We start from the raw sequence: 70,614 nt of genomic DNA, 5'->3' as shown, positions 1-70,614 counted from the left end.
TCTTGTAGATGGAAGATATCCTTCATCCTTTGATACCCTTTACTTTCATGTAGATCAAATTTCATGTGACCTTCTTCATTGCATCTTTAGAGAATGAGTTTATCATCTACATTACTTTGATGTCTCTAGTATTTCTATGTGAGGAAATCTTTTATAAGCATTCCTTTCCATAAATTTAGTGGAGACCTATTGATATGTTAATGACTTCAGCTACTTAGAGAACTATTTCTATCCTCCCTCTTCATGCAAGGAATCTTGATGACCCATCCAACCTATAGATGTCCTTGCAATCATGAAGTCATTTAACCAAATTTATAAATCGAAAAGATACTTACATGAAAAGATACTTACTTTTCATGTGAAGATGAAATATTCACCTTGATTTCTTTGATGATGGTTGAAGCAGATGCATTGATGCGTCCTCCAGATGAGATCCTTGATGTAATGAAGCCTGCCTTCTTGCCTTCAAGTTTCTTCAACTTAAACATCTGATTAAAAAATTGTTGATGAATTTGAGATGGCATTGTCTTGCTATCACATGAGTGGATTATGGAATCTTGTAGTATGCAACATTGTGTTTAACCATAAAGTCTTGATGTTGCTTTCCATGATGATCATTTTATAGTAGATACCCATCATCAAACACCTTCATTCTATATTGAGATCCCTGTGGTATGACATAGACTAACACTGTGAGAGGCATCGAAATTGCTGCCATGAACCCGAGTTCTAAGTACTTGTGATCAAAACTTCATTCTTTGACTGAGATTGCTTAATCCTATTGTGGCACTGAGATCTCAATAGTATAGCACCGACACTGTGAGTATTATAGACTGTTGAAGGTTGTATCCTTTATTATATAGACAAAAATCCTTTGTTGTTGTAGACTGCTTGTTGTGAAGTTGATCCTTTTAATCTTAACAAAAATCCTTAAACCTTGCTTTGATGTCTCTTTTTGTTGTCCTTCTGACTTCAGCACCTTAGCTCTGATACCATGTTGAAGAATCTAGGGCAGTTAGAATTAGTAAGATTCTTCTTATGATAGATAACTATTTGTGAGATGTTTTTCATTTTCTTATAGCACATTCTTCTCTTTGACATTATTAGAGTGTGTCCTCGTTAGTTCACAAAATATCTTATTAAAACAAAGAGACAAGAACACAAGATATTTGGCATTCTGCCAGGGCCAAAACCTCTCCCTCTTGGAGAGGAAAACCCGCACTAAATTCTTCTTATAGAGATTCATATTGGGGGATATATATTGAGGAAAAAATGGCACAATATATTGGGGGATATATAGTGGGTAAATGGTTTTTATATTGGTAGGTATAAAAAATGGAGCTCAAAGTCAATGAAAAAAATATAAAGGGGTATAAAAAATGTTAATGAAAAAATGGATACCCACAATATCTAGTGGAAGTAGGGGTTTTTTAAATTGGGAAGGCGTATTGGGTTTGTATTGGAAGGGGGTTAAATAATGTGATTTTTAGGGGTATTTTCCAATATGTAGTCAAATTAGGGGTAATGTTTAATATGCCATGAACGCATGTGATAGGTCAGAGGTTCATTGAGTGAAGCCCCTGTGATATACCCTCCAAGACCAAGACACCAATCCTCCTTTCTGTCGTTGTTGAGATCATCATTATTGCTTCATCACAATTGCACTATGAAGATCTTCATTGCTATAAAATCATAGCTAGACCTTCATGGAGGACTTCATCATAATGATGAGATCATTATTTCTGCACCATCGCTTCTCCTTCCTTGTGTCATCATCTTACTGACATTATCTGTATTATGTCATTATTGTTGTTACATATTTATTACACCTTGCTGCACTACCACTGATATCATCGCCGAGACTTGTGAGACAGTGATATTTTGAAACAGAGTGTGACTGAGATCCTTCATGTATGCCGAGACTATGACTAAATATTGAGGTAGTGAGTGTGAGGAGGTTGAGACAAAGAGTATCTTCCTTTCCATATGTATGTTAAGATTGTAACATTTCTTCTGTTATCACCGAGACAGGGAGGAGACAAAGTACATATATCTTGATAATACTCATTCAAAGAACAGTGATTTCAGAGTTTTGCGAGATCTTAAGACTGTGATTACTTGCTTCAGTCACCACCAAAAACTTTAGACATGTCTGATGTTTTGTCTTCTTATCTGAAGTTGTAAAGCTAGTCCGAAGTTCTATACTCAACATGCTTATCGAAGATCCTGTATTACACTTCTGAAAAATCTCAGACAAGTCCGAGATTATTCCTATCTTGTGAGGATACCCCTATTGGGTGTATATAGGTTTTATGTCTCCATTTTGAGCCGACTTGTCCAGGTGAATCGTTGTGTCTTTTATATGAGCCGACATGACATTAATATATATATCTATATTGAGGCCGACATGATGTTCTCTTCATTTTTTTTGCTTGCAATCTTCTTCTTTGGAGGATGGTGCTTGTATTGAAGGGCTACTTGACACTATGTTGACCCATGTACATTACATAAATGCTCAAGAAGATCTCTTTAACATGATTTTGACTCTTTGACTTTCCTAGACCTATGTAATGAGCAAGAAAATCATTCATATAATTTACAAAAAATAATATTTATATTTCTTGACAAGTACAAAGATGAAAATTACATTGACAAATACTGAACCTAGTTATAATTTTCTTCAACATGATGCACAAGACATGATTAAAGACTTGTAGACTCCACAAGAAGCACTTAGAAATTCTAACCTATGCATTTTCTTCGATAAAGTGATTTTAATACAAAGCAATGGTACTAAACAAGAGAATGCAATAATATTGAATGCAAGTAGATCTCGCTTCCTCCTCTATCGAATGTTCTCAATGAGAATGTTTACATTTATTACTAATTCCCCTTCAAACATGTGTCGGTTGTTATGATTTCCCGAGGTTTAAGCCTTACAACATCACGTTAGCTCATGTTTTCATGGGATTCATCTTCTCACAAACATGGTATACAAATGAGATCGAAACATTGGATTTGATGAAGAAGTCCTTCACGTATATGCTTCTTGAGTGGGATCTGTGTTCACAGATACCTAACAATGGAAAAAAAATATGTCTTGCCAATGGGAATTAAATGAGCGAGGATGTATATGCCCATGGTTGGATAAATGGCCTACCAAAATCAAACTGTAGACATATATAGTCCTGCTCATTTAATGGCCATTGTAAGGCTACTTATTTTCAGCGCCTAATAATGCCTACAACTACAGGGAAAACAAGTCCCTCATCCTTCACAACTTCACCATGAAGCTAGTGATTTGTGAGAAATGCATCACAAGCTACAAAGAATTTACTTCATTTTGTTAGCACTTAGTAATTTTCTGAGGTTGCAGAAGAAAATCACCAAGGTAACCACAAACCAAATTTGGAAGTTGGGATCTAGCCCTTCTAGCTTCAGAGAGGGCTCTCTCTGTAAGATTTAACTTTGTTTGATTGAATATTAGGCTAGTTATGAAGTTTTGGGTTTGATTTTTATTTGAGTGGTTTGTTGATAACTTAGATTTCCATTTGGCTATGGAGTCTGTTACATAAAATATAGATTAACTAGAGTATCTACAGATAAATATCACAAGGCAAGGTAGCCAAACTAACTATATTCTTTAAATTTTGTGAAATGGAGAAAAATAACATAATAAGGTTCACTTTATAATATAGAGAATTGTTACCTGAATTCTATATTCAAAGATCAGAAGAAAACATAGAAATTATTCGTAGCCAGTTGCAGAGTGTAGATTTAAACAAATTCTACCCTTTGTTTATCTATTGAATAATTCAGATTTTAGAAAACAATCATGTGCTATAAACAAAGAGATATAAACACATATAACAAATAGATGTACTTCACCACGAATTTGACACATGAATCCTGTGAAAGAGCTTCTGTATTACTTTGGAAAATTAGCTAATGCTTCAGCAAAAGATATACAATAGTGTTTCTTTGTCCAAAAACCAACATCTATTACTTCAAATGATGAAGTATTTATAAAAATTATAAACTAAAATATCTTGAAAAAATATCAAGATTTGTTACAAATATCTCAAACTATATTACACAAATAGAACTGAAATATAGGACATTCAAAACTAATGAATCTACTTGACACTATCTTAATGTATTTATGGGGACAAAGAAGAGAAATTCAAATTTGATAGCAACTCTTATTTGATGAGGTGGTATCCAAGTCACTAACTGTCTTTGAGCTTTTTCCTCCCGAAATTCTGAAAAATAGGGTCCTATAATCCCTTTGTATATCCCAAACCATAATAGTTGTTAGAAAACTGAGAGAGGTTTTTGTAAATGATGATGTTGGAAACAAAAATATCTTTCAATTTTTGAGAATTCATTTCCACTTGCTCAGAAACCGCATTTGCAAACACTGTCTAAAAATAGGAAAATTCGGGAAAATGTGCCTACAAAGATTCATCTGAATCTCCCAAACCATAATAGCTGTTAGAAAACTGAGAGAGGTTTTTGTACATTAGGATGTTAGCAACAAAAAATTATTTCATTTTCTCAAAATTTGTTTTTAGCTATTTGTAAACCATGTTTTAAATTATTGTGTTGTATAGGAAAAAGCATAGTTTGACTGACCATGAAACAGACATATGATGTGGAGGCGGGAGGTGACATGGAGGTGGGGGATGATGTGGAGAGACATGCTTGGTGGAAAGGAAGTGGGGTCTGCAATGGTGATGTGGAGAAATGATGTGGAGGTGAGTGGGGAAAACAGTCCAAGTGGCAGGCAGTGAGTGGTGCGAGAGTGACAGCAAGGTCAAATATTGGCAGAAGTGTTGGTGGGAATGGAACGGTAAGCAGAAGCGGGATCAAGGGAGGAGGATGCATGGTGGTAGGTAAATAGTGGTTGAGTGGATTTGTGGCAGATGAACGTTGGCGGGAATGTGGGAAACAACGGGATGGAGGAAACCGCTTTCGAAGGGGGGTGATAGTTGTTTGCGGTATTTGAGGGGGGTCCGAAATCATATGGTGGCGACACGTAGGGGAGCGGTAAACCACTTTTCACCCCCCCTGTCGTTAAACGTTGTCGCTTCGAGGGGGTCCGAAAATTATCGTGGGCTGTCGGATCGATGTGGTGACTGATCGGGGATGGCGATTAAGGAAAGGTTTAACATCGGAGGGCCCCGCCATATCTTTCGAGCGCATGAAATATAACCCAAGGTCCAAAACTTAGGACAACGAACCAATTTGGACTTGTTACATCAACGAGATTTATTTTCCTATCTTAATTATATTCTTAAAGCAAATGAGGGTGAATTTGAGCATGCAAACCCTGTCAATTTTTCCTTTTAAAAAGACAAAGAATGTTCATTTCAACACTAAACTACTCTAATCAACTAAATTAATCCAGATTAAACAATTGGATTAACTTTATTCACCTAATTCTACCAATCTAATCTTAACCAAGATTAAATTGTTTGGTTAAGTTATTTACTCTAACATAATTAACATAAATTGAAAACTGCTTCAACATGATTAAACTGTATGTCTCAAGTAGAAAGGGATCATGGCATTTTAAACAAGTTGCACACAATTTCACAAATTTGTTTTTTATAAAGCCAGAAGGCTAGCAGTGGCACTTAAGCTAGCATCACTTTCATGTTTATTCATTTTTGTGGAGTTCATTTATCATTTCTTTTCTTTTTCCCTTTTTTCTATTTTTCGTATTTATACCCTCTTTTATCTTTTTATTTTCATTTTTCTATATTTTTTGGAAATCATTTGCAAAAAGCTATATTATTTACAAACTGAAATAGTGAAAGAAAATACTCAATAATCATTGATCTTATAAATTATAGGACCCTAACAGTGGCTCCAGCTAGGGATGGCACTTCCTAGTGAACTGTCAAGAACACCGTAGACCAGTAGCCTGATCCATTGGGCCGATCCCATATCTACAACCTGCTCTGTCACAAAAATCTATGCGACAGATACTCTTGAACTGAAATTAAAATCATTCTGGACACTGAATCTGAAATATACACTGAACTGAAAGTTGTACTGCTATCTGAAACTGAAACTAAAAATATTGCAAATATGCTCAGAGTACTAAGCTTATTGGCACACACCTACTCACTCTAATCTGTTGAAAATCATGTTGAATCAAATAATACAAAAATTCCAATGAAGCCAGTCAAGAAAATGGATACTTAACTGAATTTGGCTCATACTTCTCATGAGAAGGCAGAAAAGATATGACATTGGCAACCTAAAATGCCAATGAAGTTGTTGACCATAATTTACAAACATAAAAACAACCATTTTCCTTGATGACCGCAATAGATTGGTTATAGGATTTTTAAAAACATGAAAAGTTACATTTTGATGATTTGCAAAAGGACTACCTTCTAAGGGAAAGGGAGTAATTTGATCATCAATCTTACTATCTTCAATTGAAACAACCAATTCATTCACAATAATAACATCCACAGGTTTTGGGACAACCTATTCTTATTCAGCAAAATCTTCATTATCTGAAGCTGGAGACGAATTCTCAATTAAGGTAGCCACATCTTGAATAACAAAAAGGTCTACACCCACAGGGTCTAAAACAATCTGATCTTCAAAAATTTCTGCATTAAGATTAAAGGAACAAACTTGCTACATATTATTGCTAAAAATAATGGATGGGTCATGGATTTCTTGAGTTTTTATGCTAGCAAACTCAAAATGATGATTTTCAGAAATTTTTTCATGGATTAAAAACTCAGGAGAAGAAAGGAATGCAAGGCAATTAGAATGATCATTTGTATTTGTGACAATCTAAGAAGATTGCTCCAAACTATCATTGGTAACCTTTGTTTCTTCATTACAACTGAGCTTCTTGTTCTCTTGTTCTTCTGAGATGTATAGAGGTTTTGAAATGTCGTCAACGAGTTCATGTGAAATTGAATCATTGAAATGCAGATCTGATTCATTTTCAATCATGGGAGAAATAACTACTTGCTGAAAGTTTGTAACTAGCTTCTTCAACTTCTTCATGGTTGAAAGGTCTCTCATGCATAACCTCTATAATCTCATCATCCATAAACTGATCATCTTCATAGTAACCTACCAGTTATTGTATAAAGATTTCAAAATGATCACAAATGATGTGGAGGGACATGGTGGGGGGAAAGGAAGTGGGGTCCGCAATGGTGATGTGGAGAAATGACGTGGAAGTGAGTGGAGAAAATAGTCCAAGTGGCCAGCAGTGAGTGGTGCGGGAGTGACAGCGAGGTCAAATGTTGGCAGGAGTGTTGGTGGGAGTGGAACAGTAAGCAGGAGTGAGATCAGCGGAGGAGGATGTGTGGCAGTAGGGAAATGGAGGTTGAATGGAGTCGTGGCAGATGAACGTTGGCGGGAATGTGGGAAACAATGGGATGGAGGAAACCGTTTTCCGAAGGGGGTGATGGTTGTTTGTTTTATTTGAGGGGGAGGCGGTGGAGGGGAGTGGGGGGCGGGTCTAAAATCATATGGTAGTGACACGTAGGGGAACAGTAAACCGCTTTTCGGACCCCCCCCCCCCCCCCCCATCGTTAAATGTTGTCGCTTCAGGGGGACCCGAAAACTGTCGTGGGTCGTCAAATCGATGTGGTGATTGATCAGGGATGGCGGAATAAGGAAAGATTTAACATTAGAGGGCCCCGCCATATCTTTCGGGCACATGAAATATAACCCAAGATCCAAAACTTAGGACAGTGAACCAATTCAGACTTATTACATCAAAAAGCTTTATTTTCCTATCTTAATGTTATTCTTAAAGCAAATGAGGGTGCATTTGAGCATGCAAACCTTATCAATTTTTCCTTTTAAAAAGACAAAGAATGTTCATTTCAACACTAAACTACTCTAATCAACTAAATTAATCTAGATTAAAACAATTGTATTTACTTTATTCACCTAATTCTACCTATCTAATCTTAACCAAGATTAAACTGTTTGGTTAAGTTATTCACTCTAACCTAATTAACATAAATTGAAAACTACTTGAACATGATTAAATTGTATGACTCAAGCAAAAAGGAATTGTGGCATTTTAAACAAGTTGCACACAATTTCACAAATTTATTTTTTACAAAGCCAAAAGGCTAGTAGTGACAATCTAGCATCACTTTCATGTTTATTCATTTTTTGTGGGGTTCATTTATCATTTCTTTTATTTTTCTCTTCTTTCTATTTCTTGTATTTATACCCTCTTTTCATTTTTTATTTTCATTTTTCTATATTTTTGGAAATCATTTGCAAAAATCTATATTATTTACAATCTAAAATACTAAAAGAAAATACTCAATAATCATTGATCCTATAAATTACAGGACCCTAACACCCCTCGTTTAAGTCTAACTGGAAAATACCATTATGCGCAGAATAAGGAGCAAAAATAAAGAAGGATTTGATTTGAGACTAAACTAATACACAAAATATTTAGAACATATTTAGTAGGAAAGCAGGTTTCTAGTCCCCATCCTGAAAATTCAATACTAAGAACAAGATGCCTAACACATTGACCCGCGTTGTGTTGGATAAGTAGTTTTGAGGATGTGGTCCAATGGTTAAATGGGGAAGTTTGGTCTCCAAAGGTTTTGTGGTCCAATCCCAGGTAGGATTATGTATGTCTAAAATATTTCTTCAGTTCAAAAAAAAAAGTGTTGTTAAAACACGAGATGAAAACCTACCTCGAAAATGGAGCCAAGATAATGAAATCATCAGAACATGACATGGAAATGTAAGCAAGAGAGAATGCACACAAGATTGTTTTCTAGCATTTATGGTGTCGCGAAGGAGAGAATGCATTTGCTAGGGTTTCTCTGCATCTTAAAAAAAATATTGGGCCAAGTAATGGCATATCTCAAAAATCAGACCTACAAAGAATATGACAAAGATCATATTGAAATAATTACTCCATACAAGTGAATTGAATAAAAGGATATGGAAAAACCTGAGGTGTTTTCCCTGAAAAAATGCCAAGTTTATTTTAGAAAAAACGCCTCAAGTTTTCCCACATCTTTTTATTCAATTTACCTGTATGGAATCATTATTTCAAAAAAAAAAACAGATTTGTAGAGAATAGAATATGACACATAGATCAGACCCGGTAAAATAAGTCTAACATAGAATAAAGCAAATCTTGGAGATACAACCAAATTTGTACCATTGTGAGATTGAAATGTCATTTGTCATTATCTTTCATTAAAGCAAAAGAACAATCTAACATAGAACAAAGTAAATCTTGGAGATACAACCAAATTTGATACCATTATTGAAGTGACAAAAATTAAATCGCCGTTTATCATTATCTTTCATCAACTTAAAAACATTGATATATACAAAGTATCATGACCCTTAATCTCATTTTCCTTTGTTTCATTTTTATTTTTCATTATATCTTCACATTATTGAAGTGACAGAAATTAAATTGTCATTTTTCATTATTTTTCATTAACTTAAAAACATTGATATATACAAAGTACAAAGTATCATAACTCTTGATCTCATTTTCCTTTGTTTCATTTTTATTTTTCATTGTATCTCTATATTCTAGCTTTTCATGGTATCTTCATATTCTAGTTTTCCGGATTCATCCTCTTATAAATATTTACAAAATATATAATATATCAAATCTATTTACAAAATACAATATACCAAATCTTTTTCACAAGTGATTTCAAGAATCCTTTTCACAGAGTGATTCTCCTATTGAACCCGGTTATCCTTCTGAATCTGATAGGGCCCTTGGAGAAATGCAAGCCTCTTACTTTTCACTAGATGATTATTATGTCTCCGAACCTAAGAGTTGTTGGTGGTCCTCCTAAGATCAGAGCGATTCATACACTGATTTCCATTCATAAACATTCTGTAATATTTTTCCAAGAGAGAATGGTGGGGATGGTAAAAGCCAGAGACTCCCTTCATAAAATATGTCCTGATTGGTACTTTAGTGCAGTGGACCTTGAAGGTCAATCGGGAGGCCTGACGGTTCTATGGAATCCAAGGGAAGCCACTCTCAGACCATGCTCCTCGGTGGCGGGCATAATTATGGAGGGTCGCCTTAGAGGCATGGTTGACCCGGTTGTCCTTGTTAATTGCTATGGCACTTACTCGGAGAGAGAAGTATTCTGGGACCTCTTGTTTGCTAATGGACTCCTGCAGGATTGATCCCTCATTCTTGGCTGAGACTTAAACTTTACTTCAACTGTCAGAGAGATCTAGGGTGAAAAAACCAAGCTTGATCCTTTTTCTCAGGTTATATCGAGGATCATTAGTGAGTCAAATATAGTAGACATCCCCCAGCCCCTCTTGAACCAACATGGAAGAACAGAAGAACAAGATCGGACGGGGTGGCAAAGCTTCTCAATAGGTTCTTGTTATTTGATTCCCTACTTTCCAAATTTGGAAAATACAGGTCTTGGATCTCTCATGAGTCCATTTTCTATCATTGCCCATTTTTTTTACAATTGGACTTACATTCTTCCATATCGAAGTATCCTTTCAAATTTAACAAGCCTTGGCTCAAGGAGCAGTCCTTTAATTCGTTGGTTTATGAATGTTGGGAAATTTTCAGGTCAACCCCTCTTCTTCAGCAATGGAGGCTTGGACTTCTGAGATGAAATATCTAAAGAGTCATGTTAAAACTTGGGCCCGAAAGTTTGTTGGAGAGTAGAGTAGAGAATTGGAGTCTATCGAGTCATAATTATCCACATGCCAAAATGCTTGTATCCAATTAGGTTTTTCTGATGAGCTGAAGAAAAGGATATGTTCATTAACTAAAAAAAGGCAAATCTGCTTAGAATGGAGGAGGAACGTTCGAGGCTTAAATGTCAGGGAATTTGGATCAAAGAGAGTGACCAAAACACTAAAAAATTTCGCAAATTTGCATCCTTCAAGAAGAATAAAAATGCCATTTGGGATATCTCAGATGCAGAAGGCAATTCTTATACTTCTCAGTAGGATTTCGAAAAGCTTGCAAGGAATCACTTTGCCGACCTGCTAAGAGATTACGAATGAATGCAATTTTCAGAACCAACTCAGGCTCATTCAATATCTCCCTAGGATTTTTTTCGGAGAAGGAAAGTTTTGATTTGGGAAAACCTGTCAATCTTAAAGAGATCAAAGATGTGTTGAACTCCTTAAAGTTCTACTTGGCTTTTGGATTTTTTAGAATTGTTGGGTGAAGACATCTTCAGAGTTGTTGAGGAGGCAAGGGTGACCAGGAAGGTATCTTGAGTAGTAAGTTCTAATTTTTTAGCTTTGATTTCTAAGACATCAAAGTTATACGACCTTCAATAATTTTTACCTAATTTTACTCTGCAAATTAATTTATAAGATGATGTTAAATCTTAGACTTTTGTGATCCATATCGTGAATAATAATGTCTTTTAGATTAATCAAATCATTAAGATTTGGTCATGGTTCAACCTCTGGGACAAAGGTGAAAAAATCAGTTGATCCTAAGAAATAAATAACAAGAATGCATCAAAGTCTGAAAAAATCAGTTGATCCTAAAGAATAAATAACAAGAATGCATCAAAGTCCATAAATAGCGAGTAGGACTTAGCAGTTAGAAAATTAGTTAATAAGGTATTAAATTAATTAAAATAAGATTTAATTATAAATTAGTTGTTAGGAATTAACCATTGGTAAATTAGTCACTAAATTAATTAAAATGATATTTATCTATAATTATATAAATCTTTATTCATTAAAATAAATTAAAAAAAATACCAATAAAATAATTAAACAAAATAATAAAATGACAAGAGCAAGAATTAGAATATTTGAAAGAAAAAGTTTCATAATTATATTAATTAAAGAGAATTCCAATATCAAAAAAAAACAACAACAACATTAAAATGAGTCATAATTCTAATTAAAAAAAAAGGAAGAAACAAAGGGTTAGAATTAAGAAGAGAGGGTCGGAATGTAGCTCTTACTTAATTTCCAACCATCATACATGTTGAAATTGACTGCATGTGTTCCAATCTCAACAGCGCCTTTAAGCTTCCTATGGTGGAAGTGATCAACCTTAGCAATGACTTTGGAATCCTCGAAGCATATATGGTGCTTTGATTTCTCTGCATGTTCAGTTAGCGCTAATGAGTGGGAACGATTGTGCCTTTGTTCAATTATCTTTAAGATTGATCTTTTTAAGATCAATCTTAAAACAAGGAAGCATTGTTCAATTATCTTTAAGATTGATCTTTTTAAGGCATATGAAAGGGTAAATTAGTCCTTTTTACATCTTCTTCTCCTTCATATTGGCATTAACCATCTAACGACAAATTAGATTATGGGTTGTATATCATTGGTGAACTTTCCAGTGCTTGTAAATGGGACCCCATCTGCATTCTTTTCTTCTTCAAGAGGTTTACGTCAAGGATGTCCCCTTTCTCCTTTATTATCCCCCCCTATTATGGAAGGTTTAAGTAGGATGATTATTGCAGCAAGGAATGAAGGACGTCTAAAAGGAGTAAAAGTGAAAAATCTTCTACATTTGAGTCATCTCTTTTTTGTAGATGATATCCTCATTCTAGGTGATGGTTCGGAAGCTAAGTGGGATACCTTTATATGTTTATTCTCTACCTTTTGTGTAGCTTCATGTATGTTGATCATTGCGCTGAAATCTGCATTCTATTTCACTAGTATCTCGGAGCAAACTGTCAGGTGTATCAGATCGGTTTTTGCTTTCAATATGAACCCAATTGATTTAGGTTTCCATTACTTGGGTTTCTTTTTCAAACCTAACAATGATAGTAGCGAAAATTTTAGGGGCAAAAATTTGCAAATGGACTATTTTTTGGACATTTTCTGGGAAAAAAAAAATTATATATATATATTTCATTAACATATATATAATTAAATGGATTATATTCGCCAAAACAATTACCAAATTTAATAGTAAATTACATGTTTTAAATTGAATATTCGTCTGTATTTTATATGTATGAATTTCTAAACCAGAATAGTCGCTTACAACATTATATATAAGAAAAATATTAAATCCTTAAAAAATACCTTAAATGATAGGGTGGACCACTAGAGCTAGCTAATTAAAAGGATGGAAGGCAAAGCCAATCATTGGTGTTATAAATGGCTCTCTTTAGGAAGTATTAGCATCAAGTTTACACCTTCATTTCAAGTCAATGATGTCAGTGTATCTTTTTGCAAGTCATAAGTCATGTAAAGGGGGGTGTTGATTAGCATCAAGTTTACACCTTCATTTCAAGTCAATGATGTCAGTGTATCTTTTTGCAAGTCATAAGTCATGTAAAGGGGGGTGTTGTATTCATTATAAGGTTTTCTAAGCCTAGGAAAATGTGTCATTAAAAATTTTTACCTAACCCTAGGTCTATGCAAAATTCCGCTTAATGATTTGAATTATAGTAAAAATCACATGGCGCTACGAAATGTTTTCGTAGCGCTTTTCGAAAATATTTTAAAACTTGATTTTCAACCCATTAAGTCATATTTTTTAGCACTTAAGTAGTGGTTTGTAAAATAATGGTTCTCCTGCATGATGTGAAATTTTCCAACATTTTTTTAGCCCATTTGAGTCGTTTGCCCTGTTTTTATTAAAACGGGGTTTTCGGAAAACCTAGATTTCTTGTTTTCCAGTGTAGAAAGGTTGTGACTTGTCTTGCAGTCCTCTATCAAGGTATTTCAAGGTCAGTGAAGGTGTTTGCAAGTATTGGAGCACTGAAAATGGGTCAGTCTGGCCATGTGAAGATGTCAGAGGTCGAAATTTATGAAGGGAGAACTAGAAGCCAAAGACACCAACAAAGAATTTTGATATAGGAGGAAGAAACAAAATAGGAAATCTCAAAAAACGAAATGTTAAAATAGAGGATGAGGAAACTGAGACAGAGATTATGGTTCAAGACAAAAGACCTCACACTTGGCCTACTAACAAACTGAGGTTGAATTTCAAGGCTAGAATGAATCCTAAGTACAAAGAAACGGTCATCATCCTTGATGAAGAAGAAAAAATAGAACAGACTTCAAAAAGTAGAAAAAGATAGAGGAAAATAGAGTACTCTGAAAAGAACGAAGGGGAAACACTAAAAGCTTATAAAAGTCCACAAAAACTCACTAAAAGGATGACAATGAGTCAAAACAAGTTGGTTGTCCTTTCTCAAGTTGCAAAAGACAAAGAAAAATAGCTAGTTGACTTCAAGGGCAGAGTATTACATAAACCCTAATTTTGTTGCATCAAACCCTAATGATTCTTCAACAATTTGGTTTACCATGGTTAAATGTTCAAGCAGTAATAATTTTGAGTATATTGTGGTAAGATATCAAATATTTTTGTGGCTCGAGGAGTACGAGTCAACATGAGGAAAGAAAGCAGTGAAGAAGGAAAACAACTACACAGTTTTGGCATCATTTCCAAATTCATGCATTTTACAAGGAGGGCATGCGAGTTTAGCTTTAGAGTTTAAGCCTGTATAGCAACAAATTGTTCCAGGTCCTTTCTTGCATCAGATAGCTCATTCTTCTTCTAGGATACGAACAACAGAATTGTATAGCAGCCCTTGTACTATGTTTTGTCTAGGGATTATGTACCAAATTAGTGATCTAAATAGATCAAATGATAGGCTTTTTTGTAAAAAAAAATTCAATTAAAATGTCAAAGACTATGTAAATATTTTGTAATTACTAATACCATACTTCAAGGAGTTGAACTCTATTGTAATTTATAGATATTGCATCAAGAATATGAAGAAATGATTGGATTTTTCTGAAAATTATAGTTTCACTTCTGTGTGTTTTGAGCTTCAATCTTTTCATTTACCAGGATCAATAGATTCTAAACAGTGATATAAAGATTCATGAAATAGTGGATGTTAGTATGTATCTCTATGTTTTTGAATTTCTCCTTCAATAATCTCATAACTACATTTCCTCTGAATGTTTGGAAAGTTAAATTAATTCAAAATTCATTATTTATTGATGCTCTGAGTTAGGTTTTCAAAGGTTCTCATTCTGATCCTCTAAAGCCACCTTAGGATTCATTGTGCATGCCCTATTTTGGTGGACTATGTTTCTTCTTCTTCACCCATCTACAACAAATGGCAAAGGTCAAGGATCTGTTATCCACCTTGCCTTTATCAATCCTAATTAGATACTCAATGTCTTGGTAAAGTACCTTAAAAACCCTAGCTATTTGACTCCATCACCCATTCAGTTATTGTTTCCAAGCCCAACCAAACCCTACATCAGCACCACCTATCCAAAAGATCTAGCCACAATGTAAAGGTCAAAGAAAGCCCTCTCTGGATTGAAACGACTAGCCTTCAATCTATAAGTTGGATTGAAAAGGTTACCTTGGGAATTTCTCTCCTACAGCTAAGATAATCTTTCTAAGTGCTAATATCTTGGCAACCATACTACGGATTCGAAAGGTCGATCTTCCCCAAAACTACTTTGAAGATCGGATCTACTCTCTGAGGGCAAACATAAGGTTAGAAAATAGATTGGTTGTTTGACTTGTCCTGGAACTCAATTGTCAGTGAGATCCAGAATTTAAAGTGTCATTGGTGACTCCAAAATATGAAGATGGCTTCCATGGAGGCTTACAGATATATAAGGTATGCTCTATTATGAACTGCTCGCATTTTCCTAGTTTTCCAAACCATTTTCCCCGCATATACTAGAAAACATATCTCCCAAAGTTCAATGATCAGGAAGGAGATGATGTAGTTTTTCATTTGATTAAGTTTCATAGACATATATATAAGCTTGGGATTAAGTTTCATGAGGATTGTTTAATGAAGATGTTTATGGCTACCTTGCTAGACAAATCTAGATCATGGTATGAGAGATTAAAACTAGGTAGCTTATACTCTCTTAAAGATTTCCACACAGTATTCTTGGAGTATTATGCAACATTTCATCCTTCTTTGTCATTGTTCCAAAACTATTGTGAGTATTGTGAGGATTTTATTTAGTACTTGCAAGATATTTATGATGATGAGGAGCTTATGGATGATGAAATTATATAATCCCTTTATGAATATTCTTCTCAACAAGAAACAATAGAAACTAGTTGTTGTGATAATAAGTACAATTCTCGATAGATTAGAGTTTCTCCCTTAACTGAAAATGAAATAGTTCGGCTTCTTGGTGTAAACAATCAAGTTCATCCCCTGAAATTGACGAAGATATGCAGCAGGTTTGTCAACTTTTATATGACCAAGAGTATGAGGATAGTCAAATAGTTGCCTCTTCAAATCAATCATTTTCTCAATTTTTGTCCCATGATGAAATCACTCAAAATCAAAATTGTGAAAGTGTTCATATTGGTGTTTTCTCACATTCACAAGAGAATCATGTACAAAAACTTATTTCATCTGAAAGTCAAACTAACAGTTTTCAAACAAAGATATTAAAGGTTAATGAGGCAAGATCAGAATTGTTTGATGAGCAAGAGTGTTTTTAATGCATATGATGTGGTTGTCATATCTGAACCTATTCTATATGGTATAGAGTATTTTTATGATGAGAACAATGAACAATCTACTGCGATTTTTTTAGAATGATGTTGAGAATCAAGGTATAAATCAAGAACAACTAGCAATTGTAAATGAATTTTGTTCTCCTATTCTTGCTCATCAAAAAGAGCTGAATTTGCACGTTTTCCACGAACCTTTGGCTAGTTTATTGTAGTCATCAATGGAGGTGGAGTTCTTTTGTTTATAAGCTCAAGTTTTGGATTCAATTATTGTTTTGAGTTGCCATCCTTTACATTTCTCTGTTTTCTTACGAAAGGTGTGAGCAGAATTTCGATGAGTGGCTATCTCCTTGCCTCACTGCACTGGGAATTTTGTATCGCCTGATTGGGGAGACTTTCAGTAGGATAGTGTAGATAGAGGTGTGCAATAATCTTGTCAGGGAAACCATGAGTTTCAGTGTTTATTTCAGTGTTTTTTTTTTCAGTTTGCAGTGGTGTATAATGTGGATTTCATTTTGGTTTCAATTGCAAGTCAGGTTACAAGATGCAAGGTAAAGCTTGGGAGTATCCCCAATGGATCAGGCACAAGGTCTACGTGTTCTTTATTGCCTCATGGGGAGACAGTATCCCTGTTAGAGCCATCTATTAGAATCAAGTTTACATCGTCATTTCAAGTCAATGATGTCAGTTTATCTTTTTGCAAGTCATAAATCATGTAAAGGGGAGTGTTGTAATCATTATAAGGTATTCTAATCCTAGGGAATTCTGGCATTAAAAATATTTTACCTAACCCTAGTTCTATGCAAAATTTCACTTAGTGATTTAACCTATAGCAAAAAAACTGAGTGGCGTTATGAAATGTTTTCTTAGCGCTTCTCGAAAATATTTAAAACTTGACCTGTTAAGTCAACTTATTTTAGCTCTAAAGTGGTGGTTTGTAAAATAATGATTCTCCCCTTGCATGATGTTACATTTGCCAACATTTTTTAGTCCACTTAAGTCGTTTTAAATCAAAACCTAGTTGCCCTGATTTTATTAAAACAAGTTTTCCAGCAAGCCTAGATTTATTGTTTTCCAGTGTAGAAAGGTTGTTACTTGTCTTGCAGTCCTCTGTTGGGGTATTTCAAGGTTAGTAAAGGTGTTTGCAAGTCTTGTAGCATTGCAAATGGGTCAGTCTAGCCATGAAGATGTCAGAGATCGAAATTTATGAAGGGAGGACTAGAAGCCAAAGACACCAACAAAGAATTTTGATATAGGAGGAAGAAACAAAATAGGAAATCTCAAAAAACGGAATGTTAAAATAGAGGATGAGGAAACTGAGACAGAGATTATGGTTCAAGACAAAAAACCTCATGCTTGGCCTACTAACAAACTAAGGTTGAATTTCAAGGCTAGAATGAATCCTAAGTACAAAGAAACGGTCATCATCCTTGATGAAGAAGAAAAAACATAACAGACTTCAAAAAGTAGAAAAATATAGAGGAAAATAGAGTACGCTAAGAAGAACAAAGGAAAAACCCTAAACACTAATAAAAGTCCACAAAAACTCACTAAAATGACGACAATGAGTCAAAACAAGTTGGTTATCCTTGCTCAAGTTGCAAAAAACATAGAAAAATTACCAATTGACTTCAGGGGTAAAGTATTACATAAACCCTAATTTTGTTGCATCAAACCCTAATGATTCTTTAACAGTTTGGTTTACCATGGTTAAATGGTCAAGCATTAATTTTGAGTATATTGTGGTAACATATCAGAGATTTTTGTGGCCTGAGGAGTACAATTCAACATGAGGAAAGCAAGCAGTAAAGAGGGCAAACAGTTGCACAATTTTGGCATCATTTCCAAGTTCATGCATCAGTGGGTTACAAGGAGGGATTGTGAGTTTAGCTTCAGAGTTTAAGTCTGTATAGTAGCAAACTATCCCAAATCCTATCTTGCAATGAATAGCTTGCTCTTCTTCCAAAATACTAGAAACAAAAGCGTATAGCAATCCCTATACTCTGTTTTGACTAGGGATTATGTACGAGATTAGTGCCCTGAATATATCAGAGGATATGGTTTTTTATAATTTTGTCAGTTGATTTCAAAGGCTATGTAAATATTTTGTAATTACTCATACCATACTTCAAGGAGTTGAAATCTATTGTAATTTCTATATATTGCATCAAGAATATGAAGAAAGGGTTGGTATTTCTAAAAATTAAAGTTTCATTGTCTGTGTGTTTTGAATGCTTCAATCTTTTCATTTTCCAAGATCAATAAATTCCAAACAATGATATAAAGTTCATGAGATAGTGGATGTTAGTATGTATCTCTGTGTTTTTTAATTTCTCCTTTAATAATATCATAACTACATTTCCTCTTAATGTTTAGAAAGTTAAAATTAATTCAAAATTCATTATTTCGTGATGCTTTGAATTAGGTTTTCAAAGGTTCTCATTGTAATCCTTTAAAGCCACCTTATGATTCATTGTTCACGGCCTATTGTGGTGGAATGTGTTTCTGCTTCTTCACCCATATACAACAAATGGCAAAAGTCTACGATCTACTATCCACCTTGCCTTTATCAATCTTGATTAGATAGCGAGTGTCTTGGTAAATTACCTTAAAAACCCTAGCTATTTGACTCCAGCACCCAATGAGTTATTATTTACAGGGCCAACCAAACCCTACATCAACACCACCTATCCAAAATATCTAGCCATGGTGTCAAAGTCAGAGAGAGCCCTCTGGATTGAAGGGGCTAGCCTTCAATCTATAAGTTGTAGTGAAAAGGTTACCTTGGGAATTTCTCTCCTACAGCGAAGACAAACTTTACAAGTGCTAACAAGAAAAAGAATGACCTTAATCAAATTAGCAATGGAGGGATTCTCTGTTTTCTAGTTTACTCTCATAAAGATTGCCAAATCAACCATTAATAAAATATGGCAATGTATGAGTAACTTTATTTGGAATGATGACAAGAATAGGTGTGCCTTCTAGCGTTTGGTTTAGTGGGACACTCTAGCTCAACCAAAGCGTCGTGGTGGATGGGGTTTTAAAAACCTTGTTTAGCCTTGCTTTGGCTATGAAAAGCACTTGGAAGGTTTTTACAAGTGACAAATTATGGAGCAAAATTATCCTAAAAAATATCTTCATAATCAATGAATTATGGATTGGCTATGGTCTTTTAAACAACCCTCTCAAATTGTCAGTTCAATCTTTTGGAAGGGAATGATGGCTACTGTCCCTTGGATCAAAAATTGGGTAAGCTAGAAGGTCAACGAAGGTAACAAGTAAAATTGGGTACTTTTCCTTTCATTGGTGGACCATCTGTCTCTCATCTATCTTATGATCTCATTAACCAACTCAGAGCTCAAGGCATTTCCTATCTACGACAGGGTTTCAATTTTTCCTTGAACCAAGCTTCTACTAACAAGTGGAAAAATGCTTGTGAGTTGGGTTTACTTGGTTCTATTGTTGTCAAATGGAACATGTTTATAAAAAATAAACAAAGCAATGGGCTCACCTTATTGGATGAGGATGACTCGTACACTTGGAAAGCTTCAAAGGGACACATCACTTCTCGTCATGCATACAATCCAATTTCTGAGTCCTTAGCACAAAGGGTCAATTAGTGATATGTAAAAATCTGGAATTGGCCCTTAGCTATGAAACTTAAATGCTTTATACGGTTGGCTCAAAGGAATCATATTCAAACAAGGAATGTCTTAATGAGGAAAGGCTTTTATGCATTGTGTGCATGTCCACTCCGCCTAAATGAGTCTAAACATTTTCCTCGTCTCTTCTTCAAGTGTGAACTTTCTAGGACATTGTGGTTTGAAGTTCTTAGTGCTCTTAACATCAAGGCAGTTGAACCTATTGAGCCTCTGGACCAATGTCTTCTCTGGTGGGATCAGAACATGGGATATTTCAAATCTCTTCCTGTCTTCATGGCTTGGGGAAGTTGGAAGGTAAGAAATAAATTTATTTTTGAAGAAAACCGGAAACAAAACCCTACTTATAGGTTTTTTTGGATTATGTCAAAGACAAGAAACCTGCCAGCAACAAATCCTACAAATCCTTTCTTTTTCCTCCCTGCCTTGTCTCTGAATATGTTGGGTTTTTTTATGGTGCTTATCAAGCAGGGGTTTGTGGAGGAGGCGCTACTATTTTCCTCCCTGGCAATATGTCCTATTACATCTGGTTAAATTCTAGTGAGGGTTCAAATATTAAAGTTGAAGTGATAGTGGCTTGGGTTCTCTTATTTGTTGTTGCCCCTTTGAATATGTCATCATTGCATATCTTTGAATATTGGATGGAAGGAAAGACTCTTTTGAGGGTCCTTTTTATTAACCTGTTGGATGAATTGAATCCATCATCTAAAAGGACTTTTCCAAAACCTAACCTTCCAACACACCTTAAGAGAGTGGAACCTATAGGCTAACCTCCTATCTAAAAAAGCCCTGCAAGAGGAAGGAAGGATTTTCATCGAAGAGAGAAGAGGCCTTTAGCTTCTTAAGAGGGGATCTATATAGGTTCAATGTGATCATAAGTTGATCCAACATCATCTCTCTCTTAATTTTATGTTGGATCGCTCTCCAAAGTTGTTTTTTGTAGTTGACTATCAAATCCTCGTTTCAATTTATTAGTTCTTCAATCTTCTCTAGGATGAATTGTCTTTGTTTTGGTGCATAAATCATTGTTAATTCTATCTATCCTTGTTTCTGCTTATTGCAGACATATCCTTCTTTATGATTTGTTTTGTAACTATGTTTCTGATGGCTCATTCCTATGGTGGTCTCGATTCGAACCACATGACAGTGGCCTCCTTATTTAATATATTCCATAATCCATCCTTATTTCTGCTTATTGCAGACATATCCTTCTTTATGATTTGTTTTGTAACTATGTTTCCGGCTCATTCCTATGGTGGTCTCAATTCAAACCACGTGACAGTGGCCTCCCTATTTAATATATTCCATCATAATTATAATGGAATGGGAGATCTTTCTTTTTTCCAGAAAAATAAATATACCAAATCCCAATCCTTTAATGTTAGGTGTCAACCAATAAATAAGTAATTTTTCTCTACTCAAGATGTTCATTGTCCAAAATTCACATTATCAAAAGGGCACCAAAATTCACATCATCAAAAGGACAGTAGGCAGTAGGTTGGGATTCCATGTGCAGCTATGAATCCCATTGCTAAACCCTTGTAGATAGAATTCCCTTCTAAGATTAAATGTTGAATGGAAACATACTTCTACCATATTACAATATTTGAACATATAACTTCATTGATTAATTTAGTTAGTGCTAATGAAATTTTGCCTGGAAAGGGACCTAAACTTTTTCCACGTACATCACCAATTCTTGGGTTGGGGATATAATTTTGTTAACAATCAATCTAAGTAGGAACCCTTTCTTTATGGATTTTCAAAACCTCTTATAAAAACTAGAATCTGTTATAGCCTTCTTAACCCTCAATTTCTTTTGACATCATGTCATGACAAATTACATGTACCAACTTCAAGGGCAGTTTCAGAACACTAAGTATTGCCTACCAAGGGACCCAAGAGTTTTGCCACATACATCACCAATTCATGGTTTGGGGATCCAATGTTTACCACTCTGTATTGCCGGCCAAAGGACCTAAGAATTTTGCCACAACACCAATTCAACCCAAGTGGAATCCTTTCTTCCTAGATTTTCAAATTTTATAACATCCTTCTCACTAAAACTGGAGCCTTCTTAACCTCAATTTCTTTCTTTCTTTTGACATCGGGTCATCCCAATTTCTTTCTTTCTTTTGACATCGGGTCATCCCAAATTACATGTGCCAACTTTAACTGAAATTTCAAAACAGTGTGCAATAAGATATCCAATTCCTAATCTCACCAAAAATAAATATACCAAATCCCAATCCTTTAATGTTAGGTCTCAACCAATAAATAAGTAATTTTTCTCTACTCAAGATGTTCATTGTCCAAAATTCACATTATCAAAAGGGCACCAAAATTCACATCATCAAAAGGACAGTAGGCAGTAGGTTGTGATTCCATGTGCAGCTATGAATCCCATTGCTAAACCCTTGTAGATAGAATTCCCTTCTAAGATTAAATGTTGAATGGAAACATACTTCTACCATATTACAATATTTGAACATATAACTTCATTGATTAATTTAGTGAGTGCTAATGAAATTTTCCCTGGCAAGGGACCTAAACTTTTTCCACGTACATCACCAATTCTTGGGTTGGGGATATAATTTTGTTAACAATCAATCTAAGTAGGAACCCTTTCTTTATGGATTTTCAAAACCTCTGATAAAAACTAGAATCTGTTATAGCCTTCTTAACCCTCAATTTCTTTTGACATCATGTCATGACAAATTACATGTACCAACTTCAAGGGCAGTTTCAGAACACTAAGTATTGCCTACCAAGGGACCAAGATTTTTGCCACATACATCACCAATTCATGGTTTGGGGATCCAATCTGTTTACCACTCTGTATTGCCGGCCAAAGGACCTAAGAATTTTGCCACAACACCAATTCAACCCAAGTGGAATCCTTTCTTCCTGGATTTTCAAATTTTATAACATCCTTCTCACTAAAACTAGAGCCTTCTTCACCTCAATTTCTTTCTTTCTTTTGACATCGGGTCATCGCAATTTCTTTCTTTCTTTTGACATTGGGTCATCGCAATTTCTTTCTTTCTTTTGACATTGGGTCATCGCAAATTACATGTGCCAACTTTAACTGAAATTTCAAAACAGTGTGCAATAAGATATCCAATTCCTAGCCTCCTGAGGGGAGGAAGACTAGACAGATTCTATTAGACTTCTTTTCAGCAGTTTCCAGACATATTTTATCATCCACAATCAGTCAAAAAAGACTGAGATTTTTGTTGTTACTTACAGAAGATCAAAACAGCAATCATATGAGCCATCAGGATTGCTCAAAGCATACAGAATGTAACTTTTTATTTTCTTAATAAAAAGTTTCGCTTTTTTCTTCGGAAAAAAAAAAATATCCAATTCCTAATCTCACCAAGTATCATAGCTAAGCTAAATTTTTCAAACACCCTACAAATTGCTATACCATGAATAATTTTTAATTTTTTAAGCAAAAGTAAGAATCACATTACAATCTGCATTTAATTATATCTATAATTCTTATTTCAATCTCTACTCTTAATTCTTAATTTTTCTAACAATCAGACCAACCACAATCAAATCAACCTAACCACAATCAAATCAACCTTTCATTTTGTTAAGGTAGTAATTATGGTTCTAAGATTTATGTAGTGTGTTTTTTCAAAAATTGATTTTTTTACTAATATCATTATGTTAGTATTTATTATTTAATAATCAAAATCTGTTATCATAATAAGATGAATCACGTTGTAGATTTAAGACATCGACATCGTATGTAACTCACATTTGAGTACTACGAGTGGTTCAAGAGATGTGAAAAAATGTTCCTTTTCAATGTGAGGACTATTTAGCAAGATGTCCTCGCTGTTTGCAAAAAAATGAATTTCCACATTTTAAGTTGCATATCAAATCAACCCCTTGGCATATGCACACAGAATAAGCAGGCTAGGTTATTAACAAAGGCTAGGTTATTAACAAAGAACAAGATTGAGAAATCTTTGATGATTCAAGCCAAGACACTCAAAGCAGAAGCAATGCAGGTTGTATCCTCCATCTTAACAAGATCACATAATTAATACCCTAAGATTTGGTGATTTGAACCTAGTGATCCAAAAGGATGAATGGCCCTGACTTGTATTTAAATATATTGATATAAAAAAATCTTAATGATTAAATAAGAGCCACATCAAATAGCTTCGAGGCAATATTTTGCACTTTATATTTATACAACAAAATTGAGGGATATCAAATCTCAAGTGAATCACTTTATAGAGGTAATATTTTGCACTTTACATTTATAAAACAAAATTATTGAGGGATAAATCAAAATTGAGGATATCAAATCTCGATTGCACTTTATATTTATAGAACAAAATTGGGGGATATAAAATCTCAGGTGACTGGAAAGTATAGTTGTTATCTCCCTCGTAAATACAGTTGTAATGGCTATGTGCCTATGAAGAATGTTTATTAACACTCAGAAAAAGATGATTTCCTTTAAAAAAAAATTGATAAACAAATCAATTAAAATTGATAAACAGATCAACTATCAAAAAAATGAAGAATGTTTTATCAACTCTAAAAAAGATGATTTCCCTTGATAAACAGATCAACTATCAAAAAATTATTATTGAATGGCGCAATGATTAAAGAAGAATTGCCTTCAAAGTTGCAGGTTTGCTTTTGTAATTTCTTAAAAAAAAATTGCAAGACAACATGATTACGCTATTTTTTATAATTTCTATTCTAAATATTTATTATGAAGTAAATATAGAAGACGAATATTTAATAAAAGCTACCTGCCCACATACCTAATCACTCACGTGCCTAATGAATTACCTACATGCAAGTTGCTCAATTAGCCAACAAAATTTATTGCCTACAACTGCCACTTCATTATACTGCTCTTGCATGCTTTCCTTAAATACTCGTTAAATAAACTAAATATGCCTCCATTCTTTCCGGCAACCACCCATAAATTAAAAATAATAAAATACACCTGGACTCGTCAGATAAACGTGCGCCAGGGACTTGTCTCAAAGTCAAACTCAGATTAATTTGCTCAAACATGGCCACCACGGTAAATGATTAGACACCATTGTCCCTAAGACATTCACCAGAGAATCAGAGAAATGTTTGTAGAGAAACAAAAAAAATGCAGAGAAATGTAAAGGCCAGTGCGAGGGAACTGTTTTTAGAGACAGAAATGTAAAGCCAGAGAGCTGATTACATAGTTAAACTTACCCCTTAATTTGGTCAAAGATAGACACCATAGTAAATAACCAGACATCTAAGATAGCCTAATCAACTTGCCATAATTCTCAAGCCACCGACACATATCAGCATTATTCCCATAGTAGACGTCACAGGATACGCTATTCAAACTAAACAGACTTGCCATAACTCTCAAGCCTCAGATACGAATCAGCATCACATAGCATAATCAACATTTAATCAGCAGAATTACTGGACAAGGGCAGGCTGTCAGACATGCAAGATATATTATTTAAACGAGACAAAAAAACTTGAATTGGATAAAAAGAAGACACAAAGAATAACCTTTTTTTAAACTGAGATGACAGACTCAGCACAATATAGCATGGAATATCGTAGCTGATCCCATTGTTCTGCGTTAACCTAGATAAGCCTGTTTTCTGGATGATGATTATAGCTAGCTAGCATTGATAAGCCTGAGCATCATGACTTCGGCAAACAAGGTTTACTCATTTCCTATGGTGATTATAGCGAACGTTGATAAGCCTGAGCCTTGTTCAATTTTTGTTTCATTTTAACCAATTCAATTATACTGCTACGTGGCAAAATAAAGCAGAAGTTCTGAACAATGTAAAACCCATCTAGTTTCATGAAAATTTCCATATATTGTATATGGCTTCTAATTACAAGGTTATCACAAATATCATGTCAACAAGGCGAAAAAAGTGATCCTTTGCGAAAAGAGGTTTCCTATCGATTGACCATCAATATCTACAAAACAAAAAACAAAATACTAAATAGATTAACACACATCTTGCTTGAAATGAATCTATGACAGGGTAGACGACTTTCAATCTTGACTTGCAAAGTTGCAACCCTTGATCAGTTTTAAGGCTATAGCACTCATAAAACATATATATATATATATATATATCGCTTGAGGTCCCTTTCAGATCAGTTGTTACATTTAACAATGACGGGTTTAGCAATCCTTGAGCAACTCTAGGGATTAGCACACCCATAAAAAAAATAAGGCCTTTGTTAGGTGCTATAAGCAACAACGACAGCTTTATGTTAAAGGGCTGTGCATTGAAGTTCTACAACCACAACCATTTCAAAACCCACACGTTGCATCTCCAAATGTTTCATGTTTCGAATAATTGTTAGCATTACCAAGTTCAGCGGGTAAATAACGCTCATTGGATAAACAGTATACCTTTCTAGATAATTGAAGGGATCGCCAAAGAGAATCTGAGGAGACATCTTAACAAGAATTGTTTCAAATAAAATAATTCAAGACACGTGCATCATCCTTGCAGTGGAAACCTAAACAAGTAAGCCTTAATCTTCGCATCAGATGTTATTCTGTTATCTTGCAGATTTTAGTTTCCCTCTTGCTGTTCAAGTGGGCCCTTCTTTCATCACAAGGCCCCATTTTAAAGAGGGATTTGAATCATTCATTTCTGGGGAATCATAACACAGGCACATAATGACCAACTCAACTTGAAATCACTCATGAGATTTTGAAATATTCAACAATCCTATAGCAATTGGACAGGATTGATTACTGTTACACGGAGCAGTTTTCTCAAGACCAATAAAAAGATACAATGCTTGAACATGATATTACGGGTCAAAAAAACAGATAATTTACCAGATTTTCATCTGGCATTTCTACCCATCAAAAAGTACAGCAGCTTGCCAAAAACTATATAAATCCAAATCTCAGTTCCTAGAATAAATTTTGGCATGCATTTTATTGAAGGCTCTTTCAGATACAAACAAAAGGCAAGTGTTCTCTACAAATTCATAGGAAGAGCTTTCTGAACAAAACAATGGCCCTCTTCATCTCACTTGTACAATACCCGCACTCACAAGCTTCTGAATCTTATGCATTACTTCAGGATTCTTCAGATGATCCTGTGCTGCCTTTGGGTTCTCTTGGAAATCCATTAGAATCTGGGAAAAGGTAGAACATCAATTAGGGAATATAAACACTAGTCTTTCTGTCCACGCTGAATCAGCAAGCATCATCTACCATAATATTTTCAAACGCAATCTTTAACGAACAAGAATGCCATTAACTATTAAACTATTAAACGAACGAATTAGCCTTTAATAAAAAAGGCTTCACGTTACCTGTCTCATAACAGGATCCGAAAGAATATGCTGAATATCTGGATCTTGCATTGCTTTTGCCTGCAAATAATACAAAAGCACAATAATCAATAGCACTTCACTATTATTATCACCATCAAATTCAAAGCAATGGAATAACTGAAACAATCTCCTAATCCCAACCCTAGCATCCAAACGATTACAGACAACAAAGTTCAGAAAATCACCTGTCTCTCCTTCATTTCGTCAGGGCTTATATCACCCCTGTTGGTTTTGTTGATTTGCTCAATACATCTGCATGTAATACATAATAGGAATGAGCTTATGTGTCTGGTAAAATAACTTCTTGTCAGCGATGAAATTTTAACTACAATATATAGGATTAAATAATACATGATAATGGACTACTTATATTAGGCAATTTTACTATATTAATTATCATACCTCCGGACACCTTCTAACAGTTCCTGGTTGTTTTCATCAAGTTTGAGACCTTCCTGTTACAAGTCAAATAATACATACACACTTATGGCATAAGCACAAGAAGAAAAAGGAAACTATATGTATGATATGGTATTTGCCCGCTACCCTGAGAAAAGAAAGACAAAAGATCATAGACTAAAAACAACAAAAACAATTACAGTTCGAATACCTGTTAGCGAAATATAGCCTACCTGATAGGTTTCCAAGGCTTTGTCATATTCTTTCATGAAGAACTGAATAGCAGCTTTCCTTGAATAGCCTTTTGTAAATGATGGATCCAACTCAATACACTTATTTGCATCCTTGAGACCTTCTGGCAAAGCTGCAAGCTTCGTATAGCAAGCTGCTCTGTTACTGTATACCTGTGTTTACAGATGCATGGAACTAATCAAACCAAAATCTCAACCATTGGAACCTTACCTAAGCACACATATAAAAGATAATAAGACTGCTTACCCTCGCATCATTGGGATTTCTTCTAAGAGCTTCAGTGTAATGCTTTATAGCCTCTGGATACTGCTGCTGCTTAAAGAATTCATTTCCTACAATACAAAATTCTTAATGACTAAGGTACAGCAAACAATCTAGATAGCTAGAAACTGATGTCAACCAACACAAACATATCCCAGCTACACAGTGCAATTTCGAGTATCCTTCCAGGTCATGTAATATTGAATGATAAAAATAGTAGTCAAATGAATAGAAGCAAAACATTGACTTGAAAACCAATCACACGGCCACGTCCTTTCTAATTTCAGTTGTCTCGGAATATTATTCATCTTTAGCTATCCCCTTATAATGCACCAAAATCATTGAGCATCTTTCTTGACAAATTCAGAGCCAAAGAATTGTTGATTTCTGCTACCTCCCCATCCAAGATCATGCCAAATCATCACATGTAACCAAAAATACATCTCATACCTTTCTCCCGCTCTTCATCCGCCAACTTTGGATCAAAATCTTCCTGTTGTTCCAAATCTTTCTTTGCTTTCTCAGCTTCATTAAGTTTCTTCAATGTATCTGGATTACGATGTTCTGTAAGTGCTTTCTGGAAAGCTTCAATTGCTGGCTCATAGTCCTTTGAACATTTAGCCATCTTAACATATGCAGTTCCTTTTCTAGTCAAAGCCCGTGCAATCATTTTATAATCTGAATGAAGCTCCCTCCCTCTTTCGACAGCCTTGTCACAGTCTTTAATGCAATCTTCATACTGTACAGAACAGACAACCTATTGATTACCAGATTCTACAAACAAGGAAAAAAGAACATGCAAATGATTTTTACAATCACGTGTAGGCAACATAACCTTTTATCCTAAGCACTCAAGACGCAGAAAGCCAGTTTCTTCCAAAAGCAAGCTACCTTGATACCAAGCACAACCATTTTTAACATCCTAGCATTTTATATTCTATTCCTACAGGACTTAATTTCTCAATAGGCTTCATTTCTACATTTTGACTTCAGCATCCTAACTGCATTATAAAAATTTCAGAACCATCCCCCCTAAAACACCCTCTAAAGAAAACAGTGACCAGCGACCTACCTTCCCCATTTCCAAATAGACAGCTGCTCTGTTTGTTAAGAAGGAGATATCTTCATCATCCAGATCCATTGCTTTCGAATAATGCTGAATAGCAACCTCAAAATCTTTTTTCTTATAAGCTGCATTTCCAAGTTCCTTTTCCTTCTGTGCCTCTGCTTTCCGAGCCTTCTTCTCTTTCTCCTCATCTGGAATATCCATTGGTTCTGGCTCTGGCTCTGGCTGAGGTTCTGGTTCTCGTTTTGGCTGTGGCTTGGGTGAACTAGTATGCTCAAAAGCATCCTCCTCTGATGTGGCATTACGTAAGTTAACATTTAGTAACACACCCAAAACCTGCATCATGCGTTGATCATTAAGATACATATTAATGTTGTTAGGATTTTTCTGAACATCTTGAATCATCTTAACAAAATCAGGTTGCTGCAAATATAATCTTGTTTTTGGGTCAGCTGTTAATTTTGCCCACAATTCTGGCCCCTGGAATATGTTTCCAAATGGAGAGGATGCAGCCCGAGATCTACTTGCTGCCTGTGCATCAGCAAGGCCTGATTTTAATGCTTCATTTGAAGGATCAAACTCCAGGCCCTTTTTGTAAGAAGAAATTGCATCATCATATTTTCCAAGCCCAACATATGCTGCCCCAAGCCTGCTGTAGCCCTTGGACCAATCTGCCTTAATTTCCACTGTCTTCTTAGCATCCTGAAGAGCTTCATTATACTTATTTAATGAAGCATATGCTGCAGAACGATTTGAATATAAAACATGATTGGTCGGAGCAAGAGCTATGGCTTCAGAGAAATGTTTTATAGCTTCCTCGTAGTTTCCTGAAGAAAATGCAGCATTTCCTTTTGACTTTGCTTCATCAGCCATTTCTTTCTTCAAACCTAACTATCTGCATTGAACAAGTCAAATTAGAAAACTCAATAATCAAACAAATTCACATTTTCTTGTGGAAAATAATGTATTATTTGACACTCTGGTCAGAGCATAATGAAAAGAAACCCCCAAAGTAAGAGAATACTTGAGCCACGTTCCAACCAAATGTTGATATGCAACAAACAGACATTAAACAAAAATTCAAGATTTTGCAGATAACTCAAGTTTTACCATAATGTACATCAGAATTTTAGTTACGATGTTAAATAAATGCTGCTAGGCTCTCTTAAGATTGGTGTTCTTAAATAGAGAAAATGAAACTTTCAAATGGCACACAAATGTCACAAATTGGTCCCAAACCACAGACATGGTTAAACAATTTGAAGAGAAACAGTAATCAATTTCCATGTCAATTTTAACATAACCCTTTTTACCTGGGCAAGCAACAATCCATGCCCATGTCCAATTCACCTAGCCCTTTTTACATGTCAGTTTTCTTCCTAGCTCTAATTTCTAACACATGATCTCTTCATGTTTTTCATCAATGACCACTGTAAAATCACATAGCCTTTTTCACATGTCAATTTTCTCTCTATTCCCAATCTCTATCACATAATCCCTTTGTGTTTTTCAATGAGCTTAGAACAAAGCCCCAGAGTTCATGCATTGGGCCTGAACAAAAAATAACCCAAGCCCTTAAATCAATAGCAAAAAAATTTACGTTACTTTAGAGTCTAGACACACAAAGGATGCACTGCAGACTTATGATTAAAGAGGGGAAATGAAATTGCTATAAAAATGTAATTGCAAGACAATAAGGACAAAAGGTAACACTGCCACAATTATCTGCCAATAAGGCAGACAAAATTTGCCTCAAATTACTTCACTAACACTTGTTATCTAATCGAGCACTGCCCCTCTATTTTTTAACCTCCTTATGGAATTGTATAAAATCTCTTCAAACTCATCAAGCAAAGGTGTTAATTAACAAGAACACATTCCCTTGAACTTCATCCAGCATGCATGAACGTCAGATTATTCAGCCACACAACAATTTTCAAAGTATGATACATGGCTTCAAATCCTGCCTACTAAACCCATTCCTTACTGTAACACTACCACAATTATCTGCCAACAAGGCAGGCAAAATTTGCCTCAAATTATTTCACTCGTTATCTAATCAAGCACTGCCCTCTATTTTTTTACCTCCTTATGGAATTGTACAAAATCTCTTCAAACTCATCAAGCAAAGGTGTTAATTAACAAGAACACATTCCCTTGAACTTCATCCAGCATGCATGAACGTTACATTATTCAGCCACACAACAATTTTCAAAGTATGATACATGGCTTCAAATCCTGACTCCTAAACCCATTCCTTACTGTTCATATAATAGAAATCTGAGTACCATATTTGTCTCAAGTGTGGGATAGGCAATGCTATCTACAGTAATGAAAATAATAATATTGAGCCACACAACCAGGTGCACAAGCTACCTTCGGAAACAATAATCAGTGTCCATATCAATTTTAACCTAACCCTTTTTACCTGGGCAAGCAATAATGCATGTCCATGTCCAATTCACCTAGCCCCTTTTACATGTCAGTTTTCTTCCTAGCTCTAATTTCTAGTGTTTTAATCAATGGCCATTGTAGAATCACATGCCTTTTTTCACACGTCAACCCAATCACATAATACACTTGTGCTTTTAGATGAGCCTAGAACAAAAAGCCCCAAACAGAGTCCATCCGTTGGGCCTGAACAAAATATAAACCAACACTATCCCATGAAAGACTATGACAATTCACAGCAACCTTCAAACTTCCAACAGCAACCTTGAAACTTCCAACAATGACCGATGTAAATTCAGATAGCCCTTTTCACGTGTCAATTTTCTTTCTAGCCCCAATCACTATGACATAAACCCTTTGTGCTTTTTCAGTGAGCTTAGAACAAAACCCCAGTTAGAGTCCATCCACTGGGATTGAACAATTAGAGCATTTTGAAGGATTTAACAAATATAGAGCATTTTGAAAGATTGAACAAATATAGAGCATCTTGAATTAAAGACCATCTCACGAAAGACAAGTGCCCCATAATTTTGGGAATCATCTATCAAATGTTGTATTACTATCATAGTATTCAAAACCAGCTGGTCTAAACCAGTCAAACCGGCCAATTCATTAGCCTTGGCCATCAAACCGGTTGAAAAACCCAGTTATTTGAGCAGCCCAATGGTGGTCTGACCGGCCATAAACCGGCAGGCTACAGAACCCACAAATGTAGTTTTGTGAGTTTCAATGCCATTTTGAGGGAAATTTGGGGTTGTCTCCCTCCAAAAACATCCCCTGTAAGAAAAGCATGCCTCCAGTCTCATTTGCCTCGCACATACCAACCCTAGCAACACAAATAATCAATGGTAATGTTAAATTTTAACATTACCATGAAATGACTCAGGATGTTTGAGAGTGGTTTCAACCTCACTGGATTTCATATTGAGAAACCAGAATTTTAGAGTTCACTCAAAATTCAGCAGACTTGATTATTCTCAGGATTTCATGGTTTGGGGGCTTGCAATGTTTCCATTTGATTCTATCATGCATGAGGGTACGAGATTGTCATTTGATCGAGAGCATGAAGCCCTTTAAGAACCTTGATGTTGGTAGCATTGTTTTTCGAACTTTGTTTATGTTGGTGGTATTGATTGTTGAATTCCTCTACCATGGCCTTAACAAGAATGTACCCTTCACTCAAAGGGAAATAATTGGCCAAGCTTTTCCTACCACATTATAAGGTTGAGGAGATGAACCCTTCACTCAAACCAAAATCACTGGTTAGGCATGTTAAACTTTTTCAATTTTTATCATATAATAAGGTTGACCAATCCAAGTCTGAAGACTCTGAACGACATGATGTTTATGTATCTCTTGCTGATGATCCCATTTCGAGTAGCACTGAATCAATGATGAGTTTCCTGAGTGATCAAGTTGATCAGTGATTTGTAGTTTTGATGTCTATTTTTGCTGCTACTACTACCACTACTGATTAGGTTAAAGAGAAGTTTTAGGAGTCTTCAAACACTAAGCCAGTTTATTTATGTAGCTCATGTTGATGATCCCTTTTCTAGTGGTGGTGATGAATTTGATCATGATGAGGAGTGATCATGTTGATCACTAATATGTAGACTTGTACCAGGTCAGTGACCCCATAGCTTATAGCATTGTTTTTTGGACTCTAGAGGTCATTTAGAGCCTCATTGATTATGTATTTTGTTGCTGAATTGTATTGCACTCGGTGTCAATTTGATATATTCACCTTTACCTGGTATATAAATGAGAAAACTTTGAATGTTTTATCTCTATTGTTTGGAATCATGGTTTTAAATCTTAAAAATAGTTTTTTTCATTAAAAACTGATTATTTCATATATTTTTTTAAAGACTGTTTCATTGAGATCTGACCAGTCTCAGTTTGACCAGTTATGATTTGAAACCCAGTTTGAGTCACTGGTTCCGGTTTTGAATACTAGGACCACTATCACAATTCACAAAAACCGCAAAACCCATCAACACAATGCTGAACACAGACAGAGATGTGTACATTATGACAGATAAGCCATAATACACATGGAATAGGTAGCACATTAGTGCTCACATCTTTGTACATAAAACTAAAGGTGGCATTAAAAGCTATAGCTTTTTACCACTTAGATAAATGTATAAATTAAATTAATTTTTCTAAGTGTCAATTTATTTCTATCCCCAAGCCTCTAGCATGTAATTCCCTTCTGTTTTTCAATGAGCTTAGAAAAAAACTCTAAACAGAGTCCATCCGTTGGGCTTGGATAAAACATAAAGCCGCTCACATCTTTGTAGGTAAAACAAAAGGAAACAATTAAAGCTACAATAAAACTTCTCACCACTTGGGTAAATTAAAAGAGTTACAACCGACACAAGTTTATGCTCCATAAACCTGTGATTCAATCCCAAAGAATACCATACGAAGGGGATATCATAACATGGACAAATCTAACATGTTCCACAATATCCATAAATTACAATCATCTTGATTCAATTATATTGGCTCACATTCAGGGGAAATTTTTGGAGAATCTTCTAGCCCTAATCCTGCAAAAGGCAATCTTTATACCACTCGAACTACTGATTCACCCTCAATCCATAATTGATCAAGGTTCCTACAAATCTAGTTGCAATGTATATTCAAGTAAAAGAAACTTTAAAAAGCTTGTTTATAAAATCCAACAACATTCAATATTTGTATATTTATAAATAAAGGTACTCTTTTTCTATTAGCACTATAACCTATAATGCACACACAGCTTTCAAAATTGATCTTACAGTAATCGAGCCTCCATTCCTTAGCCACAAGCGTGCCTTAAAATGTAAAGCTATAATTGGAAACTCTTAGTTACTTGAACAATTTCATCAGAACTAGGCACCGAAGACCACACACACAGCTCTCAAAATTGATTTTACAGTAATCGAGTCTCCGTTCCTAAGCCAAAGGCGTGCCTTAAAATGTAAAGCTATCATCGGAAACTCTCTTAGTTACTTGAACAATTTTCTATTTCATCACTAGTTCACCAGAAGCCAGGCACATGAACATACGACACCAGGAACAAATCACAGATATCCTTGAAGCCATCAGAACTAGGCACTGACGACCACGTTCCCCACACTGACCCTGGCAATTTTTAAAGTAGGGAAGCTTCCAGGGCGAGAGAATGATAGATTGGAAGTTGATGCACCAGACCCAGAGCCTAAGAGGAATTGACAGAATCACAGAATAATAGCAAGATTGATACACCAGCCACTAACTTGTTCCATAACCCCAGCAGCTGTTTAATCTTTGGTTTTTCCAAACGTGTTTTTCATTTAAGTATAGGGGGTTTACGCAGTGCATTATATCAGATATCATTTTTGGGATTCAACTGCGTTAAGTAAGTCATTCAGGTATGGCCATTTCTATGAGAGGTAGTCGTAAGTACTAATTTCTCATTATTTGAATAGTTCACTTAGCACCAATTGTGCTCCACTCGCCATCTTAGTCATAAATGCTTAAATTCGTTTCCTAGATTAAATATATAAAAACAAAACCAGACATACATTATATATCGATTTAGATAGTGGACTCATTTTTCCATCAAATTTGAAGTCAAAAAAACATTTGTATTCTTTCTACTTTGATTTTATGAAGTTCAAATGTAATTCGCTGAACAACGGCAACTTTTATCATACTTCGTTGCAATGTTGAATTCTTTCCAAATTACATTATCTCGGATTGGAAAACACGAACCAGGGAACAAGGTTCCTATGATGAGAGTCTTAACTATTGAACGTTTTGGGAAACTATGCGTCACTACTGATATTTTTCTACTAGGTTTTGGTAGTTAAGGGAGGTTTGAAGTAAGTTTCGAGGCTTGCAATGTCCAAGGCCGGTGGTAGTTATGATACTCTTGCAAGCCTCTTTATATCATGAATCTTCATTTGCAGGAAAAGACTTGATAAATTAAACGAAACAAATCCAAAAAAATAGAAACAACCTTACCCCAAAAATCCTAGAGAGCAGAACACCTCCAAACAAAAACACAGAAAAGTAAACAAATGCAAAAACATCAATTTTCATCCACTTGATTTAGATTCTCTTGTTTGTCTCAATGCTTCGATATAATTTGTTGAAACTTCAAAAAGATCAAAGGACAAAAAAAACCACTATTGCATTAACATCAAAACTCAACATAACTAACCATCAGGATAAATTAAAGTAATTAAAAAAAATAGTTGAAATTTCCGGAAAATATACAATTACAAAATACGACTGCAAAAACGGGCATTGCCGTTCCACCCCCAATAAATTATATAAAAGAAGAAAAAGTTAAGCCAAGCATTGGTATGCCAGCCCAATTACTTATATTATAGAAGTAAAGGCTAAACCCTAATTGACGTGCCCAAGCACAACTCCTGTAATCAATTATTTCCATTTTCATGTCTGTAAAACCCTAATTCTAACTCCATCAGGACCTTAACAATTAAACCCAACAAAGCATAATAATCAAATCCATATCTGCTAAAAAGTGCAGCAAAATGCTCTATTGCGAAGATCACACGAACGAGCAAGTAGTATAAAGAGGCCAGGCGAACCTCTTTGACAAAAAAGGGTTAAACTAACATTAACGAAAACGTACCTTGCTAGATTTTGTGCTAATAACACAGAGATAGAGATGAGCATAAACAAAGCGCCGAGGATCCAGTTAGCCGCAGGGCAAGAATCATGCCACATACAACTGAAATACCAACTAATACATCTGAGATAGATAAAGAAATGGGGCGTGTCACTGGGGGTTTGGAGATAGTTCTAGATATTAAGTGCTTTGGAATTAGGTCTTCGCGTCCACTAACGAAAGATTTCCTTCTCGAACTTTCTTTTAAATGTCGTCTCAACCGGCTGTTTTCCTTTTCCCGTTTGGTGACGGCGAGTCCTCCTTTAACGGTAGAAATGAAATTGTTTGGCTTTAGGGCCCAAAAAAAGGGTACATAGCGCCTACCTCTCCTCGCGGGAGGCGTGTGAGTCTCGGCAATGTGCACCCGATAGAGTTATCCCCTCTCCTAAGGTGTAGGGTGTGTTCTAGGATGAGATCCAATGAAGCCCCCTCAAGTTTTTTGGGATATGAAGGTTTTTGGGATATGTAAAAATTTTGTAGTATATTTAATATTTGTTCTCTTATTTCATGATGGTATTGTGTTCACTATAAGCATACTTTAAGTTATGGTTAAAATCTAGGGGATAGGATTTGGGTTTATGTATATATATATATAATCTAAGTAGGGAAAAAATATATATTTATCAAAGTCATATAATTTAATTGGATTTGAGTTTGAGTTTGGGTTTGGTAATTATTAGGTATTGTAAAAAAAAATTATGAGGTTTAATATTATATATAGTATATGAGACATTTTGTTTTTTAAATTTTTGTCAAATTTACGATGTTTTGAATGGAGTTTTCTAAGGATAGTATAGTCGAAACAGTTTTAGATTTGTGGCCTGTAAGGGTAGAGTAAGGTTGAGTGGTTATTATAACCAATCCAACCTCTTCATCTCCTCCTCCTTTTGACATTGAGGCCTTCAACCAGCTGGTAGTGAATGGACCCAGATACTATAAGGCCAAACCCTCTCGGTTTGTTAAAAAGATGGATCAAAATTCCAAAGGTAGAAGTTTTGGCCCCTTAAGCTAGATCGAGGGCTCTTCAATTGGTAGAAAGAGGATCGGTGGGACAATTTATGGGGTTATGGCCTTCCCCTGGCTAAGTCTGATTATGGGTAGAGAAAATTTGGAAACCCCTTATCAAAGGAGAGATCTCCTCCTTCTATGAAAAAGGGTTCTTCACATTTTACTTTGAAAATAAGGCAGATCAAGATTTGATCTTTCGAAGTGGGTCATACTTCATGGGGGACAAGGTCTATATCTAGATCATTGAAGCCCTAACTTCAACTCAGACAATGATGTTCCTTTTGTTGTTCCTGTATGGGTCAAGCTTCCTTTCTTACCCATACATTGTTGGAAAGATGCAACATTTTGAAGTATAGGCAATGATCTTAGGAAATACATAAATCAGGTTGAACCCCATGAGGGTTTGTTCCCCTATGCCTGGATTTGTGACAAAGAGGATCTGGACAAAGGATTGCCAACAACCATGAATTTAAATTTGGATTGTTGGAGCCATATTCAAGAAGTTGACTATGATCATGTCTTGTTTAAATGCAAGTATTGCCATGAATATGGCCATTTTGCCAAAAGTTGAACAAAAGGACAAGATGAATAGTCCAAACAAGGGGAATCAGGGGAATAATGGTAGCAAGCTAAATGAAGAAAAGGGCCAATTAGATTCCAACCCACCTTGGGTTCGCAACAAGACAATACAAGAACCAAAAAAAATACTTGTTCCCCAAGCAAATATGAGCAAAGTAGTGGAGAAGGTATGAGTAAAATAGTTCATGGAGGTGAAAGTGAGAATAGATTTGAAGCACTAGATTTGGAAGAAGAAGAAGGGGAACTCCCATCTACTCTTCCACGTTCTCCAGCTTAGGTGCAACATAAAGAGGCAAAAGATCGAAACCTAGAGGATGTCAAATCTCACTCATATGAGGATCAAGATCTAACCCAAAACCATCTCTCAGAGATAAAGGACGAATTCTTCTCCCCACGAAATGCTAAAGTAGGCTCCACTCTTACTAGCTCAGTTGAAGAGAAATTGAAGGATGAGAAAGGAAAAGAGAAATAGATGCAGAAGCAAAAGGCTGGTAGGAAAACAAATAGGAAAGTATACACAGAGAATAAATAAAAAGAGAAGGAAATGGGCTACCAATACACTTTGGACCCAAAAACTATGGAAGTCAGAAGCACCAAAAAAGGAAAGAGTTCCACCCTATCTCATAGGGCCCCTCAAACTTGTAGTAAATGATGAAGGTCCTCTCATGGAATTGCAAGGGATTTGGGTCAGAAAAAAGTATGGTAGAAGTTAAATCTCTATTAAAAAAGGAAAAACCCCAAATAACCTTGCTCCAAGAGATGAAAATGGAGTAACTAGAAGTCCACCAAAGGCATCATAAGCTTTGGAATGGTAATGTTATTGTGATAGTTAGTTCAAGGGAAGCCTCCAACGGTCTATCCACAATGTGGAAACCATACCACTACAAGCTATTCAGACAACATTCTACTATCCATTGGTTAGTAGTCCAACTTCAACACCTTCCCACTAACTAGGTATGCTCCTTTGTTAAAATTTATATGCATGTTCAATTTAGGGAGAAGCAAGATTGTTGGTCCTCCTCATTATCTTTTGATGAAACTATATGTTCTGCAAATAACACTCTAGGAGGTGATTCCAATACCACTCTTCATAAATGGGAAAAAAATGGGGCCCTCCCATAAGAGATCCTTCCCAAGAAAATATGGAAGATCTACTCTAGAAACTCAAGCTTATGGACACTAAGCCTTCCATCAACAAATACACTTGGGATAATGGAAGATCAAGGCCTGACCATATCACTGCTCATCTGGATAGGTTTTTTATTTCATATTCATTCCTCACTCAGTGCTTCATAGCCCAGACACACATTCTCCCATGGTATGGATCTAATCACAAACCAATAACATTGGAATTTCAGAGCATTATTAATTATGGATCAATTCCCTTTAGATTATGCCCTCTCTAGATAACGTAACCAAGATTCAATAAATTAGTAGAAAATTCATGGAAGGAATGGGTCACAAGTATCCCAATCAACATTTGGGAACAAAAAAATAAGAGGCTAAAGGGGGGAATAAAACATTGTGCCAAAGAAATATAACCCTCAAAAAATATGAGAATAGTGTGGAGATTAAAATCAAGAAGCAATTGGCTCAAAGTTAAGGATGGAAATTCCAAGTTTTTTCATAAGCAAGATAGAAGTTGAGAATGGAAAAACAATATCCAAGAAATTATGGTTCAAGGGAGAAATATTGAGTACTTTCAATTGATTAAAACTTAGGTGGTACAAAACTTTCACTTTTTATATAGTCAAGTTGACACACCCTCACCGGAAGTTGAGAACATGCTACAACATGTTCTTGCATTAATCACAATAGATTGGAATCAAATGCTCACACAACTCCCCTCAGAGGATGAAATCAAGTAGGCAATGTTCTCCTTTAGCCCGCACAAAGCCTCATGGCATGACGGCTTTCCAGCACACTTCTAGTAATTTTATTAGGACGTTATCAAATCAAACCTATGTAGAATTGTGGGTTACTCGCTAAAACAAAAATACATTGGTGGAGGAATCAACACGTCTTTTCTGGCTTTGATCCTGAAAGAATCCAATCCTTCTTGTTTCTCTCACTTCCTCCCAATATCTCTTTGTAATGTATCATATAAGGTGATATCTAAAATTCTTACCAATCGTCTCAAGATATTTCTTCCACGCGTCATCTCTGAAAATCAAGGAGGCTTTGTCCCTCAAAGACAGATCTTAGAAAACATTGTCTTGGTCCAGGACGCAATTGACTCCAGACATAAATGAGATGAAAAAGGCATGGTTATTAAATTGGATAAGGCAAATGCCTTTGACCGAGTCAGGCACAGTTTTATATTCACAATTATGAATCAATTAGGCTTTGTTGAGCACTTCATACAATGGATAAGATTATGCATCAACTCTCCTTGGATTGCTCCACTTGTGAATAGAAAACCAATAGGCTTTTGCAACGCAACTAGAGGACTACAACAAGTGTTGGCATTATGGCTAATGTGTTGTCCTTGATGGCAACCTACTTGATAAAGATGTCAACATTATGATAACAGGATGTTTATGCAAAGTGATACAGATGTTACAAGTGATATGGACAAAGGAATATCAGTTCATAGACAAATGAATGATAAAGGTGATGTTTGAGAAAGTATACGCGGGTCCTAAGAAGAAAGGTCGCGTACATACGCAAGTATTGTGAAGGAAATTCGCATATAGAATCCGCACCACAGTAATCTGGATACCAGGGGTCTTTACCATGGTATTGGCCCATAGTAATGGGTGTGACAACAGTTATTTGATCCCGTCAAAGAATACCAATGACATTACTAAGGGATTGGCCTAAGGTATTGGCTAAGGCTAAAGATATATAAGGAGATGGAGATCAAAGTGTTAAGTGTGCAAGTAATGTGTTATACATGTGTGATCTGATTTGGAACAGGTGTGCACTAGGGAGCAAGGAGAAGACTCAGATTTGAAAGATATGAAGATGTGTTGACATATATGCTTGATTGATTTGCATGTTGAAAATGTCTAAGTATCTAACAATGATAGATTTGTGATGATAATGATGTTGTGATCTAAATGAATTATTCAATTTTTGTAATGATGACAATGAAGGTTGTAGAGTGTGAAGATTATGTTTACAACAAAAGTTTTCAGATATGTACACGGGTTTGTCTCACGTTAGTCGCCTACATACGCAGATCTGCTTCTGGGTAGTCGCGTATATATTTTGCAAAGTGTTTTCAGTATGTTCAGATCTATACGTGGGTGTTGTGTATGGTAAGGGCATACATACATCGACATGCTTTATGGAAGTCGCGTGTATATACTAGGGTTTTGTAGTATGGCTTGTTGATGACATTTGATCAGTTCTATTCTATTTGTTATTGTCTGTCGATGATGTATCTATCATGATAATTTGTGTTTGACAGTATTGATTGAGTTAAGTTAGTTATGGAATGGAATGTTGATTAGTGATGATGCTACATTGTGGTGATCTGTAATTGATTTAGTACATGATTCAGTGGTTGTTTCAGTAATGTAGTGATTCAGATTCAGTTGTTAGTGATTTGAGATTTGTACGCAGGTCTTATACAAATGAAGTGTGTATATACACAGGTGTGCTTCAGATAGTAGCATATACATTATGATGTATGTTTGATCAGGGTTTGCAGTGAAAACAATTGGTTCCTGTGATGACTAATGGTGTATATATTGGTATATTGATGAATGGTTTTGCATTGGTATGATCTGATGATTTAGATATGCTATAGATTGGTTTGATCTAGTAGCATTAGTTGATTGAGATTCAGTGATTGGTTTGCTTGTATTACAATGATTTAGTTGGTTCAGTTATTATCTTTCATATTCGGTATTTGTTTGATATTGAGCTTAATGATGGGTGTGGGTCCAGTTTGAAAATTTGATGAAAGTTTGCCTACAAGGTTGATGTTTTGAGTAAGGTGGATCCAATATGAAATATTATGAAACGTGGTCCATAGAGATGCTAAAGGTTGGAGCCTTCAGTGAGGGAGTCAGAGCTTCCTTCCAATGGTAGCTGGCAAATTTTTGCAAGGAGTAGCTACTCCCTTCTGGTAGGAGCCAGTAAACAAGATCAAGGGTTGGGGCTCCCTTCTAGTGGGTGTTGAAAAACAAGAGAAGGTTGTAGCCTTCTGCAGGTGGGTGCCTGCATACTGGTATAAGTCTGCGCCAATACAAGATTGTAAGATGTTTTCATTTATAATAAAAGAAGAAGACAGAGACAACAACAACAGTGGTTTTCTCCCACATTGGGTTTCCACCTAAAATTTTTGGTGTTCTCATGTGTTGTTGTGTTGCTTATGTGTTATGGTTTATTTTCCTCTTTACTACATAATATATGTCTGACGAAACTAATAATACACTGGTTAAAGATAAAGATCTAATGGAACTTATAAAGAATTAAGTTAACTAATATATGTTGCTTGCTTTCACTAAAGTTGCCTACATACGCTAGTTGTTTAAATGACAGTAGCGTATAATTTTCAAAATATGAAATGAAAAAGATAAAGTGGTTTTAAAATATTGATTCACCCCCCACCCCCCCAAAGTATTTTTCCCAACAATTGGTATCAGAGCAGGTCACTCCAACGAAATCTTAACCACTTGATGTGGATCGGGGACAATGGGAAAAAAGCAAAAGAAGGCAACTCAAAGGAAGAAGTCAATTCAGGAGAACAATGGAAGTGATGCATATGATGATGTGGCAATATCTGCATCTATGGGTCAAGGACAATCTATAGCAGAAGAGCAAGGAAAGTAATAAACAATGGACAATAGAGGTATGTTTATGTTAAGTGATGATAATTATCAGGAATGGAAAGAAGAGATGAAGTCTAAGTTAATGATCATAGGATTTGATGTTTGGAATTTAGTATGTAATGGTTGCACTAAAACTCCTCCATCAAGTGAAGAATTACAAAATAATAATGTAGCATTAAATGAAATCTTTGGTAACATACCTGATTTAGCATTAAGAAAGGTTCTGCACTATGAAATTGCAAAGGAAGTATGGGGTAATCTACAAGAAATCTATGAAGGGAGAACAAAGGAAGGCTATTCATTAGGAGAACCAATTGGTAATATTATTTTTAAAGAAAATAATGATGTATCAAAAGATGAGTATATTATGTTTGATGGAGTTATTGATTCAGAAGAAGACATGATAGAGTGTAATGCCCCACTTAAATCTTATCATGCAAATTTTATTTAATGTTTACATTACCTGAAAATATTGAGAAATATTGGTGAATACCTTCATTTTGGAAACTATAAATTATTTACTAATATAAAATTCATTATTTCTATTTTATTCAAATTCCCAACTTGCCTTCTCAAATTGAATCTTAGGTAGGATATGGTCTCCTTCCATTATTTCAAGTTATATATATATATATATATATATATATATATATATAGATATATTCATCTCACATTCCCAAATGTACTCTCACATTTACTTAGGAGAAGACATGGCCCTCTCCATTTAATTACATCTCACATTCCCAAATGTACTCTCACATTTACTAGGAAGAAGACATGGTCCTCTCCGTTTAGTTACATCTCACATTCCCAAATGTACTCTCACATTTACTTAGGAGAAGACATGGTCCTCTCCATTTAATTACATCTCACATTCCCAAATGTACTCTCACATTTACTTGGGAGAAGACATGGTCATCGCCATTCAATTACTAATATATATATTCATCTCACGTTCCCAAATGTACTCCCAGATTTACTGGGGAGAAGACATGGTCCTCTCCCATTAATTTCCCAATTTTATATTCATATCAGATTTCCAAATGTACTCCCAGATTTACTTGGGAGAATAGAAGTCAACTGTAAGGATGGAGGAGAAGTTAATGACATTAATGAGAGGTGGCTGAGGTGGAGAAGAGAGGGAGGGTATAAAAGGGAAGGAGGAAGGGAAAAGGGGGAGATGTGGGGGTCTTGCTTTGATTTTGGGGTTGGTTGTGATTTTACGATTGCTATGATTTTGGAGACCTTAGGAACCTATGGAGGTTTCTTGGGTTGTTGAGAGGAGAAAAATATTGTTTATCTTGGTCTGGATTATTCATTTTGGACACACTACATCTGGTTGGACTTGGGCTCGGAGGGCTAGGGAACCTATGGAGGTTTCATGGGCTAGGAATTATTTCCTAGTTGGCTGGGAGGTAGATCCAGTTGGGTTAGTCGAGAGGAGTGTTTCAGTATGAATCGCAACTCAAAGGCATCTCCACCAACCATTGGTACAGGTATTCCTCTATGCACATATTACTCATGTAAATTAATGAAATGAAATGTTCACTATAAGTTGTAGGGATTAGAATGTAAATGGTAAAATTTTCATTGTTTGAAAGTCTTGCAAGAAAGTAAATTATTGCCTCTTATTGCATTTAAATTCCCGAGAAAATAGATCCGTTAAAAGACCCTAGGATAGGGCCTTACACATGGTATCAGAGCTTTGGTTCCAAATCTGGACCCAAAGCCCACTAAACCCAAATTTTGTTGTAAGAGCTTGTACCCCTTATAAGGACTTGTAATCCTAATATATACATATAACAATTTGTTTTTAGATGGAAAATGATACCCTCTTTATTGCCATGGAAAGCAATAAAACTGAAGTAAAGACATGTTAAATTGCTTATGGTTGCATTAAGAAGAAATAGTAGCATATATTCTTGTTTTGTCCGCTCAAAACTACCCAGACCTTCAAAGTCCAACATGACAGAGAAAGAGAGAAAATTATAGTGTGAAGCCATGGCTCTGAAACTGGGGGATACAGTGCCAAACTTTGTTGCAGACTTGAGCATGGGGCCTATTAAACTCTATGAATATATTGATAACAGTTGGGCGATTCTATTCTCCCATCCGAATGATTTTACACCGGTGTGCACGACGGAGCTGGTGGCGGTTGGGAAACTGATGCCCGAGTTCGAGGAGCGCGGCATCAAAGTCCTGGCGTTGAGCTGCGACGAAGCGGAACGCCACAGGGCTTGGATTGAAGACATCGAGGGCTTCAATGAAGGGAAGGCCATGGTAACTTACCCCATCGTGGCCGACCCCGAGAGAGAGGTGGCTGTGAAATATGGAATGCTAGATCCCGACGAGAAGGACAAGGTCGGAATGCCCGTAACTACAAGGGTCATTTTCGTGATTGGCCCTGACAAGAGGCTGAAGCTGTCCATTCTTTACCTTGCCACCACCGGCCGCAACTTCTCCAAGATTCTCAGAGTCATTGATTCGTTGTTGCTCACCGCCAATTACAGCGTTGCGACGCCTGTGGACTGGAAGCACGGGGAGGATTGCATGGTTCTTCCCTCTATCCCAAACCATACTGCCAATGAATTGTTCCCCAAGGGCTTCCGCACGGTTCCACTCCCCTCAGGCAAGGAATACATCCGCCTCACCCCCCAGCCCGATATACCTTAGACATGTAAACTCCTCTCTACTCTCTGATTTCTCTATGTCTTTTCTTTTTCTGAGATTGTTTGTTAGGGTTTTGTGCCTCTGCGTGCATAACAAGTATCTTTGGAACTATTAGTTGCTGTTTTTCATCGCCAGTGGTAAGTGTTGTATGTTAGTTGGATATCAACCTTGGCTTGTTGTATCTGTTGGCCATCCATCACAGGAGAGGAGGGGTGGATGAGCTAAATAATGAGATTATAGATGTAGATTTCTTCTCTCGGGTGCTTTAAATGGTGATGTTGTATTATATTCTGAAGTAAGTGGTTTGGATTTGGCTCTTCCACCTTCCTTTGTTGCATCCGTCCAAGTTTACAGTTGAGTTATCAGGGTTTTCTTGGTCTTCGACTTTTGAACAAAAAAAATGTTGGGCATCCCTCTTCTGCCTTTTGCTTCTTTTGTTTGTCTATGTTTATAGAATTGAAAATAGTTTACAGCTGGGGCATTATGGATTCCTTAGTAAAAAAATGTTGGATATATTGACAAAAAATATGGTATATTATAAAAAAAGAGAGACGAATCCACTTAAAGGATAAAGAAAAGCTTCGAGATGGCTTTTCACTCTGCATACATTGGACATCTAATTTGACAAAAAGACATTTTTCTATATAAGAAAAGAAAACACCATTCATTGAACTTTTTTTTTTCAAAATGAAGCTTCCACAAAACATGCAAAGCATCCACTGGATTGCAATGCTGAGCCCTTGTGTAATGGAGTTAACATCATTTATCTAAGCCATTTTAAAAAGTTCTCGCTGTAAAGAAGATGATGTGAAACAATTAAACAGTTCTCGCAGTAAAGAAGATGATGTGAAATAATCTTAACACTGAAACTCCAATGACATGCTCTGCTTTTGGTGAGACTTGGGACAAGGATATTCCCCGTGACAAGTCATTCACAACTGAAGGATTGTGGGTATCATCACCTAACTGATGAGGCATATGTTGTTCCTTTGATGCCTTTTCTAATTGCTCATATGGAGATGAAATAGATGTTGTCTGAACTTTGGACAACATCTCTGTCTTAGAAACTGCCCAAACATCAGATGGCAGACCTTCCCCAACTACAGATTGTTGGGGCACAAATGCAGCCATCTGACTGTGTTTGAGATTTTCATCTGATTGCATCTGCTGTGATAAATTTGTTCCCCTTGGAACTTGTTGATTCCTCAAGAGTAAGAGACTGTCCACAGTCAGCAACACTTGGCCACTCCAGATAAGGCCCTGAAAAGGCTTCCGACAAATTAGAAGAATCTCTTGCTGTAATGGCATCTGCATTGCTTCATTGAAGTTCTGGGTTGCAGACGTTACTGCAGGCTGAAACGACCAATTCGGATCAAAGGAAATTATTCTATTCGTTATTTATTTCTCATTTGTCTGGTCATATTGTGAGTTGTAATATATATCATGAAATTGTTTTAGTAACAGTAAACAATGATTAAATATATAAAACCTTTGACATTTAGAGGACATTTCTCTCAATTTACAAAAAAAAATAAAGTATGAAAATCATGAGGGAAACAGTTTCTGAAGTTTTGAGTCTTTTATTTTCAAGTTAACTAATTGGGTTGGAAGATGAAAAGCTAGCAAATTGGAAGAGTGAGACTTTTATATTCACTAAGGTATTTATATGCATGAAACTTATACTAGCACCTTCTGGTGGAATTGATAGTGCACTAATCAGTTGCTTGCCAATATTTTGGTTTTGGTACCACCTTATAGCATATCCGGGTTCAAATGCTATTTTCCATGGTGGACAGTTGAATCTGTTTCAACTCTAATTATTATCAAGGGATTTCACAAGGTTGTCACATGAGCATCTGTGATGCCCATTTTGACTTAGATAGCTACCCATGCTAAGGCTCTATTTTGCAGCCCCATGTTATTATTTATGAACATTATGTAATATTGATGAATTTGGTTGGACACGTGAAACTACTTATATAAATCAATTGATAGATTTGATATTGATGATGGAAATGGTTGATGTATGGCCTAAATGTATGACTCACTTAGTGGTGAATTATCCAATGCGTGACTTATCAGAATTATTTTGTTCATATATGGCTCAACTGGATATGCTTGGTTTAAACAAATGACTTAGTGAATTTATGATTTATTTCCAGTATGAATTGCAAGATTGATATGTGGATACTAGACTTAATAACATGAGGATTATATATCTCATTGTTATATAAATGCATGAATAAGAGCTAACCCGCAGGGGGAAAGAACTATATGATAGCCAAGATCTACTCTTCCATTGTGAGAAAGTCGAGACATCTCGTGGGGAAGGTATAATGTACATTGTTCTACTACATTTAGTATCTACTTGATATGCACTCTTATGACACAAGTAAAATGCAAATGACAAGTGTTGGGACGACTTGACTGGATTATTTGATGACAAGTCCAACCAGCTCTGTAGTGTGGTCTGTGTGACCCTAGTTGTGAAGGAGGGGTGGAGGCATTTCCCACCGTGTATCCTCCGAAACCTGGAATCGTGGGAGGGCAGTGGTGGACACGCTCCCCTGGACGTGTGATGACGATTACCAGCTGCCTGTTGAGGATGTTAGGTTGATATAGTTGACGCTTCCACCATGTCGGTTTTATCAGTGGTTAGTATGGCCGTTGCCACTGATAAAGCAGCAGAGGACGGATAGGGTGGGAACAGAAGTAGGTTACCATGGATAGGAGGATATGGATCAGTTGGAGACTCTTGATGAAAAGTAATGTCATTGTCTAACTTATCAAATTTTACTGCTATAACTCTCTTTATGGTTTGTTATGCTTCAAACTCCTGGTATCTTTTCATTCTAACTTCAGGACGAAGTTTTTTGAAGGAGGGGTGTATGTAATGCCCCACTTAAATCTTATCATGCAAATTTTATTAATGTTTACATTATATGAAAATATTGAGAAATATTGGAGAATACCTTCATTTTGGAAACTATAAATTATTTACTAATGTAAAATTCATTATTTCTATTTTATTCAAATTCCCAACTTGCCTTCTCAAATTGAATCTTAGGTAGGATATAGTCTCCTTCCATTATTTCAAATTATATATATATTCATCTCACATTCCCAAATGTGCTCTCACATTTACTTAGGAGAAGACATGGTCCTCTCCATTTAATTACATCTCACATTCCCAAATGTACTCTCACATTTACTAGGGAGAAGACATGGTCCTCTCCATTTAATTACATCTCACATTCCCAAATGTACTCTCACATTTACTTAGGAGAAGACATGGTCCTCTCCATTTAATTACATTTTACATTCCCAAATGTACTCTCACATTTGCTTGGGAGAAGATATGGTCATCTCCATTCAATTACCAATATATATATTCATCTCACATTCCCAAATGTACTTCCAGATTTACTGGGGAGAAGACATGGTCCTCTCCCATTAATTTCCCAATTTTATATTCATATCACATTTCCAAATGTACTCCCAGATTTACTTGGGAGAATAGAAGTCAACTGTAAGGATGGAGGAGAAGTTAATGACATTAATGAGAGGTGGTTGAGGTGGAGAAGAGAGGGAGGGTATAAAAAGGGAAAAAGGGGGAGATGTGGGGGTCTTGCTTTGCTTTTGGGGTTGGCTGTGATTTTACGATTGTTGTGATTTTGGAGACCTTAGGAACCTGTGGAGGTTTCTTGGGTTGTTGAGAGGAGGTTAATATTGTTTATCTTGGTCTGGATTATTCATTTTGGACACATTACATCTGGTTGGACTTGGGCTCGGAGGGCTAGGGAACCTGTGGAGGTTTCATGGGCTAAGAATTATTTCCTAGTTGGCTGGGAGGTAAATCCAGTTGGGTTAGTCAAGAGGAGCGTTTAAGCAGGAGTCGCAACTCAAAGTTCCACCAGCCACCGCTATAGGTATTCCTCTATGCATAGATTACTCATGTAAATTATTGAAATGAAATGTTCACTATAAGTTATAGGGATTAGAATGTAAATGGTAAAATTTTCATTGTTTGAAAGTCTTGCAAGAAAGTAAATTATTGCCTCTTATTGCATTTAAATTCCCGAGAAAATAGACCCGTTAGAAGACCCTAGGATAGGGCCTTACATAGAGGAAGTTCTTAATCTTAGAAGAAAACTTGATTTTGCTTTAAAAAGGATTAACAATCTTAAGGATAAGTTGCAGGCATATGATAACAAGGATCATGTTAAATCAATAAGTGTTGCAGTAGAATCTAAACAATATTGTGAAGGACTTGAAGCTAAGATCATCTCTCTAAGAGCAGACCTTGAAAAGTCAAACAAGAGAAATGAAGAGCTACTTCAAGTATTTGAAGAACAAGAGAATGGGCTGAAGGAAGAGATTATCAAATTAAAGGAGCAATTGGAAGAAGGAAGAAAGGTTGAAGAAGGAATGAGGAAGCAGTATTTGGAAAAGGAAGAACAATACCAAAGAATGGAGGTTGAGGTAAACATTCTAAAAGGTAAATTAGAAGAAAAGGATAAACACTTGAGATTTCAAGATAGTACTAAGATTTTGGATAACATTCTTAGTAGTCAAAGGTCTCCTTCCATTAAATCTGGTCTTGGTTTTCATGAAATTGTAAAAGGAGAATCTAGTTCACAAGCTTGTGCAAGGATCTTGAAGGATAACAATACAAAATCTAAAATTCTTGTTAAAGAGATACCAGATCAACATCCAAGGAAGATGAATTTTCAAAAGAAATAATTTGCTCCTAATAATAGAAACATTAATCGATTCTCTCCTCTGATCAATAATGTTGAATGCTTTATATGTCATAATTATGGACATGTTGCAGCCAATTGTAGAAGCAGATTGTTTCAATCTCAAACAAATAACCACTTCACAAGAAGGTCATCAACTCCCAGGTGCTCAGGTTTCTTTAAGGGGTGTGGTTTTTCTTGCAACATATTTGGTCACAAACCTATTAATTATAATATAAGGAATATGAAACAGATATATAATGATTCGTCAACTACATTTTCCTGTCATATAAGTTGTTATGATTGTAACAAGTTTGGGCATGTAACAAAAGAATACAGGAACAAGTTAATGGACCTCCACAGACAACATGGCAACAATCAAATAAGAATATTGTTTCCAAATGACCTGAGAAGGATGGATCCACCCACACTTCTCTTAATAAGCTGAAAGAAGAAGAACAAATAAGGTGTGGTCTTGCTCTGTGCTCATTTGAAGATGAAGAAGAATGGTACATAGATAGTAGATGCTCTCATCACATGACTGGAGATAAGGACAAGTTTGAATTTCTCAAGAAAAACAAATATGGTAAGGTAATTCTTGGAAATAGTGCTCTAGCAAAAGTTATGGGAAAAGGTAGAATCAAACTTGAGAAGTATGCAAAAGAAGTTGATGCATTATTAGTTCAAGGGCTAAATCATAATATTCTAAGTGTAGGTCAAATGGTTGACAAAGGACGTATAATTGTATTTACATCAACTAAATGCAAAGTTATAGACGAAGAAACTGGAAAAGTTATAGCAAGAGGATACAAAAATCCAGAGAAATTATATATGTTAGCTTAGAATAATTCAGTCGTAAATATGAGGTATAGTTCCTCTTCTTCCTTAGACTCGGAATAAAAGAAGATAGTTCCCATTGCATTATATTTTGTTTAAAGCATACTTCTAACAGTGATTGCAAAAGTGATGCGAGGTACATGACCTTCATGAAAACAATTGATGATTACCAAGTGCACAAGATGAGTAATGTATGATCTCAGGGGGAACTATGCATGAGTATCTTGGTGATAGTTATCTAGTTTGGTTTGATATTCATTTGGTGGTGCTTATACTGCTAAAATTTCATTGATGAAGTAACAATGAACAGGAACATGCATGGTATGTTTAGGTGGGAGTTACATTTATCAAAATTTCAACATTTTACTTTCCGTATGCAGATCACATGAAGGATAGTCGTGTATATACTCAAGTTTTGATCTAGACAGTCACGTATGTTTCTATGAGATGGATAAAAGTAACATAGATTCAGGGGGGGCTTCTCATATGATTCCATCAAATTATTATTAGCTTTCTGGTTCTTATATTAGTTTGGTGCAGGCTACTAGTGATATGATGCTTAGGAATGATGAAGTTATGAGTTGTTGCAAGTCTTATGCTAGTGTTGTTGATGAAATGGTTCTTTGATGCATTAGTTGATTGATGGTGAATTGTTGGCATTATGGTTCCTTGTTGCATGATGGTGTTTTTGGGCTTGCTCACTCTTTGCTAAAGTTGATCATTAGGCATGAATTGGATATGATGAACTTATGGTTGATGTTTATATGTTACTTGAGTTGCACTTGATAAAGGGAAGTGTAGGCTATGGTCTTTGTTGGCATGGATGATGATGAGTTTATGATTCACTCACTGCTTGTTGACATTGATATGTTGTTGTCATTATGTCATATGTGTTGAATTTCCACGATCTTGGGTCTAGGATATAATCTTAAAATCTCTAACACTACCAAACTAAGAATCTCGACAAAACTACTTTGCACATCAGAATATAAACAGGAGTAAATCACACATGCACAGAATATGGACAACTTTTTACAATTTTCAACCTAACTTCGTTTTAAATAACATATAATACAATAGTGTAGGGCTCTCGTACCAGAGATACCGGCCCTCATACATCCACTAATATAAGATACAAAATTGGGGCTTGGTGTCAGTCCATCGACAACCAATCTACCCTCAACAACATACTATGACCATCTGGCTAATGTATTTGACTCTCTTGGCTCCTCTTGGTCATATTGTTGGGGCCTTCGTTTTGAATTTTGAAAGTTTTGAAGATTTGAAGAGGGAAAAATAGGTGGTGGGAGCAACGATCAAGTTTCAGAAAGGACAATTGGGAAAGTAGACAAGACCATGTAGTCATGGGGCAGTTGCGGCAAGGTGTCAAGAGAAAGCAGAAACAGCCAAGCGAACAAGGAGGAGGATGTGGAGTAGCTTAGGGGAAAGACAACCGAATGAAACTGGTAGTTCAAGTAGCGGAGCAGAAGATAAAAGAGAAAGACCGCAAGGAGAAAGGGGTTGTTGGTTTCGGTATCTGAGGGAGTTCGATGCACATAAGAACTCGATCAGAAGAGTGGAGAAGTGGAAGGAAGATCAAAGTTGGCCTTGGTATGAGATCTGGAACATTCTGTAGTCATGGTATTTTATGTAGTTGCTCATGGCTATACGCTGGATGTATATCGTAATGAATCTCCTGTTGAATTAATATGAATGCGCACTTGGATTAGTTGTGTAGTATTATCTGTGTATTTGGTTGTAATTTATGGGCCTGCTAAAAAGTTTTAATGTTGAAGGTATTTCCTCATATGAATATGATCTCTATAATTATATAATGTTAGGGTGAATGTATGCTTTAAGTTGTACTTAGAGTGATGGTTAGGATATCCTTGATATCCTTCTAAACCCTTCTTAGTTTTGGTCACGACACGCCTCGGGTGAGACTCCTTATCCCCTGGGGTAAGGTGAAAATGCTGACGTTGTCCTAGACCACAACGGTCCCTTGTTAGCCCCTTATGCTTGAACCCAGGATCCTTCCCTGATGACATTTTTGTGCCAACAAATGGTTCCGTTGTCGGGACCTGAAATCACTAGAACTGGTTTGGAATATGGTGTCAAGGATATTTAAGAAAGAGATTCGGGATTGGTGGGATAACAGAGTAGACCAGTTCATATCAAAGCATGCTACTTATTGAAGCCACCCTCTTGCTAAAGTGAACGGATAGATTTTGTACTCAGAGGTTGCGAGTGATCAATACGAGATCTTCTGGTGTTAGTTTCCGGAAGACTTGTATAATTGGTTGATGAGGCTAAAAGTAAAGAGTTGACCAGAAGGAGTTACACCAACTCATCACGACTAGGTTCCTGCAGACTTCGCAACACTTCGACACTTAGATAGTGATATGATAAGGGTAGTGGATTTTTGGGTACAAAATACTGTAGACGAGTATGTAGTCGAGTTCGCAGCAGAGAACTATTAGTCCTCAAAGGCGGACACAGTATTTAGATCAGGGTTAAGAGGGAAGCTAGTGGACGAAGTGCCTTTGTGGATTAAGATGTTCATGGTGGAAGAACGACTGTTACCTTTACCCGAAGCAACTATGGTAGCATAAAACCCTAGTACTAGGGGAAGGGCCTAAGGGGAGAATGCTACTATTTGGGGAAATGTAGATGTTACTGAAGGAATGGACATAGAAGGATTGTGGAGAGCTAGAGATATTAGGGTGCAAAGGAGAGCGCTACTAGCAGAAAAGTGGTAGGAAAGAGCAGTACAAGTGTTGGAAAAGAGACATATGGGACCCCACCAAGCAGGAGCGGTGTCAGGGAGCCAAAAGAAGGAAACAATATGGATAAAGAGGCAGAACAAGATATGGATGCCAACTGGATAGACAGAAACCGGGATAATGACAGTGACTCTCCCCTACAGGTTATGGGAAAAGTACCAGAAGGAAGTGCTCATGGCAGTTACGAAGAGGAAATGGAAGGTGAGATGTGCGATGTCATGAGAAGATTATTCGCCGAGGATGATACGTCCACTAGAATTCAGCAACAAAACCCCCAAAGTTCAGGTAGTGTTCACCTTGACCTATCCCTAGTGCTTTACAAAAACCCTGATAAAATTGTTGCTAAGTTTATTAAAGTAATACGAATAAACAGTGTGCATGAAAATTATAGAGCAAGCTTTAATACATTTAATAGCAATGGGACTAGTAGTGTTAGTAATCTGGGGTTACAAGGATCTCAGCAACCTAGAAACCAAGGATTTGTGCTCTTAGTACACACGTGAAGCAACATGGCAGGGTCTTTTACCAGATATCCCGAGTTTGGAGGTAGAGGGGATGAAGACCTAGAACAACATTGGTACCTGTGTGAAGCTATATGGCGAGCACGCCAAACACCAGATAATGTAAAGTCAATTGAGTTCCAAACTACATTAAGAGAACGAGCTTTACGATGGTTTATTAAATGGGTAGAATAGAACCAAAATCCTTCAGTGGATGATATTAAGAGAGTCTTTGTCCAAGAATTAAAGGTGCCACAAACAGATCAGTAAGGACTGTCCGAACTATGGGAGATCAAACAAAAGTAAGGAGAGAGTGCTTGGGAATTGATGCAGAGGTTTAAGGATGCCATTGGCAAGCTAAGCTATACCATATATCCCAATCATCAGAGGGATTGGTTCATCAAAGCACTCCTACCCCTTACAAGGACACTGTTGATGCAACAAAAGATTGGAACTCTTCAAGATGCTTTAGAGCAAGCATCATGCATTAAAGCCATGGAAAGATACCCACATGAGTATCGAGGAGGGATGGGATCGCAAGACCCATCAATCATGAGTCTCCAAAATCATATTGCCAATTTAACGGAGATACTAAAAGATCTACAACCAATTCGACCAGCCAGACCCAACATATGGTGTACTCACTGCCTAGTGGAAGTCATGTGGCGACTGAATGCCCAAGGTTGAGAGGCACAAATAGTTAAGGAGGAATAATGAAATCATCAGGGGCCCTGCCAACAACAGGATTTGCGGTAGTGGGATCGCAAGGAGCTTTCCCAGGCTGAAACACGCAAGACTACTGTGAAGTTTACAGGAACTATGGACATTTGTCGCAGGTATGTCCAATACTACAAAAGTATTCTAGTGTACCTAATAACAACTATTGTGAATTTTGTTCATCCACAACGCACCACACTGATTAGTGCAGGGCATTAGACGCCTTAGCATAACGACTAGACAGGTCCACATTCAGAGTCAATGAATTTGGTCGCGGGGGATGAGGAGGAGGTGCTATGAGAGGAGGAAGAGAAGGGGGAAGAGGTCCCGTAAGGTGCTATAATTGTGATCAGGAGGGACATGTCACCAGAGAATGTCCGCTCTCAAGAAGACCTTGGTGCTCAAAATTCAGGGTCAATGTGCATGCTACATAGGATTGTCCTAAGCTGATTGCGAAATGGGAAGAAAGAACCAGACAGAGGGGGACTAATTTGATCAATGTAGAACTGCTGACACACTTCGAGTAACTAATATCAATATAGTTACCATGGGAGGTAAGAAAATAGGGGATGATCGAGGTATGGTAGACCCATCTTCAATTGTTCGGGTAGCATCCCCAAAGCGGTCATATAACCCCACCCAACAAAAACAATACTATCAAGAAGTGTCCAAGTAATTTGATGGGTTAGCAGGGATAAAAGGAGATAAGAAACAAGACACACACATAGCAGGTGACATTCGACCAATCAAAGAATTGTTTAAGCTATTCTTGCAGATTGTTGACAATGAACAAATGTTAAAAGAGTTGCGCAAGAGTCTGAAGGCAAGGTTTCCAGAAGATGAAGAAAAGGGTGAAACAATATCAGCAAACTTACTTGAAAGACACACAAGAAGAGTACGATGGAACAAGAAGAGAACCGGTAGAGAATTCCATATTGCTGCTAAGTCGCGGGATTCCAGATTAAAGATACGATGCTAGATCTGGGGTCAGACATAAATATGCTACCCAAAAAGATATGGGAAGTGCTAGGGAAGCTGCAACTTAAATATTCACCAATACAACTACGAATGGAAAATCAGTATTGCATCTTGCCCATCGGAAGGTTGGAAGATGTAGAAGTAGATGTAGCAGGGGTAAAAACTTATACTAAATTTGAAGTCATAGATATAATGGGTGATAAGGACCCCTACCCAACACTCTTTAGTATCGACTGAGAATATGAGAATTATGTTATCATTGACCTAAAGAAGGAATTAACGATTTTTGAAGTAGAAGGAATGCAGGTAATACAACCGCTAGATCCATATTAAGGACCAAGGTTCACCGAACCTGTGGATGATTGAGATGAGCCGGGAATGCTGGATCAGCTATACAGGCTAACAGTGGGAAAAAGAGAGGACTACATAAATCCTACAACAGGAGGATCGGTAAGTTGGAGAAGCATACAAAGTTTAGAAGTTGGTTCAAAAGCCGCTTGGCATGCATGGCAACAAGGAGGGTATGAGATCGATACCAGACGTTGCGCCAAGATATGTAGAATAAATTGGATTGGGGCAAAGGTAAGCAATTATCCTACCTTCCACGATATTGAATCTGTAGACACCTTTCTGAGTAAAGTGGACATGACTATAAGGGAAGAACACAAATTTTTGCTCTTGGATATCGTGTCACAATCCACCTTGACAAGGTGCTGGAGTGCGCATCACAACACTTTAGGAGAATGGGAGACTATCAAGCGGGCCATGAGGGAGAGGTTTAGATAAGAAGGAGAACAATTGCAGGTCAAGGTGAAGTATAGAGGAAACTCAAATCCCAGAAAACAGTTAGAGGACTGCACTGAGAAATGGGAAAAAGAGAAAGTACCGAAGGAACTCTGGGTACATTTATGCATACATACCCTAGGTACAATCCCACAAGCATGGTATATACAGGAGGATATTCGTAGGCAAACAGTAGAATGGGATATTATGGCAAACCAATTCAACATCAATTTCACATTTAAAGATAGTGATCGACGACTGACTGAAACTCTGTATGCCATTAAAAGAATCTTATTCACCCCGAGGCAGCTATGGGAAGGTTGCGTTGATGAGAAATTCCTACAGTATTTCTACGAAGCAGGATATCCAAAATATATGTCTTGCGGCAAGGTAAACACAGATCCAGAAGAGGATGATCTAGAAGGACTTAGGCACATAACATTTTAAGAGACGGAAGGAGAACGAGATATTCAAGAAAGCCCTTCAGCGGATGATGCACGCTTGCTCCCAGTGAAGTTGCAGAAACATAACATTGGTTCAGAGAATAAAACTAAGTGGCATCCATTGGAGGTTATTGAGATGAGTAGACAACTAGGGAGATTTTTGACCTACTGCATTAATATGAAGACTTATTTCCAGCTTCAGGAATTAAAAGTGATAAAAGGGGATATCAGAGAGATGAAGATCATGCTGAAACCATATGCATGTCCAGTGAAGCACAGACCATATAGGCTAAACCCAAGAGTGAAAGAAAAGGTCAAGAAAGAGATTGACAAAATGCTAGAAGCCAGACTCATATTCCCGGTGGATGAAGTGGAATGGATTAGCCCGATTGTAATACAGAATAAGAAAGATGCCACAGAAATTAGGGTTTGTGTAGATTACAGGAGTCTGAACAATGCATGTGTACATTATCCGTTCCCAACGTCATTTAGTGATGAGTGCTAGACAACGTTGCCGGAAATGAAGCATATTCCTTCATTGACGGATTTTCAAGCCATCATCAAGTTCGGGTAGTGGAAGAAGATAAGAAGAAAACAACATTCATGACAGAATGGGGGTCATATGCCTATCATGTAATGCCATTCGGTCTAAAGAATGCAGCAACAATTTTCTCACGGATTGTCATAGCCACCTTTAGAGACTATATTCACAGGTTCTTAGAAGTGTACATGGATAATTGGACAATGTATAGTTTACTAAAGAAACACATCAGTCTACTACGGGTCATGTTCAAGAGGTGTAGGAAATTACAAATTTCACTAAATCTAAAGAAGTGCATCTTTACAGTTCCATTCAGAACATTACTAGGCCATATTGTTTGCAGAGATGGGGTGTGCGTTGATCCCGCAAAGGTTATGGAAATTATAAACATGGAGCCACCAAATAACGTAAAGCAACTGCGATCAACACTGGCCATACAGAATATTACATCGATTTATTCGAAATTATGCCTCAATTACAGCTCCTATGGAGAAACTGTTGAACAAGACAAAAGCTTTCAAGTGGGCGGAGGCCTGTCAAGCAGCATTGAACAAATTAAAAGAAAAATTGGTAAGCACCCCTATTCTTATATACCCATACTAGAATAAGCAGTTTCCTGTACATATTGATGCATCAAGAATAACATTAGGAGCAGTACTTGCGCAACCTAGAGAAAGAAATATGGATCATCTAGTTTACTTCGCCAGTCGGAAATTGTCAACAACCAAAAATAACAACACAACAACAAACAGAGAAGCACTGACTATGGTTTACTCCCTACAAAAAGTCAGAGACTATGTTATCACTGTAAAACTTCCTTAAAAAATTTGGACAACTTACATGGTTTCTCACTTCTTGTATCAGTCATGGTGAAGTCATTTTTATGTTTTAGAGTCTAAGTCATAGGGTTAGAGTCTCATGTCCATCTTCAAATAAAGTTTGATAGCCTCATTCCATGTCCTAGAAGCCTCACCATGTGTTTAGAAGACATATCTCACATAATTTCGGAGAAATTTTGAAACTAGCTACGAATCCACGTTTTCGTAGCGCAGACAGTGTAAAAATCCTGTTTTGCGCTACGAAATCAGTGTTTTCATAGCGCTACGAAACCCCTGTAGCAGCCTGTTTCAGCAGAAAAAACTGTTTTACTAGTTAACTTCCAGAAGCTTTTCTGAGCAGTTGAAAACTCATCTCTGAAAATTGAAAGATATTTTTATTCCTAAGATACTAAAGTACAAAAACCTCTTCCACTTTCTTCAAATCCATTATGATCTGGGAGAAATGAAGGACCAAAGTTGCGCTACGAAACTGCTGTAGGTGCAGTTTTTCATCTCCTGTTTTACACCTGTTTTTCAAAGACTCATTCTGGGCGGTAGAAAATATGTTTCAAAAAACCAAGAGAGGTTTTTGTTAAGCACGGATTGGTTCACAAAAACCTCCTTCAGTTTTTCCAAATACATTTTGTACGAGAAGTTATGACCTCTGTCCCAAGACCTATTTTTCAGCCAGAACAGAGCAAGGGACAGTTTCCTGTTTGACACATGTTTTTCAAGGACAGTTTCTGGACAGCTGGAGAAATTTTTTAAAAAACCAGGAGAGGTTTTTGTTCTGGACAACATGGGCTACAAAAACCTCCTTCAGTTTCGTAAAATGTGTCATGGATGAAGAGATAAAGGCTCTGTCCCACGTGCCAGTTTTCAAGTATCTAATCCTAAAAACAGGGAAACATGTTCCCTAATTTCTAGGGTTTGTCATCAGCAGTTGGGTGACCACGTGGGAGGCTTCATCAAATTCGACTTCATGGAGTGTTAGGTGTCAAAGAATGTTTTAAATGTTTAGATAAGTTTGTTGTAATCATAATAAGGAGTTACACTCCTAGTTGTATTAGGTCTCTAGGACTGCTAGTTAGGTGTCAAATGCATTTAAAGTCTTGTTTTATGGTTAGAATAGGTGTCACTGATGGTAAATTCGAATTCCCCTCATGATGGGGGAAGGAATCCAAGCATGTAAAGAGCTCTATATATAGAAGAACATCTGATGTACAAAGGGTTGGAAATTTTATGAACAAAGCTTGTATTTGGCTTATGTAAAGACTCACTTTCAGTAATATAATTTTGGTTTTACTTCTCAGGATTCATGAAGGATTTTTCATATTCAGAATGTGTGATGTTGTCTTCTTCTTAGTTTGTTTACAGTGGTATGGATGTATAATCACTCAGAATTCACTGAATGTGCTCTGATTTCCTGTATGCATCTATAAACTGTGTGGTTCCTTATGAGTATATATTCTGAATATTCAAATGCTGAATGCCCTGACTTCCATGTAAGGTCAAGATATTTGTTATGTTGAGGTGTTGTTGACTCCATAGGCCCAATGGATAGTTGTTTAGTATGTTTCCAGCATCCATATTTGTCTCAGTTATTTCACAAAGAGTTAGCCATCTTATCTTAATCAAAATCATTAACCCATCCAGAGAGAGCCCTCTCAAGTTGAGGAGGCTAAGCCTCAGCCTAAAGTAGGTTTGAAATAGTTACACTAAGATAGTCTGATCAGCAGCCTATCAGGGTCCTATTTTGGTGATAACAGACTATATGTTGGGGGCACCATTCAAGTTCTTCACGGACCACTCAACTTTAAAATATCTGGTGAACAAGTCAGTGTTGGAGGGCAGAATCTTTCGATGGTTACTAATGTTCTGAGAACTCACATTCGAGGTGGGCATAAAATCATGAAGGTTAAATGTGGGACCAGACCATCTATCAAGGTTAGAGTTAGGAGAGAATGGAGGACCATTAGACGACTAATTGCCAGACGCTGACTTATTCAGAATAGAAGCAATTCTAGACTACGTGGAGGAAATTGTTGTGCTAATAACAATAGGGTATTTCCTAGAGGGATACACGTCGATGCAGAAGCGACACCTAATAGTAAGAGTGACGAATTATCAATTAATTGCAAGACATCTATACAAGTTAGGTCTCGATCAAATTCTGCAACATTGTTTACTTCAACATGAGAGGCAAGAAGTGTTATGGGAGTGCCATGTTGGAGGAAAAGCTACCGCAAGAAAAATACTGCAGGTTGGGTTGTGGTCGATGACCATCCACAAGGATGCTAAAGAATACATAAAGAGTTGCGATGTTTGTCAGAGAGTCAAGAAGTCATCACATTGAGATGAACTACCTTTAAATCCAGTTCACACGGTACAAATCTTTGAGAAATGGGCAGTAGATTTCATTGGCCCTATCACGCCACCAGCGCGTCATTCCCAAGCCAGATACATAATAACCGCTACAAAGTACCTTACTCGGTGGGTAGAGGTAATGCCAGTCAAGGATTGTACAGCCAATACTGCAACAAGATTTATCTTTGAGTGCATTATATCCAAATTTGGATGTCAAAAAATCTTAACCAGTTATCAAGAGACACATTTCATTAATGAAATTGTCACTTCTCTCCTAAAGAACTTCATGGTCTAGCATCACAATAGCAACTCGTATCATCCGCAAGCTAATGGAACAATTGAGGCAATTAATAAAATACTCGAGAGGGGTACCAACGACATTATGGGCTTATAAAACGACAGTAAAAAGGACACACAAGCAAACTCCATTCCAATTGGTATACAATAGAGAAGTAGTAGTGCCAGAAGAATTCATTGTCCCGAGCATTTTTATCTCTCAATCCATCAAAATGACATAGCTTTGGATTCTAGGGTTTTGCTGCTCCAAATAGGTCATTGTGGCATTTTCACTATAACTTTTTTTTTCTGTGACGTTTTAGAAGCAAAAAAAAAAACCCATTTGAGACGCAATCGCGCTGAACCTCGGGTCTGAATTTTAGAGCTTTTCGTGCTACATTTGCGGAGATATGATCAGAGGAAGTTGGAATTTTTGCAGACTCTCGAATTATATTCCAAACAGGTGACCTGGGGAAAATAATCATAACTTTTGTTTTGAGCATCAAATTGAAATTTCATAAGGAGTTACAGAAAGAGAACAGACTGTAGTTTCCTGTGTATATTTTTCAGATCCCAAGGTTAACACAGTGAGACGTGGCACTTCATAAAATTTCGCTCTTCTAGAAAGGTATATAATCAAGTCATCTTGGGAGATTGTGGATAACTCTTTATTGGAGAATCTAAATTCGATCAGACTGGTGGCATTAGAAAGAGGACACAGAGGGCTACTACAGGTCACAATTTTAGAACTTAAATATTCGAAAGTACAGAGTTACAGTTGTTTCAAGACCGAGCTCCTAAAATCAAGAAAAAGCGAGATGAGGAAGTTTGATGGCAAGGATCTGGTAAATTGGATACTACAAATGGAGAAATATTTTGATCTACATGGTGTACCACTGTTACAAAAGGTATGTATTGCATCTTTATATTTAGAACCATATCAATTTTTATGGTATAAAGGGCTTTGTTCTCGTAAACAATTTGTTATGTGGTCAATTTTCACAGAGGAAATGATAGCACATTATGAGGATATTAAGAGCAACACCTTCTTCGGAGCAACACCACAACAATTGGAAAGAGAAAAATGGACTTGTTACAAAGTGGAAAGTAAAATTATGGCAATAAGGAAGTCTACCCCCCACAACTATAATAATGGAAGTGTCGTTTCTCGTAGCCTTCCACAACCTACAAGGGTTACACCACAACAATTGGAAGAAAAAAGATAAAAAGGGCTTTGTTACAATTGTGATAGCAAATGCACTAAAGGTCATAAGTGTGCTGAGAAGAAATTATTTTACATAGAGTATGAAGAGGAGGAAGAAAAGGATCAAGAAACATCAAAATAAGAGGATATGCACCAGGACCAAACCCCAGAGAAAGAAGAAATGAATCCGGCCATATCTTGTAGAGAATTGGCAAGAATTACCACTCCTCAAACTCTCAAGATAGAAGGACATATCAAGAAGAAAGAGGTTCAAGAAGTGAAAGATCACATCGAGAAAGAAGAAATGAATCCAACCATATCTTGTAATGCATTGGCCGGAATTACCACTCCTCAAACTATCCAGATAGAAGGATATATAAAGAAAAAAAATGTTCAAGAAGTGAAAGATCACATCCAACATTTAGAAATGAATCCGACCATATCTTGTAAAGTGTTGGAAGAAATTAACACTCCTCAAACCATCAAGATAGAAGGACATATCAAGAAGAAAAAGGTTCAAGTAGCGAAAGATCACATCGAGCGTCAACAACAAGTTCTCCAACTTTTAAAGGATAATTCCACTTTGGTGCAAAATCGAATGTAACAACAGGTAGATCAACATAGTAGTGAAAAATGTTTTGATGTAGGTGATTGGGTATTTTTACTGCTACATCTCAAGCAAGATATTTATGAGAAGGAAATGTTGGTAATAGTACATGCACTTAAGAAATGGCGACCTTACCGAATGGGAAGGCACTTCAAGGTAAAAATGGATCATGACAGTCTTAAATACTTCTTAGAACAACTATTATCTTTAGAAGAACAGAAAAATGGGTCACAAATATGTTGGGTTATGACTTTGACATCATCTATAGAAAAGGGAAGAAAAATTTTGTTGCAGATGCACTCTCAAAAAAGGATGAGGATGTGGAAGCATTGTTTTGTGCTATTACTATTATCCAACCAGATGTTAGAAAATTATATATTACGGAGCAATGGAACACATAAAATATTGCAGAAATATAAACACAGAAAATGCACAAAACAAGAGAGACACAGATATATGTGGTTCACCTAGTTTGGGCTACGTCCACCCCGAACAGCCAGTCCTTCCTTTCTATTATCCAGCAAAATGAAGAGATACAACCTACAGCAAATCCGCTGTAATATCCTCTGTTTTCTCTCACAGTCTCAGCTCTCTGTTTCTCGCTCACAGAATACACATCTATCACACAGCCTCAAATACAATGCCCTCATACAAAGAGAGGGGTTGCCTTCTAGGGAAAAAAACCCTAAACTAAACATAAGTTCTACTGTCAGATCATCCGCCTAATGAACGGCTCAGATTGACTAAAAATTACTATACTTTTACAAGGCAATTTTACATTTATTTTTGGCCTCGGGGGCAGCGCTGGGGACCGCTGGCCCCCGGACCCCCGCGGGGGGGACAAGTCCCCCCCGCACCCCCCCGCATGGAGGGGTGTACAAAACTTCCTGGGGTATACATCCGACCAAAACAAAGACCTCTGAACAATCATGCTCCACACACAAAAATCTCCCACTTGGAGAATGATTGTAGCAACTCCACCGCTGCTTCATTTGCTGGACAATGACTCCTCTTTGGACCTGGCTATTTCTCATCTTCATCGTCATCCTTGAAGACCAATTGAAACTGAGCATGTTCTCAGTTTCTCCCTGGTTACAACTTTTGTTAGCATATCTGCAGGATTCTGGCTAGTGTGTATCTTTTCCAGCTTCAACTCTCCATCTTCCAACACTGATCGTATGAAATGGTACTTGAGCTGTATGTGTTTAGTCCTGGAATGAAATGCTGAGTTCTTTGCAAGATGAATGACACTTTGGCTATCACTGTATAAAGTGCCCATATCATGCTCCTTACCCAATTCACCCATAAACCTTTGTAACCAAATCATTTCTTTACTAGCCTCTGTAGCAGCAACATACTCTGCTTCTGTTGTTGAAAGTGCAACAACACTTTGGATTTTTGAAACCCAACTGACAGTTGTTCCTCCAACAGTAAATACATATCCTGTAGTGCTCCTCCTGTTATCTCTGTCACCTGCCATATCTACATCAACATATCCTTGTAGGGAGATGTTTGAACCACCAAAGCATAATGCTTGATTTGTTGTACCTTTCAAATATCTGAGAATCCATTTCATTGCCATCCAATGTTCCTTTCCTGGATTGTTCATGTACCTGCTTACAACTCCCACTGCATGTGCAATATCAGGCCTTGTGCAGATAATTGCATACATTAAGCTTCCAACTGCTGATGCATATGGAACTTTGGACATATAATCCATGTCTTCTTGGGTCTTTGGGCACATTTCCTTGCTAAGTTTGAAATGGCTAGCAAAAGGTGTACTAACTGGTTTTGCATTGTGCATGTTAAATCTTTTCAACACCTTTTGTATGTACTCATTTTGAGACAATGTTAATTTACGATTTTTCCTGTCTCTAGTTATTCTCATACCAAGGATTTGTTTTGCAGCTCCCAAATCCTTCATTGCAAATGAATTTGCCAATTTTCTTTTGAGCACATTTATTTCCTGCATGTTAGATCCTACAACAAACATGTCATCTACATACAATAACAATATAATATAGCTGCCATCATTTTTCTTTTTCAAATAAACACAATGATCAGAGTGACATCTAGTATAACCTTGTTCAGACATAAAATTGTCAAATTTTAGATACCACTGCCTTGGAGCCTGTTTTAAGCCATACAAGCTCTTCTTCAACATGCACACTAGTTTCTCCTTCTCTTTCACCTCATATCCTTGTGGCTGCTGCATATATATCTCTTCCTCCAAATCCCCATGGAGAAAGGCTGTCTTTACATCTAACTGCTCAAGATGCAAATCTTCAGCTGCTACAAGACTTAAAATAGTTCTGATTGAAGTCATTTTAACAACAGGAGGAAATATTTCATCAAAATCAATACCTTTCTTCTGTGCAAACCCCTTCACCACAAGTCTAGCTTTATACCTCTGTTTTCCTCCATCTTCTTCCTTCAGCCTGTAAACCCATTTATTCTGCAATGCTGTTTTACCTGCAGGCAACCTGACTAAGTCCCAAGTCTGGTTATGTGCTAAGGAGTCCATATCTTCTTTCATGGCTTGCTCCCACTTCTTCTTGGTTTATACCTGCACTGCTTCTTCATAAAATTCGGGTTCACCAGAATCAGTCAACAATAAACAATATAATGCAGGAGAGTAACGTTGAGGGGGTCTACTTATCCTGGTAGATCTTCTAACACCACTTTCGGGTGTTTGGGGTGCCTGTTGCTGTTGTGGTGGTTGCTGTTGTTGTGGTTGTTGATTATTATTATTTTCAGGCACCTTTACTTTTTCAGTGATTTCGTCAAGAATTGCATATTCCTTGTTTTCTTTTTCTTGCTTCTTTCCCTGCAACTGATTCTTATACAAGACCTTTTCATTGAATATTACATCTCTGCTCCTAATGATTTTGTGATTTTCATAATCATATAAGAGATAACCAAAATCATTAACACCATATCCAATAAAGGTACATTTCTTTGACTTTGCCTCAAGCTTTGTTCTATTTTCTTTATCAATATGGACAAAGGCCTCACAACCAAAAGGCTTTAAAAAAGAGTAGTTTACTTTTTTACCTGTCCATGCTTCCTCCGGAACACCACCATCCAAGGAACTTGAAGGCCCTCTGTTTATTAGATAAACAACAATATCTACAGCATCTTCCCAAAACTGTAAAGGCAATCCTGCATGCAATCTCATGCACCTTGCACGCTCCATGATTATTCTGTTCATCCTTTCTGACACACCATTTTCTTGTGGTGTTCTTGGAACTGTCTTCTCTCTGCGAATTCCATGCTCTGAACAGTACCTATCAAACTCTTTGCTGCAATATTCACCTCCATTGTCTTATCTAAGACACTTCAATTTCTTTCCTCTCTCAATCTCAACCAAAGCTTTCCATTTCTTGAAAGTATCAAATACATCAGTGTTGGGTCCCTATAATACTAGTGATTACCCCATTACTGTTGTAGTTATACCCCTTATTTATATTGTTGTGCCCCCATTACCCCCATATTGTTATTAATGTGCCCATAGAATCCCTCTATTGTTATTTTTGTGGCTTTATATTATTATTGTTAGGTCGGCTGGATTATATTGTGACTCCTTAGACTCCTATATATAGAAAGGAGGTTTTGTCATTTGTATCATCCAAGAATTGTTCATTTATGTAATGTAAAGGAGGTTGCCCCCTCGAAGAGGCTGAATTCTAAGGCGTTGATCTCTTTTCTATCTTTTTGTGAGCTGGTTTCATAACATTTGGTATCAGAGCTTTGGATTCTAGGGTTTCGCTGCTCCAAACAGGTCATCGTGGCATTTTCGCTATAACTTTTTTTCTGTGACGTTTCAGAAGTCGCAAAAAAAACCCATTTGAGAAGAAATCGCGCTGAACCTTGGGTCCGAATTTCAGAGCTTTTCGCGTGATATTTCGGAGATATGATCTGAGGAAGTTGGTCTTTTTGCAGACTCCTGAATTACATTCAAAACAGGTGACCTGGGGAAAATCGTCATAACTTTCTTTCTGAGCATCGGATTGAAATTTCGTAAGAAGGTACAGAAAGAGGACGGACTGTAGTTTCTTTTATATATTTTTCAGAGTCAAAGGTTGAAACAGTGACACGTGGCACTTCGTACAAGTTCGCTCTACTGAACTAGTCTATAATCAGGTCACTGTGGGAGATTTCACATAACTCTTTCTTGGAGAATCCAATTTGGATCAGACTTGTGGCATTGGAAAGAGGACATAGAAGGCTACTACAGGTCACAATTTCAGAACTGGATGATTCGAAATTACAGAGATACATCAGATTCAATATCAGGCTTCTACAAAGTGAAAAAAGGTGTGTAGTTTTTTTTTTATTTTTGCATAAGCTTGGTTTGAAGGAATTCAAAGGGCATAGTAAAGCATTATTATCGGTAACTGATGCCCCGAGGAAAGAAAATGCAAACACCTAGTAAGGAACCTGAAAGCTCTAGCATGACTCATGAAGAAGAGGAAGAAATGCTACATGATATATCAAAATTACAAGAACAAGTGCAACAAATGTCCCTTGCACAAAAGGGAACAGAATCTAAGATGGATGGTTTAAAGAAAGATGTAGAAGCTAAGATGGATGGTTTAAAGAAAGGTGTAGAAGCTAAGATGGATGTTTAAAGAAAGGCGTAGAAGCTAAGATGATTGACGTGGAAGCTAAGATGGATGATTTGAAGATAGATTTGAAGACAGACATGGACGAATTGAAGATAAATATGAATAAGTTGCTACAAGAAATGGTCACTAATGGTGAAAGGGTAGTAAAGGAAACTCATGATGAGAACAAAAGAAATGTTAATCATGATTCCATAGACTCTAATGTTGGATCGAAGAATCACCATATTCCAAAAATCGATATGAGGAAGTTTGATGGCAAGGATCCCGCCACATGGATATTACAGATGGAGCAATTCTTCGATCTCAATAATGTGCAAAACACACAAAAGGTACGTATGGCAACTTTATATTTGGAACCAAATCAGTTTGTATGGTATCAATGGCTTTGCTCTCGTAAACAATTTATCACTTGGGCAATTTTTACGGAAGAATTGATAGCACATTATGAGGATACAAAAAGCAACACTTTTTTTAGCCAATTGATAAGTCTCAAACAAAAGGGTTCAATAATGGAGCACATTGAGGAGTTCCAAAAATTGAACATAAGGGTAAAAGATATTCCAGAGGAGCATAGGATTGATGTGTTCATAGGGTCTTTAAAGGATAATATCCAACATGATGTTCGCCTTTGGGAACCTGATTCATTAGAGAAGGCATTCAGGTTAGCAAGAAAAATGGAAAGCAAAATTATGGCAACCAGGAAGCATACCACTCACAACTATAAAGACGGAAGTGTTGTTGCCCCTAGTCTTCCACAACCTATAAGGTTGACACCACAACAATTGGAAGAAAAAAGAGCAAAAGGGCTTTGTTACAGTTGTGATAGCAAATACACTAAAGGTCATAAGTGTGCTGAGAAGAAATTATTCTACATAGATTGTGAAGAGGAAGAAGAAAAGGAGCAAGAAAGGTCAAAAGAAGAGGATATACTCCAGGAACAAAGCCTAGATGAAGAACAAATAAATCCGACCATATCTTGTAATGCATTGGCGGGAATTACCACTCCTCAAACCATCAAGATAGAAGGACAAATCAAGAAGAAAAAGGTAATAGTGTTGATTGATTCAGGAAGCACCCACAATTTTATTCATTGTAGGGTAGCAAAAGAATTGAATTGCTTCCTATATCCAGCACCAGAGTGTCAAGTGATGATTGCAAATGGAGGAACAATAAATTGCTCTGGAAAGTGCCATAATATCAAGCTATCCATGGGAGAATATGTATTGACTAGCCCAATGCTTTCCATTCCAATGGGAGGTGCTGATGTTGTACTAGGAGTCCAATGGCTACAATCCTTGGGTACAATAGCTTTTAATTTTCAAGAACTTTTCATCAAATTTTCTGTGGAAGGAAAGGAAGTTGAATTAAGGGGTATTGCAGGGAAACCAGGAAAGATAATCAGCTCTAATGGTATGACAAAGCTTCTAAAAAAGGAGCAAAGAGGTGTAATTGCACAATTATGTTCGCTAGATGTTTCCACATTGGAATCATCTATTTCTCCAGATCTCCAAAAAGTCCTGGACAATCATTCCAAGGTATTTGAGACTCCCAAAGGTCTCCCACCTATGCGTGATCATGATCATGCTATTCATCTGATTCCAGGAAGTGTTCCTCCAAACATCAGGCCGTACAGATATCCCTATGTCCAAAAAAGTGAAATTGAACGTATGGTTGCAGAAATGCTAGAGGCTGGTATAATTCAACCGAGTCAAAGTTCTTTCTCTGCTCCAGTAGTATTGGTGCACAAGAAGGATGGATCATGGCGCATGTGTCCGGATTATAGGGAGCTCAACAAGCTCACTATTAAAGATAAGTTCCCCATTCCTGTCATTGATGAATTACTGGATGAATTGCATGGATCAATTTACTTCACCAAGTTGGATCTTCGTTCGGGATATCATCAAATCAGAATGAAGATTGAAGACATTCCGAAAACGGCATTTAGAACTCATGAGGGTCATTATGAATTTTTGGTCATGCCTTTTGGCCTTACCAATGCACCTTCAACATTTCAAGGTTTGATGAATTCAATTTTCAAACCATTCCTTAGAAAATTTGTGTTAGTATTTTTTGATGATATACTAATCTACAGCAAGTCTTGGAAGGATCATGTTGAACATGTTGACAGGGTGCTACAACTATTGGAGGAGAAACAATTATATGCAAAAAGATCCAAATGTTTCTTTGGAGTCCAGGAGGTGGAATATTTGGGTCATATTGTATCTCATGAAGGAGTTAAGGTAGACCCTAGCAAAATTAAAGCCATTAAGGAATGGAAAATCCCCACATCCATAAAGCATCTGCGAGGATTTCTTGGGTTGACAGGGTATTATCGCAAGTTTGTTAAGAATTATGGGAGAATAGCAGCACCTCTAACAACATTATTGAAGAAAGATGCATTTTCATGGACTCCGGAAGCAACAAAGGCCTTTGAACATCTTAAAGAGGCAATGTGCCAAGCACCGGTCTTAGCTACACCGGACTTCACAAAAACCTTTATTGTGGAATGTGATGCTTCAGGAAATGGAATTGGTGCTGTTCTAATGCAAGATGAAAGACCCATTGCTTTTGAAAGTCGTCCAATCAAGGGAAAGTTTTTAAGCAAAGCTATTTATGAGAAGGAAATGTTGGCAATACTCCATGCACTTAAGAAATGGCGACCCTACCTAATGGGAAGACACTTCAAGGTAAAAACGGATCATGATAGCCTTAAATACTTTTTAGAACAAAGATTATCCTCTGAAGAG

The 70,614-nt window shown here is 36.7% G+C and overlaps 1 protein-coding gene and 1 pseudogene across 1 annotated transcript; one reads left to right on the top strand and one right to left on the bottom strand.

The window, feature by feature from the left end:
* Nucleotides 1–26,834: 26,834 nt before the first annotated feature.
* On the bottom strand, nucleotides 26,835–36,803 carry LOC149223644 (hsp70-Hsp90 organizing protein 1-like). Its single transcript, XM_089385899.1, has 9 exons — nucleotides 36,570–36,803; nucleotides 29,492–30,380; nucleotides 28,870–29,158; nucleotides 28,405–28,490; nucleotides 28,140–28,310; nucleotides 27,910–27,962; nucleotides 27,693–27,759; nucleotides 27,487–27,546; nucleotides 26,835–27,306 (listed from the first exon to the last, which is right to left on the bottom strand). The coding sequence occupies exons 2-9, from the start codon at nucleotides 30,356–30,358 to the stop codon at nucleotides 27,193–27,195; spliced, it is 1,707 nt and encodes a 568-aa protein (XP_089242025.1). The 5' UTR covers nucleotides 30,359–30,380; nucleotides 36,570–36,803; the 3' UTR covers nucleotides 26,835–27,192.
* An 8,174-nt stretch (nucleotides 36,804–44,977) lies between these two features.
* LOC149223643 (uncharacterized) lies at nucleotides 44,978–45,649 on the top strand (annotated as a pseudogene).
* The last annotated feature ends 24,965 nt before the right edge of the window (nucleotides 45,650–70,614 follow it).

Source organism: Pinus tabuliformis, chromosome Q, assembly GCF_031772625.1.
Source record: "Pinus tabuliformis cultivar Carrire ecotype Pingquan chromosome Q, CPIR1, whole genome shotgun sequence".
NCBI classification, from domain to species: Eukaryota; Viridiplantae; Streptophyta; class Pinopsida; order Pinales; family Pinaceae; genus Pinus; species Pinus tabuliformis.
The sequence above is the reverse complement of the archived record's forward strand: the minus strand, read 5'-3'. Positions and strand labels throughout refer to the sequence as shown.

Bases quoted from the DNA above. Each gene is read 5' to 3' on its own strand.
- LOC149223644 (XM_089385899.1), bottom strand. From the start codon at position 30,358: ATGGCTGATGAAGCAAAGTCAAAAGGAAATGCTGCATTTTCTTCAGGA. The intron at 28,311-28,404 runs GTAAGCAGTCTT...CTGTAAACACAG, and splicing joins GAAATCCCAATGATGCGAGG to GTATACAGTAACAGAGCAGC. The intron at 27,547-27,692 runs GTGATTTTCTGA...TATTATTTGCAG, and splicing joins ACGAAATGAAGGAGAGACAG to GCAAAAGCAATGCAAGATCC.